At 41.4% G+C, this 72,089-nt stretch overlaps 2 long non-coding RNA genes across 2 annotated transcripts; one reads left to right on the top strand and one right to left on the bottom strand.

The window, feature by feature from the left end:
• The first annotated feature begins 14,918 nt into the window (after positions 1-14,918).
• On the top strand, positions 14,919-18,779 carry LOC121065595. The gene is made up of 2 exons (XR_005817176.1): positions 14,919-15,124; positions 18,644-18,779. It is a non-coding gene; the product is annotated as an uncharacterized LOC121065595 (long non-coding RNA).
• Positions 18,780-52,335: 33,556 nt separating this feature from the next.
• LOC121066553 lies at positions 52,336-55,035 on the bottom strand. The gene is made up of 3 exons (XR_005817822.1): positions 54,859-55,035; positions 54,540-54,711; positions 52,336-54,138 (listed from the first exon to the last, which is right to left on the bottom strand). It is a non-coding gene; the product is annotated as an uncharacterized LOC121066553 (long non-coding RNA).
• Between the last annotated feature and the right edge of the window lie 17,054 nt (positions 55,036-72,089).

The following is a 72,089-nucleotide window of genomic DNA, read 5'->3' as shown; positions in this document are numbered from 1 at the left end:
ACCACCTAACTTTGGGGTTTCACTATAAATTCAAAAAGTTCAGACCTTGCCTACCAAATAGTCCAAAAGCCTTTAAGAAAGTGTCATTTACATTATGGCTTTGCATCAAAAACATGGTTTTGGAGGGTTCTGATGCAAAACTACATGATAAATGGGTGTAAATATATATATAAATATATGTACATACATATGTATATATTTTAACTCAGCTGAGAGTTGAGAATTTGGGTTCATTTGAACATAAAGCTCAGAGCAGAATATGGGACATACAGTCCCACATGGATAGAAACTGAAGTCAATCTTTGTGAAATAAAACTGCTTATTTGCACATACCTCTGCTTGTTTGGTTGCTTCTGCCTGTCCCTCAGAAACTAGCAAAACTGTTCATATTTGCAGAGTAAAGTAGTGTTATCCACTTTTGGAGACCTCATCCCATTGTACTTAGTGGCACTTTTGCTGTTGACCTCAATGATAGAGCTGAGAGAATTTGCAATGAATAATTAATCTGATGAATTTAGCCTACTTTTCTGCCTGCGGAATATCTGAGGGCAGATTGTACTGTCTTCAAACATATTTATTTGAAATTACTTAACACACTTCTTTAGACCGTGAATTCATCAGGGCTGATTCTCTGGGAGTATCAGTACTGAGCAACAGACTTGGCCGTCTTTGCTCACCACGAGTGCTCTGATGGCAGCCCACCGTGGAATGTGTTCGTTACGTGGTGTGAGGTACTATTTGAGCAGGACAGCAAAATATGGTCCTGTGCAAACTATGTTCAGTCAGGCAAAGTACCTCTTGTTTGGTTTTGTTGTTTGGCTGCATTTTCAGAAAATTCACACAAAAATAAGTCATATTTGTGTTTCTGAACGTCAAAGTGAAGACATGTCAAACTTTCCAGTCAGATGTTTAGAGACTGTAGCACAGTTTCCAGGTACCTCCTAGAGATACTGGGAAGAAGTCTTGTCTGGAGGGACTTTACTTACATTTCTCTTTGCTTCTCTCTCCCTCTCTTTCTCTGTTTTCCTCATTCTTTACTTTACAGGCACCTAAAATTATTTTTTCACATTGTGCTTGTTTTATCAATGGTTCTTCCCTGTCACGTCTTTTTATATTGTCTGAGGTAGGTCCTATGCCTTGTCCAAGTGATTGCATAGTAAGGGTGGCCTTTTCTTGGCCAAAGTGAGATCATCTCAGCTGTCAGTGCTGTGGAAAAATGTGGAAAATCTCTATTTGCATTACTTGATTTGTAAAGGTCTCCCTCAAGCTGGTTTATTCACCTGGCTATTTCCATTCTCAACCATTTCTCTGTTTTTGCCATTTCTTGTGTTGGTGTCCAAATCTTTTTATAACCTTGTGTCTCTGCTTATAACTACTCCCTAGCAAGGGCCAGGATGGCTGGGAATGAAGCAGTGGGAAGATCTTTCATCACCCAAGCAGCTCAATATGTCTTGCTCAGTTTCTTCCCTGCTTCTTGTGATACACACACATGCACACACATCTGAAAGGGGTCAATTAAGGGATGAAAACTTCATCCTATAGGCCTGTTGATCAGCTTTAGGCATTTTTCCTAGGAGGTTCCAGGAGGGATTTCAAAGGAGTGGCATCCATTTATTTTCTAGAAGTAATGTCCCAGTAGCGTCCTCTGCCTAGGCCATTTCATAGAATCATAGAATTATTAAGGTTGGAAAAGACCTCCAAGATCATCTGGTCCAACCATCACCCTACTACCAATGCCAACCACTAAACCATGTTCCTAAGCACCAGGTCCAACCTTTCCCTATACACCCCCAGGGACCATGACTGCACCACTTTCCTGGGCAACCCGCTCCAATGCCTGATTGCTCTTTCTGAGAAGAAATGTCTCCTCATTTCCAACCTAAAATAAATGGCCCCTCAAATTGGGTCTAAAGGAAACAGCAGCCTAGTACTGAGGTTCTCTTCAGCAGTTTCCCATTTCTCTGTTTCCCCTCTATTCTCTTATCTTCTAATGTTCATTCCAGCTTTTTATGATAAAAATGGCAAGCAATGAATCTTGGGATTAATTATCCTAATCTGCAGTAAGGCTAGAAGGAGAAAGGGGAACATCAAGTTTTTGTGGGAACTGGAGGTAAATACAGACCTGAACATGTTTTGTATACCTCATGGTCAGATATAGAAGGGGTCAGGATAGATCTCTGTGGACAGGGCCATTGGACACAGTGCTGGCAGCAAAGGTGTCTGATTTCCTGACGTTTGCCCTTTTGGAGGCAGAACTGGGCATACCTAGCTCCACAGATTTGCACCATTTGATATGTCAAGTGCTGATCCACGGAGCTGGAGGTTCTTGTACATGGCTATGCAAATCTCATTCTCTAAATGTGTATATGTCATGGAAATATTGGAAACTACAAGCTGGTTGTGCTGTTTTGTCTCTCTAACTGTTGACAAATGGAGAAAATAAAACCTTCATCCAAGGTGATTTCATAAGCACCATCCCTCCATCAGCATTTGCAATATCAGTTAAATAACCACACTGCAAACTCACCTGCTTTTGACTGCCCTTGGAGACAGTCCCTGTTGAGCAAACCAGTACAACATGTGATCTCTATCCCTTTTTGCCTAAGATCCATTGTAAATGGGGGAATTGTGTGATACAGGACCTTAAGATGATAATATGACTTTAAGATGTACAAATACGTAAGATTGCTTGGAATTATACACTTTACATATTTGAATGAGAGAGTTCTGAGAGAATCAAGGAACATTTCAGAGAGATTACAGGGAACACAAGGGAAATTTTTACTTAAAATTGTATATACAGAGCTGACTTTAGACATCTGCAGAATAACTATTAAAAATTAAATTACTAAGCCTAAACTAACTAAAATGTCCTAATTCCCCTACCCACTCCAAACCTTGATCAGCCAGTCAAGGTCCCATGGGTACACAGCCTTCTGGAAGGTGACGGTGTATTTAAAGCACAGTAGTAATTATTCAGGACTCTACATTTAATGATATCTATAGCTGGCCCAGTACTTTGGCTGTGTAGAGCTACACCAGAGAGTATATTTCAATCTCCAGACCCAGTCTCTCATTCCCCAAGCTTGCAGATTCCAGGTGTGTTGCAAGGATGAATATGCTTGAATGTGGGACAAACTGTTGGAAGAACTGCTGTCCTAATACATTCAATCCCTTCCACGTTTCCTTGGGCCTCCACTTTCCCCAGGACCCCCCACAAAATTTGGATTTGCGCCCCACATACACCTCCTGCTCATCGTGAAGATGTGTTACTAGGCCATACAGCAGAACTGTCTTATTCTCCCCAGTCTGGAGCAAGCCATTGTCATTTTCAGTTGCTATTTGCTCAGAAAACAATGGCTTCTGGATAACAAGGGCTGACGTGACCCAGCCTGCAAATACCGTGTTGTGGCAGCCTGGAAGATAATGCGTGTTGCTGCTGAATTCACAAAGGGAAAAAACTTTGAAACATTTTAAAAATGCAGGTGCACAAATTACTCATGCCAGGAGCAGCAGTGGCATTTTGTAATAAAATCTTGTGTTTATTCCTCACTGTTGAATACACATACCTTACAGTTCCCAAGAGAACATCGTCCTGTGCTATCCAATGAACAATTTACAGATGGATTAAATACATGTGCAAAATGAAATAAAGCTTGTGGATTTACAAGGGGCATAGGCTATCCTTGCAGTCAGCACAAAATTCCCATTGATATGAATGGGCAGTTGGTTCATTATAGAGTGCCAGATTTTTTCTTATTTCTCCTTTGTGTCAAATTTCAGGCTATTCTTCTGAGATATTTGAATATTAAAAATACTACTGGGTTCTCAGGACAAAGCTACAGCCAAATAATCAGCAAGCGCTAACTACAATGCAGAGCTTTTAAGCATTTTCTACTTTGATTGCTTGGTCTTACAGAAATTTGCATTGTGTGATACCAATAGTGTAGCTAGTATAAAGAAGTGGGCCAAGAGTGTAATAAAGACTTGAAGAATGTTTTTACTGAATGACTGCTGAGCCAACGGACTCCAGCAGTAATTAATATAAATAATAATAAGAAGAGTTGCTGCAAACTCTTCTATTGATCTGAAAATTTCAGACTCTCTCATGTGACAGTTATTGTCTAGACTCTACAAATTATTTTGAAGAATATCTTTTCAATACAGATCATTCAATCAAAACTCTCCTTGGAAAGCACACTTCCTCACTTTTTGCAGCAGCAGCTCCTCCGTATCAACCTTTGCCCATTCTTCTTTTTCATTTAAAGCAAATCCTGAACTTTACAGTCAATATCTGCACGCATTTTCACTTTGCCTTTCCTTCCTCATTTGTTTCCCCAAACACTCACTAGAGAGCATAGCATTTAGCAGAGCAGAGAGGACATAAATGTCCATGAGAATTTTACCCAAGGAAAGACCGTGGGACACAACCACTGGAGCCAGTGGGGTATTTTTGCCCTGTTATCAATCATAGAGATCTTCCATGAGGGGAAAAAAAATAAAGAAAAACAAAAATATATCCTCCATTATATTACAAATATTTCTCTCCCTTACCATCTACTGCTGCTAAAGTCAAGCAATGGCATGTGCAGATTGATCAGCCGTCGTGAGAGGCATGCTGGGCTGATGGATCAGCAGTGGCGTATGTGCAGCTGTGCAAGTCTGGTATCAAGGTGTGTCAGCCTGTCTCTGCTACCTCGCTGCCCATCCAAGCCATCTTTTGTTTCTATTGTTGTACTTCCATCAATCAGGCATGCGAAAAAGAGGAATCACAACATTCTTCATTGCAGGTCTGTCTGTCTCACTTCCTCCCTCCCAGCCCTTGGCAGCCACCAGCTCCCCCCAGCTGGAAGGGGCTTTGTTCTGCCTTCATGAGACAGACGGTTTGCATTTTGTTCTGAACCAGGCTTTCTTTTGCACTAGTTCATTTTGGGAAGGGAAAGAAGGGGCTGTATTTGGAGGCCTTGATTCTCTTCTCTCACCTGGTTTACAAATGTATAGCATCATTGGCATTATTCCTAATGATGTTTAACCTCTGGAGAGATCCAGGACCTTAATGCAACTGAAGAGTGTCAGCTGTGTCTTTTTCCAGTGCCTTTTTTTTTTTTCTAGCAATGTCAGGAGTCACAAGCTGGCATGCTTGGGAACAGAGAAATTCAGGTGACTGACAACGCTGAACAGAAATCCATCCCTGCCCCCGGAGAGCCTGCACACCCGACAGGCTGCACACGAGTAACCTGTGCTGCTCTGTGAGGAAAGTGCCTGCACAGGGGATGAGGCACATGCAGGCACAGGCTGCAGCACAGATAAATCAGGGATGCACTCTCTGCAGAGTTTTTTCTTTCACTCCTGTTTGATTGTAGCAACATTTCATTTGTATCACAAATTGATATTTTAATCTATTGCTTTCTGCCACAGGTGCACTTTGATAGTACTGGAGGATACTTAGTGCCAGCTTCCATCTTTGTTAATATCAGAGAAGGCGTAGCTGAGCAGTCCTATTAGGTATGTCAATTTAAAATGCTACCCACAAACTTTACACCTTAGAAGTCAGACACCACTTATTTAAACGAGAAAAGAGGCAAAGAAACTCAACAAATGTAAAATATTCCCAATTTCCTTCATCTAAAATCAAACCCATCAAGTACATTGACTCTGTCTTGGACAGGAAGCAAAGAAAAATAAGAGTTTTCTAAGACCTGAGCCAAATCCATTGTATTTTCCATTTCCAGTTTATGAAGAGATGGGTAGACAAACTGAATTGGACAAAAATCAGTTTTTTGTTTGTTTGTTTGTTTGTTTAAAAAAAAAAAAAAAAAGAGGACAAAAAGATAGTGAGAGGTATCCAAGACTGAGAAACCAGTCACTACCTGCTTGGAGCTGCTGGGCACATGCTCCACTGTAATTTCATTTTAGTTTTATTTTTAAGTTCATTTTTAATATTAAATTCTGAATTTTGATTGGGAACAGTCCCAGAATGACTGAGAAATTCTCTGCACTGTGGTTCGATGGATGCTGTGCATATCTAGCTCCCACTGACATTGGTACTGAACAGGACCAGAGGGCTGTGGAAGCATGTCCAAGACAGTTCTTTAGGAATAGGCTGTCCATCTGTAACCAAAGCAGAAGTTCACCCAATGTAGAGCTGCTAGGCACTGTAGTATCTATAATATAAAGATTATTGGTTTTCTCTATTTTCTCATATGGCTTTAAAGGCATTTACTGAGCTGCTTAGTGGAAGAAAAACCTGGCCTTTAAGCCTTTCTTGGGATTTAGTTTGCTATGGTGTATTTTTCTCTTGTTTTTTAAACACCTCTGCTGTACGTCCTCATTGTGATTATTTATTTAATTGTGCCAGATAAGTATTTATTCCCTTAAAAGTAACTAGTTTAATGATGCAATAGGTGTAAGTATAATATTTGCAGTATGTGTCATTGTTTTAGTGACATAGCTTTTCTGGAGTTAATATAATCATGACGTTTATTGATACTTGTAAGCAGAGATAGAAAAGCCATAGCACCCTTCTTTCATCATTTTTCTTTGCCTTTTTTGAAGATCACATTATACACAGAAATTCTGGGTGTTTGAGGAGGGGGAGATAAAGGGTCAAGATGACAACTGTTGTACTGACATTGAAGCACAATTACGGTGAGATGTCATGTGTCCCCCTCTTTCAGGAAAGGTCACAGAAATTGCTGCTTGTTGGTGCCTCTGATGTGTTGTGCAATGGAGTGCATGCCACTATCTACAGACAAGCAGATCATGCAGCATAAATGCACTCTGGAGTCAAGACTTGTAGGATATGTGCCCTTTGCCCTGAAAGTGCTATCGTTTCTTCTAATGAGATTACTGTTTGGTTACATTTCAGTCTTCAGCCCTTCCTTGCTGCAGACTTGCTGGAAACTTACTTTACAGGAATAGCACAAAGTGTCTGAAGGTAAAGTGCAAGTTTGGCCTATTCTTCCTTGGTTTAGGTTATTCACACATAAGAGTGAGATGCACAAGGAAATTCCATCTGTGATTACTTCACAAAACCAAGTGCTCCACACAATCAAGTGCTTAAAACACTGAATAGGAGCCAGTTATTCTATACCATGTTTATTCCATAAAATAAGAGAAACCACACAATTAGACAACAGCTTTAGGAGCAAAAAGTTGTCCTACCTTAATATTAATAATAGAGTTGTGCAGGACTGTAAAATTGCAGTCTGACTGTACCTTTATTTCTGAATGGATGTAACATTTGGGAAAAAAAAAAAAATCTTTCTGATCCATTGTGCCCTAAGGACATCAGGGTCACAGCACTGATTATAGAGATAACCTTTTTGTTCTCCTGCATTCATTACATAAATTGACAGCTTATTAATTGCAATGACTTCTCCCTTGAATTAATTTATTTTGTCGTTCTTTATTTCAAAAGTAATTGACACATATGGTTTCTGATGACTTGTTATTGCTTGGTTATCATTTCTGTTCTTCACTTGTTCATCTAAAGCTTTCAACATCAGATCTGTTTTCACATTTCTACTGGTTTAGAATGAATGTGAATGTGTTTCACTCACAGATAGGGAAAGTGGCCAGGATTAGAGACAATTACAAATTAAGTGTGTAGCTAATAGCCACTAATCAAGGTTCAAAAGGTTTCTTTTTAGTCCCTGCAGTGTGTCATTCCAGTCTGCAACAGTGGCCACAGCTTCTAAATGCCATGAACTAGAGAAGTATGCAACCTTCAACAGAAGCAACCCTCCCATTTCTTGGCTGGTTTTCACCCTAGAGTACATGGTGGTTGGGAGATCTCTTCAAAATAACCAAGGGGCACCTACAAGCTCTCTAGTCCATCCAGCACCAAACTCTTTCTTTTACGTAGCTAGAAAAAACATCTGCCTGCATACTTATTCATTTTATCAAAAGGTATTATGGATTAACAAACCTAAGATCTTTCAATTCAGTCTAATGACCCCTTGCCATAGCCTTCATTTTGCTTTCATTTCACCATGTTGCTTCAGTGGGAGGTTTTCACTGACACATTTTGCATGAGGGCTCTAAGGGTGAAGTCCTTACGTGGACACTGTATATCATTTTATCACATCCTGTGAAATCCTGACAGGGAGACATTGCAGCACTGCTTACCTCACCAAGACTTACCAAGAGCACCATGACTGCATTTGCCACTGAAAGAGCAAACTGAAGTTCAGCTGCTCCATGGTTATCTGCAGCTTTACATACAACTCTCCCTGAAGGTCAGCTGGGACTTGAAATTCACTTTATTTGTAACTCCTCAGCATAAGATTTATTTTTTACTTTTGTTACAGATTTAACCAATATCTGGACTAACCTGGCCCTGCACTGTGAGTGTTGCCTTTAGGGACTATCAGAACACATCAATTGCTACTTTTATAATAATTATTCCTCCCTCCCCTTCAATTTTTCCTCCTAATAATAAAAAAATTCCCCTTAACTCAGCCATAACTCTCCATAACTCATCCAGACTTCAAGGCACAGCAGCAATGTATGTAGAAGAATGGAATGGAATGGAATGGAATGGAATGGAATGGAATGGAATGGAATGGAATGGAATGGAATGGAATAGAATAGAATAGAATAGAATAGAATAGAATAGAATAGAATAGAATAGAATAGAATAGAATAGAATAGAATAGGTCAGTTGGAAAGGACCTACAAAGATCATCAAGTCCAACTGCCTGACCACTTCAGGGCTAACACTGAAGATCAGTGGGAAGAAGGAATGATTCTAACTCACTCCCATTAACTGCCCCAGACAGTCAGAAATACCTGACTTTAAAAAATTAGTCTGGAAGCCTTTATTCCTTGTACTTTCTGTTCCTGATCAGGCAGAAAATACCATTCCGTAGAGCAGAATAGACTAGCTCTTATCACCTGCTGTCCCTCAGAATTGGAGCCAATAGAAACAGCTATAGCCATTTAAAATGGAGACCCTAGAATGGGAAAAGGAGAAGCTATCCACTTCCTTTATATTAAAAAGCGTTTGGTGTATGCCTATTTTAAGCTAAATACAGACTCTAGTAATCATCTTCTCCATCAAATGGACAGTAAAATCTCTAAAATTATCTATCTGAGCACATGTAGATGCAAAGAGGGTCAGTCATGTCACCCTCTTTGTCCCAGGAAGCTACTAAGATAGTAAGGCTGACAGTGCAGAGATTATTCCTGATGCTGAGGAAACCTCAGATCCCATCACTGGAGTAGAAGTCACTGCTCTAGCAACTTAGGTCCTCCAGAAAAGCTTCTAGGTCCAATGAAAGCCTCCTGAGGCAAAGGGTTAAACTTATATTCCTGACACTTGGAGTGGACCTAAGAGTAGAACTGGTGAAAGTTAACAGATTTCTGCCTCGCTCAGGATTGCCAGCCCAGGCACCTGCAGCTCAGAGAGCCCTGTCGTCAGTTTTCTCACACAGTCTCCATGAAGCCAAAAGGATGGGCAGTCAGCCTAACCAGATAGGACAGAAACATTAAAGTCTGACACTGAATTCAGAGAATAAGAGACGGTGTAAAGATTTGACTAAGTCAGAGTGCTAAGGCAACAGGGAAATCAGCTGATCCCATGAAACAGCATCATCTCAGCTAAGCAAAGAGTTTACAAATTTCCCTTGGTTAACTCAACCAGTGTCCATAAAAGCTCTTCAGCTTTTATCTCCATGATCTAAGACAGATGATCCAAGAGAAGACAAATTTATAAAATACCTGTCTTTGCCATCAAAATGCAAGGTCCGTCTTTAAAGCTATCAGCCTTTTCCTAAAGACCTTTTTCTTGAAACCAATAAGCATTCATCCCCCCTCTTCAAGCACCTTTCTTCATGAATAACCACTTACTGCAGGAATTCCCTGTGGGGCTAATCACTCTGCTTACAGAAGGGACCTTGCTTCAGATGCTTTATGGATAGCTGGCTCTTTATAACTGTGAAAGAAATGCAGCTTTGGCTGTAAGATGGCTGTCCCTCCCTCTCATCAGCTCCACTCACCCATGAACCCCCCTCCTCATAGCAGTGTATTCTGTATTTTTTTCCTTTTAGATTATCTCCTCCTTGGGGCAGGGGTTGTGTCTTGGTATGTCTCTATGAAGTTCATATAATCAGATACCTCTGATCTTGACTGAAGCCTCTTGACACTACTGTAATATAAATATTATATAACAGTTGAGGAAATATCACGTCCTGACTTTTGGGAACTCTTTTTCACACACACACCCTCCTCGGTGTCTTACTACCTTTGTTCTCAGAGGCAGTTGCTACTGTATTTTATACATACAAAAAACACATGTGCAGAAGAGCAATACATAGGCATTTTGCCTTGATTTTTTAAAAGACTTGTTTGAAGCCGTTACATTTTGCCCAGAGTGATATAAATTAGTGGACAACATGTGGATGAAAGAGTGAAGGGGTATGATAAATGCCACTGATCAACGTCTAACCATAGCTGATGTTATGTATATTTATGCTGCATCCAAAAACATCCATTAAAAGAACATTAAGGTTGAAAAGCAAGCACTGAAAAGTCAGGAAATGAAAGAATTAAGTTTGTCTTCATCCAGTGCTCATGAGAATTTGCACTATGAAGTAAAACAGAGAATCTGAGGGGGATGGAAAAAGGAAGCTCTCTTATTTTGGATTTGATCTTTTTTAACTATTCCAAGAATGTCATAATCTTATGATTTCTAACCCCAGTCACAGTGACCATCACAAGACAATTCTCCTGCCATATCTATTGCCTCCCACCTCCAAGCAGCCAGGCATTGATTTCTCATTTAAAACGGAGAAAATCCACCAACTTACATTCCTTCCATCTGGCTCCATCCACATGTGGTTCTTGTTACCCACAATGCCCGTAAAAAACATTTGCGCTTTCTCGAGCGGTTCATATTTCCTCCCTTTCCCTGCCTTTCTTCTGAAACCACTCTCTTCATTAGTTTCTTTCCTCTGTAAATACCCAACTAGAAGTGAAAGTGCATAGGCACAGGATCAATGGCAGTTATTGCCTGGGAGGTACTTTGGAGACCCGGCACAGTGTTCAGTCAAGCAAACCCTGCTGCAAGGCTGGGAGAGCGATGAACACACAAAGTGAGCACTGAGAAGCAGTTACAATGCTTTGCAGTGGGAGTCAGGGCACTGGGAGGCCTGAATTTCCCAGCAGAGAAACCACACAAGACCAGATGAACAGAGCCAGAGCTGGAGCTGTGCACAGAGATGGCTGTGGGGTGTAAAGGTGAGAATATAGATGTAATGCTGCCTTTCTGTCCTACTTTAGAAAAACATTGAGAATAGGGACATTGCAGAAAATATCTGAAACATTGGAACAACTGACCCAACGCTGAATGAGGTAGGAGAAGAGGAAAAGGCAACAGATGCCTACAAGCTCTGCCCCAACATAAGCTTTGGAGACTTTTAATGCTACTTAAAAAAGGGATAATAAGGAAGAGATTTTTGAAAGAATTATGCCTGTCTAATGGATGCAAGGAAAGTGTAGAAACAAAATGTGCCCCAAACATGGGACGAGCATGCAGGCTCATGCCACAGGAGCCTGGGATTCAAGAAAGGGCAGATTCTTCTCGTCCAAGCAGAGTTTCTCTCGGGATACCAGCCTCCCAGCAGTGCCTGTTCTCTGGCAGTAGTGAGAGTAGGATCTTGACCACAAACACCCTGAGTAAGTTCCCTATGGAGATCTTGGGGTCTTAGCTGTCTTTCCTCCAGTGCCCTAGCTTTTCCTGCCGTGTAAAGAAACCTTCTTGTGGTAACAGGGATCTTAATGCTCTTCAGCTCATGGAAAGTACTGGATGCGTTTGCTCTCTGGCAGTCCCATAGTCTACTGCAACACTGTCCCCTGCTCCCAGGAAGTGTTCATTTGACTGTGTCGCTTTCTGCTTCTTTTTCTGGGCTGCAAATGTTCTTCTGCTGCCTGCAAAGCTGGCAAACCAACATAGGGATGGTTTAAAAAAAAAAATAAAACCATAAATCCCAACAGGGGATTTCTTGCACTTTCTCCCACCTGCTGGCCCTTTTCTGGGCATGTGCCGTTAGCCCAGCATGGGCAATATCCTGTACTGTTTTGCTGGACTTTTCTGACCTCCAGTTTCAGTTTTACAGTAATTTTGCATTTCCTTGTATCCTGTCTAGTGTGCCACAGAACACTCCGTCCTCTGCAAGCTTCACTGTGATGAATCCTAATGTTTTCTTAGAGGATTAATTTGAAATCTGCTAGTAATCACCTCCAGGTTGTTTTGATCACAGTCACAGTCTTATCAGGTCTCAGGCAGCCTCCAGAATTGTAAGATCTAGTCTTCAGCCTGAGCCCAGCCACAAACACTCGAGCAATTTTTCCTTCCTTTTCATTTTATTTAATAGCATTCCTCTCCTGTGTTTCATATTTACATGAAGCACCAGAACTCCTCAAGTTTCTAAAATATAGTTTAATAATCAGCCTTTGCTCTTTAACTTAACAGCAATCTGGCAGACACCAGTTATTGCTAGAAATGAGGCTGCCTTCTGATTGCCTCCACCACTTGCCAATACAGAAAACAGCACCCTTCAAACCTTCCCTGGTCGTGATCCGTCTTCCCTGTTTCTGTTCTTTACATTTAGCTCAGGCACATGGTGGACATGCCCTTGCTGATGAGGCTCTTCTGTTGTTTGTTGTTTGACCCCAGATGGCTGCATCTAACCATAAAGCCTTCTGCAATGCCCCATCTGGACTTTCTCATATGGGAAGCTCAGCTCCTCCAAGGCATAATCTTCTGCAATGCTCAGTGTACTGCAAATACTTGGAGTTTTCAGCAGAAAAGGTCCTTCTAAATAAAACACAAGTTGTTTTTACTTTAAATGCTGACTTTAAACAGTATATAACTTAGCCAAAATCGGACAGATTTATGTAGGGCACGACAAAAGCAACTCTCAGAACAAGTTTTCAAGATTTTATGACGGCCTGTCTTGGAATAACTTCTGGATTCTGTTTTGGATCATAAAGTGTTAGTAAGTGAATGTGGAGACTGTTCCCATAGCCTTTTTGAACTACCTGTCTGTGATTAATTATGGACAACGCTGAGCGATTGTACCTCTCCGCCAACCTCCATGTTTGCGCAGTGACTAACATGGTGATGTCAGTTCTCACTAATGTATTTGCCAATTAGGAAGATTTAGTGTGGTGACTGAAGACAGCAGAGCGTTGGTGGCAAATCTGTAATTGTCCAAGTCAAATATCTGACAACTGGGTGTTAGAAAAAGTGCTTTAGGTTTTACCCCCATGTGGGTCTGACTGTGCATCTTTCTGCAACACTTCAGTTTGTATCACATCAGGACACATCAGTCACATTTTATTATGTCACAGCAAATCACTTTCTGGCTCGCCATAATACTTAATCAACAAATCCAATGCCATGTGCCACACTCCGAAACATCAGTCAAGCTAATGCCACCAAAGGAAATGTCTCGATTTTCTTTGTAAGAATGTAACAGAGTGTGTACGGTATCGGTAGCACCTCAGAAGTCCACCAAGACAAGCGTCCCATAATGTGAAACCCCTATAAATGTCATAGGAAGCAATCTCTGCCCTAAAAAAAACTTGCAAATAGGAAGCAAAACCATTTGACAGTGCAGGCTCCCCTCCCTCCACACACACACATCAATGAAGAACAGATCTCCACCAACTTGACAGGCTCATGAATGCCTAGTCCACCAAACCAGGCTGAGATATGTGCACCACTGCTGGTGTGTGAAACACTTCAAATGATACTTGGAGGCAGTAAGCTTCAGCTGCCTATGTCAAGGCAGTAACCCTGTAGCTCATGTAATTGCCTCTGTACAGGAGTTCGTGTTCAGCCGTACCTCCCTCTGTGAAAAAGTTGAGCTGCAGGATAAGAGCTTTCACACAACCAGCTGCTGCCAAGCAGCAGATTAGCAGGTAATCAGTTGACTGGTATTAACTTCGTCAGCTCCCAGAGTCTTGCTGTGTGTTGAGGGCGAATGGCTGAAGTGTCGAGGTACGTGCACGAGGGGCAGAAGGAGATGGCTGAGGTATAAAGTTGAATCAGCTCAGGGGCAAGAGGAGTAGGGGCGGTATGGCCCCAGGTCACTACGTTTGGAGGACGGCGGTGGGCAGAGGATGAAGGAGGTAATGCAGCAGCCCCAGTGGGAGGGAGTGCCATGTTCAGAAGACAGTGAATAGAGGCTTTGACGTGCCTGCGCATGGCTCAGCCTTGTGCTGCTGCTACTCACGCACATGTGAAAAGATGAAAATTGCAATTTCCTTAAGTTCGGGATGATGCCAGGTAACCCATACAAGCACCACACACTGCAAGCTATCAGCAAGCTGTCTGCTTCTCCAGCATGGATAAAAACAACAGCATCCCAGGCTGGCAAGCTATCAGGAAGCAATGCCAAATCCAAGTGGCTTAAAAAAGAATCAGCCATATCAAAGCCACTGTGGAAGTTTTACTTCATTGCTTTTTAAAGTTCGTGATTTTATTTTCATCCAGCAGAAGACAGCTACTGGGTTTTCTATTTGGAGGAAACCTAAATCCTAAAGTTAAGACAGAGAGAGTCCAGCCTTATTCATTTCTATACACACTACACTCACTGTACACACAATCACTGTGATGAGAGACAGTCGTATGCTTTGGCCACTTTATGCCAGCTACACAGACACAAAGAAACTGTCCAGGGAAATAACTTTGACAGAGAGGGGTTTATCTGGCAGCATTTATCTAGCGCTGCCTCTGCATTCCCTTTTCAGGACCTCCCCTCCTCCTCCACCCCCAGGATGATGGTGGAGGAAGGGATTAGGGAATAGAGGGAGAAGACCAGAAAGGAAACATCACCGGGGAATACTAAGTCTTCAGCTTTTCTCTGCCTGACAGCAGTCCCTCAGCACTAGGCATGCAAGCTACAGCAGCCCTGTGAAAAGGATAAACCAGCCCCTGCGAGGACCCAAGAGCAGAAAAATAAACCGACAACACCCAGCACTTCTGTGACATTCCTGAGCTGTACAAATCACTTGCCCAAGTCCTCGCATATTGCCTCCCTCCTCCCAGCTATGCAGCACCGCCACAGCAAATCCACAGCGCCTGGACAGCTGGTGATGGCTGGGATTTGGCCTGGTATGTGGATGTTATTTGGGGGGTTTGTTGCATTTTTATGTTGACTCACTGCATACAATGGGCCAATGTTGCCATCACCACATAACTGTCACAGAACTTTTTTTTTTTTTTTTTTAACAATTATTGTATTTATTCCTTTCTTCCCCTGCCACCCTGTAACAAAGAAAGGAAAATCCAGAACAGGACATGTGTTATTTAATATCTGTGTCAATGTCAGAATGCAGGCATGCTTTTATTCTTTTGCCTTTTGCAATGAATGTGTGATACCTGATATATTAGGTATTAATAAAGCAGACTGCTTTATGCTGTTTATATTGGTAATATGATTCTGGATCATATCCCCAGCTGAGGGAGGTAGGAATGTAGATTTTTCCTTGTGTATTATTGCCCAGCCATGGCTAATCAAGTATACAACATATTCTGATTTTTGTGTATTGTTTTATTTTTGATTGACTTTAATTAGAACCAGCTCTTTATATAATAAGTACATATATGAAATGTGGAAGGGAGAGAGTGATAGCTAAAAGACATAGAGAATGAAACAAAATAAAATCAAGTAAAGAATCCAACAGAATGGTGTACTCTCGCACATCACCGACAATTTTACAGTACTTCACCTGTAATTGCCAGCACTAATCCCACCCATGCCTACAGCAGGGATCGGTCCCAGATATCTGCACAAGAAACATCAGTACAGCCCAGGGCTGAAGGTCCCCATATGCACTAACCAAGGGGTAACAGCAGAGGGGAACTTGCAGAACCATGATAACATAGAGTGGAAAGCATTTTTTTCTCTTGATGGTGGATAAAAAGTGAAATTTACAGAACATGAACATGTTCGGTTAAAATAAGTCTCTCTTGAATCTCTGACACACGTCTCAAAATAATGCATAAGAAATTTTGTGCTCCCCTTTGTCTTTCCTTATATATGTACTTCCCAGTTTCCCACAAGTTTTCCTCTGGATTATAGTCAAAATCCTGCTGTGAGTAATGTCAGTGACAAAACTCAGATGTCATCAGGTACCTTCCCAGCAAGAGAAAATCCTCTTTGTTTGAATGTCCAGTGCCTCTCAAGGAATGGCTAATACTTCCATTAATTCAGTCAGCACTGACCTTAATTTGCTTGCTCCTGGATAGGAGATCTGATCACATAAACCACTTGCACTAACTCATGGGTTTATCCTGCTGAGGAAAATAGTGGCTGGCCTGCCTAGTATCACAGCACTTGATGCCTGTTCTGCAGGGCTTTTTGCATAACATCTGGGGAGCGTCTACTTCTAAGGAAGTTTGAAAATGGTCCCTTTCATCAGCATCAGATCCCATTGTATTCAATGAGAGCTGCAGGTGTTCTGTACCACTTGGGGCCAGGCCCTTCATCATAATAAAAAGGCCAGATTTGAGCTGGAAGCTCTGTCATTAAAACTGCCTGTAGTGTATTAGTAATCTGCTGAACCTCCTAGAGGCCCAGAGAAACCTTCTGCTGTGTTACTTTAACTCTTTGTGATTATCAGAACAGTGAGGATCTAAGAAGGGGCACATTAAATTCCTGTCACATCCCTTTTCTGAGATGCCCAAAGACTAATAGACCCAACAAAACATTTCTTGGGACCGCAAAGTAAAAGGAGCTCTCTCTGTATGAGATTGCATTGACTGTCAGAAGTGCCCACAATGTTAAGATGACTGACAGCCTCTCCCTCCATTTTATTTTACAGCTATTTTAATTTACTGAACACCTGGAGATGCTTATGAGACTACCCAAACCATTTTTTTTTTGTGCCTCTGATATGCACATTGAATGAATCCATTCCCTGACACCCTCTTCCCAAGTGAGCACCATTTCATGCAAGGGGCTGGAGCGTAGCACAGGGCGTGGGGCCATTTCTGCTCAGGCCATGGGAAACAAGCTCAAGGAGGGCTTGCAGTCCCAAAGGCACCCCAGTGGTTTATGTTCTTACTGGATAACATCAGGGTGGAAACACGAGGACCGTCATGGGAAGGGAGCAGTGACCGTGTGGAGGCCCACGCTGGCAGGCTCCCCACACAGCTAGGCCCACTGATAGGCCCCACGTGGGCATGGAGATGTTCTTCTTGCAGAATTCCCCCAATGCCTCACACTTGGATCATCTGCCACCAGGGCAGTGTTGGGGACACAGATGAAGGAGGGGAGCAACATTGTCCTGCATTGCCAGCCAAAAAGCAATTGCCACCTGGCATTGATCAGAGAGGTATATCACTGCTGCGGGATCAGCCGAAGGAACATACAGGCATAAAAAGAGGAGCAAGGTTACTTGGAGAAGGCTAACCACAATGAAGAGACTGGCCTTTCACATCATGTTTATTAAAAGCGAATTATTGGATCAGAATGATTATTCAAATTGGTTCAACTAAATATTAGGATATGGCCCAAGTCTCCTATCCAAGTGAACATATGCATACACTTTTCTGAAGCTTGAAAGATTTAGCAAGTCAAGACTTAAGAAAGGGGAGAGATTTACTTTCCTGCTGTAGGTAGTTGTTTATATTATATTTCAATTTTCACATAAGTCTGTTCTTGTTGGATTCAGTGAAGACCAGAAATTGTAACCCAACAGATCTGTGTAGTGTCTTGGATAATCTTAAGATGAGGTTTGGAAAAGCTTCTGAGAAACTTCCAAGTATCTATAGCCAAACTTTCTAAAATTTGCCAATCTCTGTTATTGGAATAGTTCTCCCTGTCAAAAGCTATGACTTGCACAACTCAGAAAGGTCCACAGAGAGTTTTTCATTCCTTTTTCTTTTCCTTTTCCATTTCATGAGATTCTGCATGTAATTTTATTATAAGCCAGAGGCCACATTACTGTGAGCTTCAAGAAACAATTAGGGCTGTGGTCACAGCAACTTGCAGAGAGTGCAATGAATTAATAGCATCATGTTATAACTTGATAATGATGCCATGTCACAAGTTTAGCACAGCATCTCATGAAATTTCTCTTACACTAAAAATGGACCTGAAACAAACCCCCAAACACTCCCAACCTCTGGGATTTGGCTCCCAGTCCAACTCTTTGCAAAGCCAATTATTACGTAGCAGGCTATGCCAAAATCCTGGATCAGAAGCCTATCTATTTTGGGATCATATCCATCCAGATCAAAAACTTTTCAAACTAGGGCCCTGTCTCTGTTTACAGACCAACTCAACAGTGTGAAACTGCTATTGCTGACCTGCCTTTGTCCACTGGCTGCCAGGAATGGATGTGCAGCGTTCTCTTGGGTTGGGTCTTTGCCTTCAGTGGCTGGAGGTGCAAAAGCAGCCCCAAGCCTTGTGGTGAGTCTTACTGACGCTCTCACTCACAGGTCTGCCAAAAATAAGCTATAATGCAAGTTCTGCATCTTTGCACATGACTGCTTAGTAGTCCTTGGAAGGCTGGGAGAAGGCTTTAAGCTCAGGAGGAGCTCAGGAGGAGGCTTCATCAGGCTGTACCACTACAACAAACATTACTGCTCGGTCTGCCAACAAATCTCATTTCTCTTTATTGACAGAGCAGCTGCTTTTCCATCCAAGAGCTGTCAGTCCAAGATGAAGGAGGACAGACTTCTCATGGAATCAAGATGTTAGAGCATCCAAAAAATATAATATCACCACACATGAAAATAAAGCTCTTTTTTGTGGTTATCATCTTTGGCATTAGAACATAGTTTTTCCATTCGTCCTTATGACTACTGCTGAAAACTATTCTAAACGAACTTTTCAGGAATTTTTTCTCCATATCTCATGCATTCAGCTCCTGCAGAAAAGTCTTGGAACTGTGTTGCTAAGCCACTGTTCCCTTCTTCCTGGGTCTCAAAAGTTATTATGTAGTGTAGAAATTATGTAGGTCTGTTACCCGTTTGTAGCTCAATGAGCTTTTAGTGGAGACTGAGTCAGGCTGGGAACGGCATGCTGGCTGCCACTACCAAGAAGGAGAAACAATTTCAGAGCATGGCACTTGGGAGCACATTCTTCTCTTGCCAGTGTTGTATTTTCCTCTCCTCAAAAGACAGAAAAATGGAGCACAGAAACTGTGGGTGTTCTTGCAACGTGCCTGACCTCTGGGGAAACCTGGACCTCCATGGGGAATCAGTGTCTCTAGCAGCAATGCCCCACTCAGCACCCCAGTGCTTTGTCCGCTCTCCAGCTTCCTGCTCCTCTGCTGTCTTGTGGTCTGCCTGGCCGTGTCAATATTTCAGAGCCAGTCCTCGGGTTGGATTTTTGTTTGTTAAGATGTATGTCCATTTCCAAAAACATTGACAGAAGACATGAATTACAAATATTATGATGCATTAAGCTGTGAAAAGACAATGGTTAAATAAGAAAGCTGAACGGCGGGGACCACAGAAAATAACTGGAATTCCATCAAAAGGGAAGATGAATGAACAGAACTACACTGACATCTGCTGGTCCATACATCAGCGCTGGTATTGTTCATACCATCGAAAATTGCTGCGGTGAAGGAAAAAAAATGACACGTTAAACTCGATAAATCCCTCAAACATACCTGCCACTTCCACCACGTTTTTCCACCACCTACTGCCCTGCTGCTCTCTCTGGTCATCTGGGCAGCATCTCATAGGGAAGAAGCTTTTATATTTGCACAAGAGTAGGGTTTCTTTCTTTTTTCATTTTTTTTCTTTTTTTTTTCTTGTTTTGTTTTGAAGCAGACAAAAATGTTTCATGTTATTGTAGCTCTATGTGGACTGCTGGACCGGCAGAGATCCTGCACAGGCAGTCAGTGTGTGCAAGGCTGGCTCTGTACAACTTGCACACCAAATTCCCCACATGCAGGACACCACACCCTGCAGTGTTGCACCCTTTCACTCACTAAATCTGGTAACTCCAGCCCTCATTAAACTTGCTGCGTAAGCACTGATCAATTGTACATCACATAAACAGTGGGTGCAATGGGTCCTAGATGCTACAAATTCACTACACAGCCTTTAGGCACTTGTTTCTGTCCAGGAGATCTTGCAGAGAAATATAGAAGGAACTAATTTTGGAGTTTCAAATTTTTGCAGTTTAATTATTTTTATTTTTTTAAATGAAGATGGATAATACTCAAATGCTCAAAAGTATAGTTTTGTACCTAACACAAAAACAGTCATTGGGAATGAAGGCTATTAGGCTTATCAGAAAATACATACACAGGAGGACTGTGACCTGGGAGAGCTTGCTGCACATTTATCTACCTTTACAAGTCTTTCAGGGAGCTGGTTTTTTATAACACTGAACCAACCTTTGTCTTCTGAAGACAGGAAGAATAAAATGGATGCACGCAAAATCACTTATACATTTATACTCATATATGACAGGACATGTGTGTGCTACATGTCCTTATAGACAGAGGCTATAAAGACAGCAGTGAATCATTATTTTCCCTTGAATTTGATGGCTTCTCTATGTTTTGTACATATTGATAAATAAACACAGTCACTTATTAAAGCACAATCCTTACAAATCAAGCCAAAATATTGTCATATTTGAGTATATGAAAAAATGTACACGTCCATTTAGTTGTTTCTCAGAAAAGCACCTCCTCTAAACACTCTCTTCCCTTAAATAGTAAGTTAACAATGATATTCTATTGCTTTTACTGAAAAAATAAGAGTCTTCTGGAAAGCAGCTGATTCACTTGCAAATATGCAACCCGCACCCGCACCCTTGCTGTCTTAATCCTGATGACAAGGGGGTGGGGCTGGACGATCTGAAAAGGAGCACTCCGTTTCCCTTCCAAATCACTGCTTTGGGATTTCTCTGGGTGGATTTTGATTGTTCTGCTATTACTGCATGAAGAGCATCTTTTTTTTTTTTTTTTGCACATCTAAATGCACACGCAAAAAAGATCCCAGTATTGAAAGAGCAGCGCAGAGAAGAGACTTACATTCTACCGTGAAAACCCAGACATTTGTTCAAAGTCATTGTTCCTTAACCACCACCAAAGAGTCAAAGGGAACAGCTAGATGAAACAATCGAAATATATTCTGAAACACAGATATACATTGACTAGAACATTTTTGGCCAGTTCTAATTATTAGTAAGAGCAATTAAGTCAATTTCATAAAACCCTCCTAAGAAAAAAAAGCTTCGGGCTTACATTGCCTAAGAAAATTCACCCCGCTCTGTTCTCCCCCATATGCTTCCAAGTCAGAAGACCTAGGAGGCTTCAACAACTTAGCTTATCAAAGAGAAGGTTGAGGTAACTTGATCAAACACTATTTTTTTATTTCACAGAGGAAAACAGAGCTGATAATAAATTTTCAGTCCACTAGACAGAGGCATAACAAGAGCAGAAAAACAATATTAGGCTTAGTATGAATGGAACCACTAACAGAGAAAAGAGGCTGGGTGGGATTGTCACCCTTGGTCATTATCTACAGAAAGTAATGCTGACCCAAACATTCAGAAATAAGGTGCAAATTCACTTTTTCAACAGTGTTAGTGTTTGAAGGGTTTTAAGTTTCTTCTCTTAATGGGAACACTTTCTGTATTGTGCTAGACATACAAATTTTAAGGCTGGGAAAGGACCACTGTGATCATATGATGTTCTGCATTACTTTGGCCAAAAGACTCTCACAAGTGTTAGTTTCTACCTTGAGATCAACAGCTGCTCTTGATTTCAATTATATTGTTTTTTAAAAAAGTCAGTCTAGCTTTGAAAAAATCCAATAATGAAAATTCCACTGAAATAATAGTTACTGTTATTACTGTTTTAATGACCAATTTCTTTTGCAGTCTAAAATGTTCACCTTATTTCCAACTTGATCTTGTCTATTTTCTAGACTTACATTCTTTTTATTTCTTTGTCTGCCAGACTGCAGAGCCATCTATTACTGTGTTTCTCTTCCTTAAGGAAGTATTAGCAATCAGTGGTAAACTATCTACTTATCCTCTTCTTTGATAAACTAAAAGTACTTTCAGTCTTTCATTATAAATACTGTATTCTGCATTTTTCATCATTCCCACAGATTTTATCTGAGACCTCTTTACATTTTCAATATTATTCCTAAAGTACTTAACTTTAGCGGGTAGCTAACAGGCAATTGGCAGGGCTCAGCCAATGTGGGGTAGCTAGAAAAGCCACAGTAACTTGGCCATCATTGGGTAGCCAATTCCGCATGAGCCAAAAGTGTGCTGTACTTTTAAAACAGTGTAGCTTGTATTATTGTTTTGCTTAGACAAGCAAGGTTTATCATTCAGATTTAATGAGTTAGGGAGATATTATCAGTGCAACCTGGACAAATATGGTACAGACTGACAGTTAGTAATCCTCATAAATGAACGTAAATCCTTATGCATCTGATTCTGAAAGTATGCCACACCTGGCCATAAAAAGAAGATCTTGCAATGAATTTATAGCAATGTATGGATTATCAGAAATAAAGAGACTTACCCCACACAAATATCTCAGGAGATAACTGTAACTCCACTGGTTCTAGAGATAAATGTAGAGATAAATGCTTAAGTCTTGTCAGTTTTGAGTGATGCAACTTAGTGATGCACTGTGCTTGGATGCTTCCCAGTGACTTCTGCTAATGCAGATAATGGCCTTTGGGGTTTTTGTTTAGCAAAGGCAGCCATGTTAAAAACACAACACTTACTCTCTGTGTAGCACTGGTACTCTACATGCTTTCAAGTTTATTTGAAAGAGTTTATTTTTGTCTGCTGATGTCTGATCTCATTTGACTATAGTATTCCTAAAGATGTTCTCGTAGAGGTGTGGACTCCTGATAACAAGTTGCTTTCCTTGCTTCCATTTGAAGAACCCATTAGCTGTAGGCCCTGAGGGTCTTTGGATGATGGGCTGAAAACCACTGTCTCCATGTTCTTGACAATTGCAGGCAATGCCTATCCTTAAGATGATATCTCAGAAGCTGAGATCAAGAATAGGCAGGCTGAAACCCTGATGAAAAACTATTATAACCACCAAACTTGCTCATTTTATCAGCACAAGCATCTCTTGACTTTCAAGGTACCCTGCATAGACTATTACATAGGCAGGCTCCTTTCTGGATAAAGGTTTGATCAAAAATATCTCTACACTGAGTATGGGATGTGTTCTGCATTCCATTCAGTTAAGACAAAGATTGTGATTGTCAGCAAAGGGGAATTTCCCAGAACATTTGGTACCTAGTTCATAATTAGCAAAAAACCTGAAATGATAAGTGTACTTGTGAATTTATGTGGTAGAATAGGTGTTGGATTGGCAGCTTTCATAAGTGTGTCTAATAATAGAAAGGAAAAAGAAATCTCATGTCCTGTGTTGACTCCACAAACAAATAACAGAGCTATGATTAGAAACCTTTCCTAGCTCATTTGAACACTTGTCTCCAACTCAGAGCAGCACCACACCCTCAGTTTCTGGGAATAAATCCATTAATGGATGAATAAAAATTTTCAGTTTGTAGCAAAGTTTTGCATTCAGTAAAAAATTGGCAGTGGTTGGCCATGCAGAACCTGATAATAGGTAAGGTGCAAGTCCTGTCATGTAACAAAATCCAAAATGCAATGCAAAACGCAGGGGCACAGTATGGACACTGGCAGCAAGGACAGCGATGTTATTTACATTCACACTCCCATGACAAATACAGAGCAGAAGCTCTGTTTTCAGGGTTCCTCTTTCTTGTGTAGCTTCCATGATGGATTTATACTGACACCAGTGGCACACATCACTCCAGTGAAATCACCCAAACAGTGTGTGGCAAGAGCCACAGTTCAGCTTCAGCTGGACTTCATCACTCCCTGGACAATTGACTGTGACACATAACAGTGTATGCTGGGAGCTGACCTTATAACAGAGAATAAATCTGGTGCACCTGGGACACACATGCAGATGTACTGTGGAGCACAAGTACAATATGGCAGACAGATGTTACGCTGGATCAGCTACTTTTGTTCACTTCAGTGTTGTCAGATCTATTCAGACATCGCAATGCACATTGCCCCAAAACCCGTGAGCTGTATAGCCATACAAAGTGGAAAATCCACAGTGCTTCAGCCAGTGAGAAGGCAGGAATGCCATTCTGTCCAGAAGAAGCTTTCTGGACGGTAAGACATGGTTTTGGTAAACCTTAAGGGTGCTGCAGGATGCTGAAGTGCCTCAATGGATGTGGCTGATGCCTCTGTGTCATCCAGTTAAGAGGATAAGCACACGAAAAGCAATTACATCCTTCCAGACAAACCTAAACCACAAAGTATCTACAGTCCCAAATGCACCCCACAGCCATGAAATCCTGCTAGTTTTCCAAAAAGCATGCTTTATTTGAATATAGTATGTAATCTGAGAAGGTCCTAGATCTGTATACATCTCAATCAATATCTGTCCCCTACAAGCAAAGAGACATTTAATGTCTTTTCTCTGATTTTGATATTGAAACAAGCTAGTCCTTATGCTGACAGAAATTGAAGAGTACACACCTCAGCGGTCTGGTTTACATGTGAAAACACACAGCAGAGTGGCTGCAGTCTTCGCTATTTTAGTGTCCTATTTTTCTCCCAAGGCTAAACTCATCAAAATTAAAGATTTGGGGAAAACACACAAACACACACACACACAAACCAGAACAGTCTCACATAGAAATAAATAGCAAAGAGATAAATAGTTTTACTTCTAAATCTCTTAAGTAGCATTCATTTCCAGCTTGTTACTGATGCCCTTCAAAAGGCAACTAGCAAAGCAGCAAAGAGAAGGAACAAAACAAATCTGTCAACCAGCCAAGTGGCATTCTGGGTCCTGGAGGTTCACTCCTCACCCTTTTCTTTTTTCCTCCTCCAGGGTAGCAGCAAAGCTTGATGATGCTCTGGGCTCCTAGTTCATGGGCCAGTGGCTTTTCCTTCTGTCACCTGCTGGGGCTCTGTCATAATGAGAAGTTGCAGTTTTCAAGGGTAACACTTTGCATGCCATAGCTGTCTTACTCGAGGTGCAGGAAGGTCTGCATAAGAACTTACTCTGTACATGCATGGCTAAATACAAATCTCAGACAATAATAATATTATATATATATTTATATAGCTTATATATTTATAATATGTAATATATATTTATTGCTCCTAAGTATTAATTTATTACCAAAGAAAAACATACTGAGGTACTGAAGTTTGGAGATGGAAATAAAATATACAAAAAATTCATAAGCGGTATTTGGCTAATTCCTTTTTTATGAAAACCATACAGCACAGATTTGCAGACATTCATTTCTTCCATTGACACCAGTTGGAACTATTAGGTCAGTGCATTGGAAATCTTAAATCTGCAAAGAATATTTAACTTCCAATTAAACTGCTGGCTCGAGTTAATTAAAAGGACGTTGTAGTGAAAAAATAATGCTTAAAATATCAATTCATCAGGATTTGTCATTGAATCTCTTAAAACAATAACAGTTGTTTTGAAAGGTGACCACTCACAGAATTGTCAGCTTCCTTGCAGTGTTGTATTAGTTTGCAGAAATTTTCCACGCTATTCATCTTTGTTCTTTTCAGAAATAAGAAAATCAACATCTAACCGGTTTCTATGGTTTGGGTTTGTTTTGCTCTATTTTCCTCTGCCCTTTCTCTTCCATAGAAAGAGAGAAAATGAAGAGGACAAATGGAAAGAACAGGAAATTTAAGAAAAACTTAAACAAAAAAAAAGTCAAATATGAAGATATTTTCATTTTGGAAGGAAATTAATTTAAAAAATCATATAAACAGTGATCTGAGCCTTTTGAAAAGCATGTCAATTATTTCATTTTTTGACATTTTCATGGAAAATAGTAATATTAAAAACATTTTAGAAATATTGCCTATCTTCATTTTTATCACCTCTCTGATCATTTATGTGGATGTTATGAGAGTGACAGTACTTTAACTGCATGTGAAAACAAAAGGGAAGCTTATAAAACAATTAGCTTGCTTTTTGCCTTTTTCTATTTTTCAAAATTAAAAAAAAAAATCCACATAAGGATAAATTATTTCTCATGTTAAAAAAATATATAGTATTAAAACCTGACCAAAATTCAGTGTGAATCAGACATTATTTCGTGGTTAAAAAACAGTAGAAACAATGGATTCATCACAAGAATTCCTACATTGCATTGTATGCCCACAATACATTAATATTGCAGATTATATCTGAAAAACAAGGTAAAGTCTGGGTGCCTCTTCAAGCCTGTCAGAAATGAGCCTTCATTCATTGTTAAAGGTTAATTAAAATAAAACAGCCAGCTTAGTCCTGAGTTAAGAATACCAGACCAAGCAGCAGCAGATCTGGATGTCAGACCCTTGCCTTCCATCGGTAGCATAATGTATTGTTTTTCCGTGATTTATTTGTGTTGTGAGAGCTCCTAATGACCCCCTGGTGACACAGAAAGAGAGAAGGATTTGTCTACGACAGCGACGGCTCTGAAAATCCAGATCTTCTGAGTTTTTGTTCAGTGTTCAGAGAGACTACACTGTCTGTCTTAATTATTCTTGAAATGTTTATTTCCTGCTCCCACTTACAGGGTAATATTAAAACCGCAATTAAGGGGATTTAAAGAAGACTGGAAACTTGTGTTCAAGAATTGCCACCCTGGGTCCAGATAAGAAAACTCCAGGTTCTGAGAGGAATCAGGTCATTTTTGCTGTTAGTAATCTGCATGTCCAACATGAAATTGGTTTCTCAAACAGCTTCCATCCATCCCCACTTTCTGCCTTCCTTCTTTTTCCCTCTTTCCTTCCTTCCTTCCTTCATTCCCTTCTCATTTCCTTTGTCCAAACTTCTGCAGTCAATTCTCCTTTGTCACCTGTTTTTTTTTGTCTCTAATTCTCCCCCATCATTGCCCCCCTGGGGCCACCCAGAGGTCCTGCCTCAACAAACAACTTCTGAAGTTTTAGCAGAGGTCCAAATGATTCAGGCTCTACTTTGAGTCCTCTTCTCATCACACTGTGTGGTTTCCATTCTACACACAGATGTTTCAAAATAAGTTGTTTGACAGAAAAGTCAGCAAAAGCCTGCAAATTACACTTCTGCCTACAAATTCACTGCCTGAAGAAACATCTATTTGCAGCAACAAGATGAGGATGCTGTAGTGCACCCCTTCAGAGGACAATTTGGCTCTTTCCCAGTTGCTTTGGCTTTACCTGGAGGGAGGACTAACCTCACAAAATTTTCTCATCCTGGCCTGGCTCTCCAGCGGAGAAACTCGTAACTAATTACTGGGACTTCAATCTTTCACTTGACCAGCTGTGACGGAGTAAGGCCGCCATAGGCTCCCAAGTGCTGTAAGATCTATAATTCAACTTCCATATAAAAAAGTCAATATTGGACAGAAGAATGACATTTAAAAATCATAAAATAAGTAGCTTGGTATTTACCTAAGATGCTCTTTTCTTCCCATAGTTTTATATAACATGTACCGGTCTGTTTATATTTCTCTTGCTTTTTTCATGAGCGGAATAATTCTCCTTCAGTTTCAGAAGATGCCTGCACAAGCGAAGAAGAACAGTCATCAAGGAAAGACAACAGAGGATGGACAACCTCTGAACACATTGAACTTTTCATGTCCTGAAACAAGTTAAGACTTATGTAGCTTGTGGTTTTCTCTCTATTTTAAAATAGATGTTTTGGGGGAGGAAAAAAGAAAAAATATATATATTATCCATATAAAAAATAAGATAACACTCTTGGCTTCACTGTACCAAGTCACATTGGCCATGTGCAGGGCAGCAAATGACAATCACTTAAATCCTGCAGCAACAGCTAATTTTGGGTTGCAATGATAAGAGTGCAGGTGGTGCACACTGCTCCTCAGAAGCAGGCATGTTGTGGCCCGGCTCACGGTTGTGGTTGGCGCTGCAGGATGAGTCTATTTGTGTCTGCCTGCCATGAAGATCTGAAGATCCTGTTTCCTCCAGTGAGTTCAGCAAGCCAAGAAAAAGCAGGACGGCTTCTCACATGCTAGGCTCTGGCCTGACTACCAGGTAAGTGCTGGTAATGGCATTTTTTTTTCACCTCTAAGTGATTAAAGAAGGGTTAAAGCAAAATGACTGATTTGATTAATATTGTGTGTTGAAGCATCTCTTTAACAAAAACATGAAGGAATAAGGAGCTCATGTAAACAGAGTAAGTGACACTTATCTAAATGTACCTAAAATGTATGTCAGTGGGGAAGGAATTATCTAGTGAGGTGCAATGATACACCAGATCCAGATGGGACACTGCAGCAATGAAAAAAAACAAACAAAAAAAACTGAAGTTAGTGAAAGTCAACTTTTTTTTTTTCCTTTGACTCCTGTCTCTTTCTGCTGATATTTTTTGTTTGTTTGCTACATTTTGTTGTTTTTCCTTTCATTCCTTTTCACTATTTTATCTTCATCTTCAAATACTTTCTATTGGCCAACTAATTCTGAAAAGCTGCTACATGTTCACTTTGATCATTATCTGACTCTCATTTTCCTTTCATTTTTGCTTTAAGCTGCTGAAATGCCACAACAGAAGATATTGTTTTGCAGTGTAAAAAGCATTGTTTTCTACAACTCCTGTTTCAAAGACCACTTGCTTAACGAGCATGAGAACTCAAGCAGAGAGGAAAGAGATGGTATTTAGATTATTATTTTAAAGATTTGATCTTTCACAGTTACTCAAAACACACGGCCAGACTATTCAATTAGGCACCAAGCCATTTTCTATGGCTTGCAAATTAATTACTGAAACTGGAGTCTGTCACCAATTCCTCATCTCTCCACACCTTTTGCTCACGATCCAGAACGAAGCTCAGCAATAGCGCCAGGATCACCACATATCTTGGTCCTTGATCAGCCGAACAAGAGGAAGGGGCAGAAACTTCCTTTATGTGAACCCACTCAACTCAGACTGGGGAAAGCCTTTGCAGAAAGCAATCCTGAACCAGCCACACACATCACTGTGCATCACCGTGCTCTTCTCTCACTTCTCCAGTCCTAGGGCCATTGTCCTTTCACTTGGGGATTATCAATCTTGAGAGATATGAAGGAATTTTCTAGGAAATGGTGAAAAAATATATACTTTTTTTTTTTTTCATAGCTATCCACTTCCTTTCCTGACAGAAGTTAGGAGTTTTCTGCAGCATGGGCAAGCTTCCCCTCACTGACTGGAGCCTTTTAAATGGGCATCAGCTAGCATTGCACTGCCTGGCCAAACAAATGCTAGGCATGCTGACAGCCTTGAAATGTCCTGTTGGCCAGCATTTGCATTTGTACTGCCGGCCTATCTCTGATCTGCATTACCATTCTGACCCCTCTTTCCTGTTCATATGCACTGCAACTGACCTTCACAAAGATACAAATTCCAGTTTACTTCACTTCAAATGCAAGAGTGTGAGTCAGCCCCCTGAGGGAATAGCAAGGAATTCATTATAGCAACACAAGAGAAAGATGTGGAGGAAGTAATGTGCTTTCTTTACACAAAAGGGAAAAGAAATAGACGGCTGAGATCTCCAAGCAAAGCCCAAGAAATCTTGAGATGTAATCTGACATAGTGGCACCAAACTCAATTCTTATTGTCTGTAGGTGTACGACCTTATTAGAGCTTGAAAAGTAAGTCAAGTCTTGTCTGATCCATGCTGCAGCCTGCCAAGCAATGTAACCACTTCCAGAAGTAGAAATTTTCACAATCAATATAAAGCCACCATGCTATTGTGACTGATATTATTCGGGGGGGGGGGGGGGGGGGGGGGGGGTGCGGGAAGACAAGATTCCTGAGTCACAGACATTAGAAGAGGGTAAGACCTATTCTATTATCTCTTCTAACCCAGCTATCAGTGTTTCTTTAGGCATGACTGCCACATGCTACATCAGCACAATTGCTTTTTAAAAGGTCCTAAAGAGGTTTCCATGTGAGTACAAGGCCCTCCTGAAACCATGTGTAGATGTTATAGATCCCATTATCTTTTCTTCAAGGACAAGGTCTCATCCCTGCTTCTTTCTCCAACTGAACAAATTACATTCTGATTATTCAAATTATTTCCAAAACTACTTTTGCACTCTCCCCCCCCACCTTTGCTTTCTGTGGTATAAGACAGATAGTGTTGCGTTGAGCTAAAAATCTGCCCTGTTCCACCACAGATGTGACTATATTTTAGAAAAGCACTCTGCATCTGAGTACCTTAGCTATACAAGGGACAAATTTTACTACCATCTGATCAAAAATATATCTGGAAAAAGGCAAAGGAACTCTGAAAACTAACATGTACATATTGGTGGACTGGCTAGAGTGAAGATGAATCCAAATTACCTTCAGCAAGAATCCAGAAACCTCCATTAGTGCTCAGAGTAACATTTCTCTCGTATTCATTCATATTAGGAGCAACAGAAAATTCCAGATAATTTCAAAATTAAAGGGTTTTCTCCCTCTTATGACTGGACAGAAAGACTGAACTACCAGTAATCACTCCCCTGTCAATTTTATTTACAATGTAAAAGAAAATAAACTCAAAAATATTTTATGTTCTTAACATACTCGCCATTTTTGTCTGCCTAATTTTTAACTTAGGGCTCTTCTGATCCCAAATGTTTTGAGAAATAACTGGAAATAGTTGTAATATTGCCAATTTTTACTATTCATTGTAATTTTTTTTTCTATAAAGTAACACCTACCACTCACTTTTATTTTCTTCTCTAAGAATGATTGCATCAAACTTGGAAATTAATAAAAAATATGTCACTAACCTACAAAGTGTTAAACTATGGCTAGAATTGTTGCACAGAAAGACATTGTATACATTTTTTTGCTTCAGAAGCATTCACCAAGATTCACAGAGAGGAGCTAAATTCACAGTACAGTGCTCATATGGCAGTTAATAACTCTGCTAAAATCTGGAAAGGACCAATATCCATTATTAAACTGGCTCAGAGCTCCTATTTCTCAGAAATTAGGTGGTTTCTTCCCAGCATGGAACTTGGATTAAATTTTGTTTAAATTGTTTTAAATACTTTTCAACCGTTTGTTTTTAGGACAGTTGTTCTCTGACATGTTGGTTTCTGGAGGGTGCAGATTTTTTCATGTTCTGCAGATTGCAGCAGTATTTTTGTGTAGAGTTCCTACTTTCAATCCTTCAGCGTCCCAACCTCTTTACCAGCATTCAAGAAAATGGAAGAAAGTATCAAAATCTTTGGCAGCTACCAGTATCCTGCTCCTTGCCAAAACAGAACAGGTACCACAGAATACAATTCATAAAATCAAACAAGGTGGAGCTGTAAAAGACCTTACCTTGTCCTGGCAGCATTGGCCACTTTCCCAAGCATATGCACTCTTGTGTTGTGTTCTCCTGTGACCTGTGCCTGAGGAGGCTTGTTTTGCCACTTATGCTATAGCTTGCTGATCCTCCAGATTTTTCAACTCCTTGATGGAAGTTCAGACCTGGGCAAATTTGTTTCAGCCAGATTTTACTAAATTTTGGTGAAGCTCTGAATCAAAGAGACATGGTTCCACCAAACTCTACAAAACCTAGTCTCAGCCCTTCCTCTGCTGCCCTTTTTTTCTGGGAAACTACTTATTCTGCTCCTCTGGATTTACGACTTGAGGTAAGCCTGGGACTGGCAGCCCAGAGACTGATGCCCATTGCTGTCTGAGATGTGTAGTCAAGGAGGGAAGTTGCCCCTTGCCATGCCTGAGTGCTCTGGGAGCTGGCTTTGGGGCAACACACCTGAACCTCCAGGGACAAAGCCTCTTGTATGCTTCCTACTCCTCAAACAGATCGCATACACTGCCTGCAAAATGGGCTGAGTGGCATGACCAGTGCCAAGTAGATAATACAGCCCTGCCAGGTAGACACTTCATGGGAACATGTAGGAGCTTTAAGCACCCTGAGCTCGAACCACCCTGAGCTCAGGACAAGAGGCTGGGGAACACGGCTTCACCGTGATCTCCACAGTGTGCAACTGAAAGCAGTCTTGACACAGGCTTCCATGATTCATCCTCTCCCCAGGGTATGCGGGGGATGCTTCCCACAGAGGCATGCCCCAGTGGGAACATTTTCTGGAGGAGTCATCCGTAAGGGCGGACTGTGGTGTGGTTACCTGCAGAGCCCCTGGCCACCCAGCTAAAGTGATCAAATGGAAGGTTGTTTGTACTCTGGCACCAATGGTATGGACACAGGACTGCTAGGAAGCAGCTAAGATCGTTTCATTTTATATACACTACAGAACAAACAGCATGTGCTTGCAGCTTTCAGAAGTCATTAGAGAGCTGGGTCAGATTCAAATCAGCAACCTCGAGGTGAAAGTCTCCCTATCCCATTACCAAATCCTGAGACATCCAGTCCCCCATGCACATATTAATAGTTGATCATTATGAATTCCATGTTGGGATAATTAATTACTGCATCTGAACTCTGCCTTAGGAATTATTAGATCATTTGGGGCCTGTAATTTATTTTATTTAGCACTGTATGAAAATTGCCACTTTTTTTTTCTAAAAAAAAAAAAAAACACTATATTTTAGGCTGTGAGAAGTACATAGTGTTTTCTGCAAAACGCAAACCACAAAACAAATATCTCTCTTATTGGGTCTAGAGTAGTCCTACAGGATTTGTTAGCAGGCTCTGATGATCGACATGAGCATCCATGCATCCAGCTAATGAGCTGACCCAGGGGATAAGGAACACACCACACCACTAGCAATGGATGTGGAAAAAGAGTCAGGGGAATGGCAGAGCATGTTGCCAGATGATGAGTCTTAAAGGTGGCTTCCCATATGAAATTAAAGGTTTTTGCAAAAGCAAAACCTATTTTTCTCACTCAGAAAATAAATCAGACAATAAGACACTTTCACTCCTGAAACGAATGTTCTCTCCAACTCCATTATGTTATTAACAAGCCGAGCTCGCTTACAGAAAGCCAAATCCTTCAGACATGATTTAACCCACACTTTCAGGAGGCTTTGGTAGGTCTTGTGTAATGAGTCCTGAACTGCAGTTGAGGACTGCAGAAATTTGTTCCTTTGTGTATAGGAGTTATAATGCCAAAGAAGTTGTAAGAAGCTTATTCTATGCATAGAAAGCTAAGGAAAAGCATCTCCACCCTTTTTCCACAGACCCTGCTTGCTATTCCACTCTTCTCTGCAGGGATTTGTCTTAGTTAGGGCTGAAATTCTCTTCAATCTAAGGGCCAGATTCTGCTCCTCAATACAAGTGTGGAATTTATTCCTTGAAATATATATTTTATTTTCGGTACTGTAGACTAAAATACTGTTTATTGATTTTTTTTTTTCAGCAGACAGAATACTTTGTGCAGTTTTCACTTCTGTCAACAATTGGTAGGTATCTAACTATAGGATGAAAAGTGTCTCAGGAGATGTAAAAATACAATCCAGGTTTGTTAACAACTGTAAGCCTCTATAAAGCTTCAACCTGGGCAAGATATGTCTGCTTTATAATAATGTTAAATGCAACTAATTTTATTTCCCCAAAAAGCCTCGGGAAAATTAGCTGCATGAAACAGAAACACTAACAGTTTTGTTTTCTACTGATTTCTTTCTTCCATCATCATTCAAGCACCTGCTAGTAACCGACCCTGCAGTCCTAGAAAATTCCCAGGAATCCTAAGGTATGTAATGGCTTCTCAGGGCTTCGTGCAAGACAATCATTGGAAAAACCCTGCTTTGCGTACTGCAGAAGATTCCAGAAGAGGATCTTGATTTGATCATAATTTGCTGGCTTCGGCTATTCTTACTACTTATCTCCACCTCATCTTAGGTTAGGTCTCAGCTCTATGGCTTATGGACTGTGCGTGTTCAGCCTGTTGTGTGGGTTTACAACCATGAAAGAACCACAAAATGCTGAACGTGTCAAGTGCAAGTAGTTTGTCATCATATGTGGATATTTGAGCTAGTGCGGGGATGTCATTTCTTTTTCTTCAGTATGCACATTTCGTGTTTTCTGAGCAGATACTTGGGATCCCGAGTTTACCTTTTCCTGAAAGGGGCTGCTGGATATGTTCTCCTCCACTGTTATTTTTGCAGCAGGGAGTTTGCATTCTGGGGAATCTCTGGTTATCATATTAAGGTGTTAGGAAGAAGGTTTTGGCATGCAGAGCCCCATGCTGACAAATGGAAGGACCATCAAACATAACTGGCCTTGGCAAATTGGGACTCCAAGTCACCAGCAAGAATAATGTCCCGCAAAATACACCACGCTTATTTCAGTACTTCAATATAAACCATTTTATAACACTTGCTGGAATACTATGGGATCTCTCCTGCAAACAATGAGTCCATAGTCACCCAAAGCTGCCCAGCAACACTAATACTGTACCACTGATGATAAGTGAGGAGAGATTAAGTTTCCATTGCATGGGAACATACAGGTTACTGAGCTGTCGATTGGTGTGATTTCTTTTGATGGGAGGAAGCTGCCTGCTATTCCTCTGTGATGGGATTTATACAGCTTATGTATCAGAGTCAGATACGTGATCATGCTATGAACACTTCTTCCAGTAGATTTCAATCTGTTGTGCAAGAGATAAGTTATCATCACCATTATTACTAAGTTACTGCTGCTGAAAGCATATTTCATCCCATTTTGTTCATCTATCCCGGTTGCATCCCCATCAATTACTGATTCCATGTCCATCATATTTGTGGTGTCTTTGTGCTTCTATGTTTCCCATTTTAACTGCTTTGGGCTCTTTGGTGCAGAATTAAGACCACTTATGGCCCTCTGGGATGAATTCATAACTCTTCCTTTTGCAAGACTTTTCAAAGCTCATGGTGACCTAACCTCAGCTGCATCAGAAGTTGAGATTACATGTAGCCAAAACTTCTCAATATTCTTTCGATCTGCAAAATCAAGCCTGCAATCCAATGATGAATATTAGCACAGTTGTGCTGCTTTCTTTGAGCAAGTCTCAGGAAAAAAAGAAAGCATCTCTTCTTAAGTTTTGGAACTTTCAAGGGTGTTTGTTGTAGCACTACGAAGCTCAGAGTAGTCTCAGAAAGATTTAGAATATTAACGTAATATTATCAAATCTAAGAAAAGGACATAGTGAAGAAGGGCTCGGGTTCATTCCTGCGTTACCTAACAAACACGGTCCCATCCAGTAACTGCATTTCTTCATATTCAGTGTCCTTTATCACGATTTTACAACTGAGCACAATACTCTGAACTGTCACAACCATTAATCCAGGTGTCTGGGCTGTGCAGCCCAGAAGCTGTTGAGCCTAACAGAGCTTCCCTTAGTGAAGCAGAAACTTTCTGAGTGTGCGAGGTGGGGGTCATGTTTTCTGAGCTGGAAGTCTACACCGAATCCCATCTGCCATTAGTGTAGAGTTACATAAATCGATTTTTCAGGCAGGGTGACACTCCAGAGCCAGGTGACAGGCCAGAACAGTGGCTGGACTATAAGATTCTTAGAGAAGCTAGCATGGGCTTTATAGAGCTCCAGGGGAGAGTGCTGAATAATACTCTTCAAGCCAAAATCATCTGTAGGACATAAGCGCTAAATTATGTTTCCACTTCCCATACTGACAGGTCTCTGGAATCCGCAGGAATTCCCCACTCTTCAAAGGATATCAGAGCGCGCAGTATACAGCTTTCAGGGATTGGCAACCTCGCTTTTGTGTTCTCTTGTAATGAAATTTTACCCATAATGCCATAAGCATAAGGAAATATAGCACTCAGAGACACTAAAACTATCAGCAGATCCCTACTTCAGTACCTGCACTGCTTCTTCGCCTGGCCAAAGATAATCACACATACTTTGTTAAATTAAAACAGTTTGCTGATTTATACATCGACTTGTGAGGAGGCATTTCCAATTACTTTGGCATTTGTATCTTGGACAAGCTGTTCTCTCAAATCACCCTGGCGCTTAATAGCCTGCACCGACTGGTATTTTGCATGACCCTGGCACTATTAGCCCAGCCTGGCTAGTGTTTCAATTCACCATGGCACTAATGGTCTGGAAGTTGTTCTTGTTTTCCAGATTAATGAGTACCCTAAAAACCACTCAAAATTGGAAAAGAAAGAATGTTTTCAAAGGGGAAAAATAAGGCAAGTCAGAGCTGCCCATTGCCTTTTCATTGTGCTCTGTCCTCATCTGCCTCTTCCTCAGCTGCCTATATAGAAACCTAACAATACTGGTGTTCCCCTAGAGCAGCCTATGTCCCTTGGCTCGGGGTGAGCACCACTGACACCTGACCCCGAAAAAGCCCTGTGGGGACCCCCAGAAGGGAAGGCTCTCTGCCAGCCCACTGCTGTGAGGAAGGAGGAAGGGCTGAAATAGGAAAGGCCTCATTTGCACATCCATTGTGCAAGAGAGCTGAAGCCTTTTGGTCAAAACTCAGTTGAAGGTCAGAGTTGCTTAACCAACATTGCCCTCATCAGGAGCTCAGAGCTGCATCCATGTGCTTGTGGTCCTCCTCAAACTAAGCCTTCTTATTCCCTCACAGGGCACACACATGCAGCACAAGCAGAGGTGACAGCAAGAGCTCAACTCACTCACCTAAATGTCAGTGGTGCCTCCCTGAGGACCCTGGTTTAGCAGAAGGGCAGGCTTATATGAGTGCCTCCACAGCTGCAGCTAACACAGGTGTCTTCTGAGCACCAGCGCCTTTAGAAAGAGGTGAGCAACCTGGCCCAGCACCTGGTGGTCTTCACCACTACTTATATTTGGTCCCCACTAGCCGGGGTGGGGAAGTGCAGCAGAGGAGGAAAGGATAAGATGCCACAAGAACACATCTTATTAGACGTTTTCACCACGTGAGGAGGAATGAATTTTCGGGGGATAGGCTTTGTTACCTGCTATCTTTTAAGAAGCAAAGCGTATTACAAAGCATATAACAGCACCCTTGCTGTTAGAGAGAATGAGAGAGGGGTGGGGTGGAAGCAAGGAGGGAGAGAATACCACTCAGCCCCTGCAGAAGGGTTTTAGAAGATTTTACATTTCAGCATTTTTTAGCTTCACTATGCATTTTCCATTTTACTCGATTATTGGTTCAATATGTATACTATGTTATTTAAAAGTAAGGGGGAAAATCGACTAGCAGTTATGGGAGAAGGCAGAGCTGTCACAACATATTCCTGCAAAGCCATGATTTGTTTTGTGTTCAGTCACACATTGTTTGGATTTCAGCTCTTATTTCAGTACTGGCCTTAGGGTTTTCCAAGCAGCGTTGAAAATCAGATACGCAGAGCACTGCACTGAATTCAGCATGCTGTATTTCTAATACAGAAGATGGAAGAAGAGTTTTGGAGACGGAGGGAGGACAAGTCAGTCCCTCATTATTTACAGACAGGTAATCAGAAACGAGTTCATAGCTAAACAAAATACCCACACGTGTATGTGTGAGAGGACATATGTCTGCCTTTCAGAAAGCTGACACCCCATCTTCCCCCCAGGTTGTGCCAGCTCCCATCTTGCAATCAGAGGCACTTAGAAAAAACCCTTTACCCACAGAGTCACGCAGACAATAGCAGGAGTCCAGAGAGGACCTGGCTGCCCTGCTGGGGTCTCACTCTTTCTGTCGTACAACAGCTCCAGCTGTCCTTGAAACCTGAAGTCTTCATATGCTCCAACCAAGCCACTGCTCCCATCAGAATCCACTATATATATATATACAAACCAAAAAGACGACCAAGTCTGACGCAGAACCATCCTAATGCCCAGGATTTTGCTGAAGTATTTTTGTCCTTCAGTACAGAAGGATATCTGTCGTTAAGTCTACACAAATATGGACAGGCAGAGGAACATTGGCCAACCATGCAGTTACTCTTAGCCTATTATGCTTATGAAATGCACTTATATTTGGTCATTATGTGAGTCATTCTCAGAATCCACAAGCAAAACCATTCTCCAGAGCGGTGATGAGACAAAAATGTCAACCCAACTGCAGTGTTCCTGAGGGATCTGCTGCAATATGTCATCTCAACAGATAGACTATTTACCGTGCAATGTTCCTGTTCATAAAGAAATGTACTAAGAAGCAGGAAGGAAAGTCAAATATGAAACCAATTTTGGGACAGAGAGGAGAAAATGTGGTGGGAAATGATACCCTGGCCTTTCAATACCTCTCTCTGGCTTTTGGGATGGAGATGGATCATTATCTCTGGGAAGGGCAAAGAAAGGTCTTTACCAAAAGTGCTGTGGTTGTGCCAAAATAAAGCTTTTGTCTGTTTTTAGCCCTCCCCTTTGTTCTAAGCATGCACTCAGTGACTGCTGTCTTCTATATACAGATGGCTAGTCATTACCCCATCTAACAGCTAATGAAAACAGGAGAAAGAATATCACAGCATCTTCCCCCTCCTCCCATCGCCACCAAGCATACACAAATGCTGAGCAAAAGAGTCTTTCTTTTTGACATTTTTGAAAAAGCCAAGACAGTAATAGATGCATCTTAGATGTTCTTCTCTCGGTCTTTTTAGCTGTTGCCATTTAAACTTAGAGACAATGTCCTTGCAGACTGGCAGTAAGTGATTATTTTTTATTGCCAATGTCAACAAAGTAGAATAGAGAGGAAAGAATATGCTGTAGCAGTTACTAATCCTACAGAGAATATTTTTCATTGCTGGTGGCTTTGTCTTTTAGTATTATTTTATTCAGGTGGCACTTCCCAGAGAACAAGAGCCTTTTGGAAAAGGAATGATCTGGAAATGTAATCATAGCAAGGTGACCTCCAATGATCCATGCCAGGGCATCAATGTGAGGAAACCTGATCTTCTGGAAAAGCAGCAAAGGACTTCCCAGCACTGTGGAGCACCATTCAGAGCCTTACCTCGTGGCTCTTGGTATTACTGCAGTCACTTAAGGCACGGGAGTCTTCCCAGAGGACTCTGAAATTGGCACAGACAGTTTTACCCTTGACCTAAGTGAGGTCTTTACAGAACTTTATTAATGTTAGAAAATTATTTACCTGCCAAAAACCTGTAAACTGGTGAAAAACAAGGTAAACATATCCCAAATCCGCAAATCTCAAACTAGATTAAAGGATAATCATAATAATAACCAGTATTTCTATAGCATAAATTTACCTCACGTGTAAAATCTGACATAAAAAGCTCCGCTCCGATAGGCATAAAAGTGATTTTCAGATAGTAACTGGTAACCAATTTAGGTTATTTATCAGTTATTAAAGAGCACTGTACTGCCAAAGCCTAAATAATCACCTAACTTATGGGTGGATTTGCCATAGACACTTTTCAAACCTCAGAAAGATTGTTTGCCTTGGTTACTTGAAGGGTAACTAGAACCATAGAGGTAAAGATGAACCTTACCTGACCATCTTAAAATGAGGCAGGAAATCTTATTGTGACAGATTGATTTTTGGGATTCTGAATCTCCTTGCTCCTGTTGTGTGGAAATAAAGGTTACCTGCTTCAGAGGCTTCTTATTCCCAGTAAAATAGTAAATACACTGGCATAGAAAAATCCCAGCACTGCAGTCCTGCATAAGCCATGGAGCCAGCCATTTTCCCTTGACTGCAATGGTAAAACCACCATTAACCAAACTGAAAAGCTACGCCAATCAACTGAGAGAACAGGGACATGACGAACAGAACACTTTTCATCCTGCTGGAAGTTCAACAAGGTCTTGGTAGCACAAAGACCCTGACTCATGGCTTGGTCCTCCAGTGAGGGTTTCATCTCTCAATTGCTGTTCCTTTTTAACATTTATACTGCTGCACATACACAATAATGAAGAGGACTTCAGCGTATTTCATCACACAAAAAGGACTTGAAGGCAGAGATCTAGGACAACCTAAAATGGAGAGTTAAAATACTCAGTTTTCTGTAATGCAATTCATCCCAGGGTATGGCACTAAATTTGCTAAAGCAGCCTCCAAAAACATGGTCCCTGATCTGAAATACTTAGTTTGATTAGAGGTCTGTTTCAGTCATTAATTTAGCCATAATTGTAGATCTCTTTAGCTTTTAGCAATGTTCTACAGACTCTTTCAGGCCATCAATAAGACACAACAGGCTTCACAGTGAACTGACAGAAGTCCACTGCAATGCAGTCATCTCTGCAGAGCAGTGACGAGAAGCAACACATGGCATTTTGCACAGCTGAGTAGCAAAAAGTACTCCTCAAGGGCATCAGGGCAACCTCAGCTCTCAAACTACTGCAGGACCTCAGAGAGCACAGAGGGTGAAAAAAAAATGTTAGCAAGGCTGCTACTGGTCTGAGACAAAGTAAAAATTTCATCCAACAACAGATCCAGGCCATCTAAAAATCTCCCAGCAAGTGAAACAAATTCTGTTTTATTTATGTAAGAGAAATGCAGACCTAAACTGATTTTGCTACAAACAGAACTTATACTTCCAGCTAATCAAAATATTTCTAACCTGTTCCTTAGATGTTAACACCATTTCTGCTGAAAAACAGTGATTGCTCTGTTTTTCTAATACATTCATCCCAAGGTTCACATGTCCATCTGTTAAGTACTTCTATCTATTTGTGTTAGAGGACTGTGTGTGTAGGTGATAAGAAATTCTACCATTGGTTTTATTGCTGTTGGAGCAGGTAATCATCTTTTCCTTAAAACCCTTGGAATGATATATCACAAAGATTGTTTTGTTTACTAATGAGTACCCATAACAGCAAGGCTCGATGCTCAGTTTTTTTTTCAGGCATATCAAGTTCTGATTTAATTGCTGTGAACAGCTAAAAACACGCTCATATTAATGGATAAAAATCATAAGGTGAGAGTTACTCCATATTAATGAACTCACGGTCTTGTGAATCAGCTGATAATGCCTTAGGAGCTTGAGAAAGTTGGTTAGAACAAGCAAATAAGCACAGAAGATACTTCAGTTTGTGAATATTGTTACAAAGAAATACAGCTCATAGGACTGCAACTACATGGTAAAACACAACAGTGATTCCAGGCTAACCTTAGTTTTGGCCATGTGCATGAGCAGCACAGCACAGTAGCAGAGAAAGGAGGGGAAGGCGATCTGGCTGTTGGAGCATAAGGAAAGGTCTCCACTGCCCAGGAGGCAGCAAGAAAGCTTCTTCTCAGTCTTTAAGCAAAAAGGTTACTTGCTGCAAGAGAGATTTAAACAACTGTGGGAAGACAGGGGAAGGATGTCTGGCACAGATGACCACATTCTGGTTTTGAAGTCATTCTTCTTGCATGAGAAACTTTGTGCAATTTGAGGGAAGAATCTCTGAACCTATAATATTGAGAACCACTTAGTATCTGCACACTCATGCCAGCAGATGAGAAACTCGTTCCTCTCGATGCCTTGGGAAGAAGAACTGCCTCAGCAAGCTCTCCAGCATTGCAGAGTCTGGCTTGCCACAGACACAGCTCTAGCTCTACAGGGACAGGACACGATAAACTTTCCCATGAAAAAAAAAAAACAAACCTGCAGAGCTTCACAGGAAATCAAGAAAAAGATCAGGAGCTTGGGAGTTGAATGGATGCAGCAGGAGTGGTCCTTTCTCCTGGCAAGCGGAGAACATGAAGGGAGCGCAGGAAAGCTCTGTGCTCCTCTTGATGGAGCAGTGAATCAAAGCTAACAAGCGAAGACAGAATTCAATCAAAACACGTGCTGGTGCCTGCATCATTATTGTCCTAAGCTACCTCATGCTTTGCCAAAACCCTTTACCCTTGTCTCCAGGAGCTTCACACAGATAACACACAAATAAAAATTCCTGGATAGACAAATATCCACATTGTCCTTGGGTGACTTTTAAAATATGCCTTTTGTGCAAAGAAACTAACATTTTCTAAAGCTTTTTGGACCCATTCCTTCTGCAAACATAGAATACCTACTATGCTTTGTAGTTCCACTAGCTTGGTTAATGTTTTTTCATAAGGAATTCTAGCAAGAACCACCATTAGAGGAGGAACTTAGTTCTTTGAACTGCTCTAAATAATATAAGTTTCACTTTCATCCCAAGAAGTGATAAGGATGCACAAAAACACACAGGGAATTTTGTGCTAGCACCACTGATTATATTACTTTCAAAAGAGAAATAAAATCTTACCCTGAAGCTTAGAATTATTAGAGTGAACAGCCAGAATCTATTATACTATAGAAATATCACACAGAGAGCATTCATGAAAGAATTCGCCAGACAACTTGCTATGGTACGAAATTGTTCATTTTGTACACATTGTCTCATTACTTACTTTCCTCCTTATTAATGATGAAGTCATAATATGAGGGTAAATTAAAAGTCTTTCTGCTGTAACAGAGGGAAAAAATAATCCAAAAATCATCTGGGTTAGGTTTTAGTTACACTGCACTCTCGCAACAGATTAAGCTGGTGTAGGTGCAGGTTCCTGGTTAAAAGGTGGTCCCCTTCCTTCACGCCAGCATTAGTTCCCCCACAGACGTGGCATGAGCCAGATTGAGAAACTGATGTGGTTGAAAGTTGGATTTTGTCCTTGAACTCCTATTCCTGGAGTAGTTTGCAGCCATTAGGTTCCTTCACCCAGTCCCTGTCAGTAAAACAGATGCCACAGGAACGTGCAGCTAATAAGGAGCCTTTTGCTGGGAGCCCACAGGTAGGTACAATGGCATCAAGGGATCCAGAAACTAAACACAGCCTTCCCAAGCCTGGGGAAATCAGTGAAGGAACCTGCTCATACCACTCCAATTTGGAGAGTGCCCTCTGACTGTCAGGACTCACCCACTGCCTCCATCACAACATGCCACCTTGGAAGAGGCTGGACCAGCCCTCTCAAAGGCACTAAAGTGCACTCCAGCACTTCCAAGGTGTCACTCATTTTCATGCTCTGCACACCCCCTTCTGTCCCCCTTAACATCTCTTCATTCAGCCAGATCTATCACTTACTTGCCCAATGCTGTTAATTTTATTTTTTAATAAGTTGCATTAAAAATGTTACAGCTAGCATGAAATGCACTTTACCATCAGTCTCTCCGGGCAATCCTGCCCCAAGGACCGTGTATCACTCTGCTCTGTCTGAGCTCCTCATCACATTTCAAAGGAAAATTTTCATTAGTTCCTGGGTGACTCAGGAACCTAATTCCTGTTTTAAAAGCAACTTGGGAACTAAAATTTCAGCTAAAGTCCCAGGAAATTGACTCTCAGTCACTTTGACACTTTTCTATGCATTCCCCCATGGTTTTGTTCTTAATTTGTCTAGAATATAATAGAAGCAAATTAGGCACTAAGGAATTGTGCCTTATAGAGACACATTCTTATCGAGACTACGTAAAAACAAAACAGGCTTCAAATTTTGTATTCTTCTAGGAAAAATAAATCCTACATAGCACCTTTAAGGGGTCTTTTTAGGCTCAGCCTAAGAAACCTAGTGTCTTTATCCATGCTCTAGGGTCTGAGAGCAGTTGTTATGCACCAGTGCATGCCTTGGATCCACAACTGGACAAGGTGTACATGGACATTATCCCTCTCTCCATTTTAATGGTAGGGAAAGCCAGACAATCAGGTGTGCGTAATGACCACACGGACACTAGGGTTCTTTTAGGATCAGTAACTGCTACCACTTTATTGAGCGCATAACTTCAACTCTCACTCCTCAATCCCCTTATTGAGGACAGGCTCCCTTCTTATACCATTCACCCCACAGCAGTACTTTTCCACTAACTATTCATTGGTCAAAAACTTTGCCCGGCAACAGCTAACACCCAGCAACTTCCAGGCCTTAGTGTCTGGAGAACAAGCAACCCGAGACAACAAGGCATCTCCCGAATCACCCTTCTTTGTTCCTTCTAAACTCTTTACATTCCTTATGGCCTCATGGTTAAGAGTCCGATGTTATCCTCAACCATGGGGCTTGTCGACCCCCGTGGCCACACTCCCACATCTCCCCCTTCTTTATTAACATAAAAAAGCGCAAATAACACAAATTAAGAAAGCACGATTAACACAAATTAAAACAGAGAAAGACTACCAGGCATACTAATTCTATCTTTACCAAACTTTGTAACCACTTCCCTGGGAGAGGCAGGCACTGAGTGCTGCCCAGCCTGGGGGGCTCGGGCTGCCCCTCCAGCTCCTGGGGTCCTTGTTTGTGAGTACTGCATATGCCAGCAGGACCCTCCCATACATTGTTTTTGTTTGAGCTGGAGTCCAAACCGTGGAGGAGAGTGCTGTGATCATGTTAAGGCAGATGATGAGACAGCTGGACGGACCCATCACGCTGACACTCATCTACGACCGGCTCCTGTTAAAACACAAGCACAACCTCAGCCCCAAGTTATTAGAGAGCAGGGCCCTTCCCAATGATTGGTGCTTTAATTTTTTACCATGACTTGTTCCCTTTCTTTAACTAAGTTTCTCCCAGATCTGTCTGTAGCCTTTTCTCCTGTATGGACAGATGCAAGGACCTTCCTCTGTCCATCAATTTTAAAATTTAAGAACATAGCATGCTTTAGCCATCTTTTCCTGGGGGTCACACCCCTACCCCCCCTTTTTTGTTTTAGAAGCATGGCTTTTAGTGTACCATGGACCTGTTCAATAACTGCTTGACCCGTGGGGAGAATGAGCTATACCCGTCAGATGTTGAATACCCCACTGTTGAAAAAAAGGAGTGGGTTTGGGTTGTGTGGGCCACATATCCTGGCCCATTACCTGTTTTAATCGTTTTTGGGGATTTCTAATTTTGCAAAAGCTGAAAGATGTTTACACACACCCTTTGCCTTTTCTCCTGCATGGACAGACGCAAAAATAAAAGCAAAAAATGTGTCAATTGAAACAAAGTTTTCCAAATTCTGGCAAAGTTTAACAAACAATCCTTTAAGTCTGTTACTATTAATGTCCATGACTGGGGGAGCATAGTTGGAGATGGCAATCCCGGTTGAAGTGCTCCCATATCTTCCATGACTTCATTAATTTTTCTCAGATCATATAACAGTCTCCACTTTCCATTCCTTTTCTTGATTACAAACGCTGGCGAGTTCCAGGGGCTAGTTGTGGGAACACTATGTCTCGCTTTAAGTTGTTAAGCAACTCGGCCTTCGGGCCCTATGTATCATCCTATTCCTCCCAGATCGAAGGGAACCAGACACGGCTCCTTTTCAGGGCCTATAGGGCCTGGATCAAAAGGAATGCCCAGGTCACCAGGGGGAGTAACAGCAAAAGCCTGCGATGGCAGTAGCAGTGGGGGGGCGATGGTGTAGCAGGTGGATCAGTGGACGAGCCAGCAGCTCCCTCACTGTCTGGCAAACCACACGTTTCTGTTTGTGGTCCCAACATGGCTCTTTAAGGCCTCAGAGATTGCTCGCCAGGTGCCAAGCAATCCCGCCACAACCCTGTCATTTTTAGTAGCAGGGTCCCAAAGCTTGACCTCAATTTGGTCCCGTGCTTCAGAATCATAAACAGTCTGGTTCATAATGAAGGGAATAAGCTGGAAGGTTACCAGGAAATTCTTTGTTTCTAAGGCCATATGATTCCCCATAGCGCCACTGCTTACCTTCGGCCAGTGAGGGGCAGCTGTGTGCGTGGGTCCGCTTCTCTCAGCTTGAGCTTCCTTCCAGCTCAGGTGTGCTTCTTTCCAGCGGCTTTCAGTATGCCCTTCCTTCCAACAACTTTCAGTACGAGCTTCTCTGAGCGGTTTGCTGAGTTTGGCCGAACCTATCTTCATGAGGCAATCAGTGTCCCTGTTCCTGCCCTGGTCCCTGTTCTGCTAGCCTGTCCCTGTCCATTCATTCTTTGTTTTTCTCCCTGTTCTGCTAGCCTGTCCTTGTTCCTGTTCTTCAGGTAGTCCCTGTTCTTCACGTCCCTGTTCGGGCACCATTTGTAGCAAAATGACCACACAGACACCAGGGTTCTTTTAGGATCAGTAACTGCTACCACTTTATTGAGCGCATAACTTCAACTCTCACTCCTCAATCCCCTTATTGAGGACAGGCTCCCTTCTTATACCATTCACCCCACAGCAGTACTTTTCCACTAAACTATTCATTGGTCAACCACTTTGCCCAGCAACAGCAAACACCCAGCAACTTCCATGCCTTAGTGTCTGGAGAACAAGCAACCCGAGACAACAAGGCGTCTCCTGAATCACCATTCTTTATTACTTCTAAACTCCTTATTGCTCCATTCCTTATGGCCTCACGGTTAAGAGTCTGATGTTATCCCAAACCATGGGGCTTGTCGACCCCCATGGCCACACTCCCACAATCAGGTTGAAAACGAGACCCAAAACACTGCAGTCAGCCCTCCAGGCAAGGCACGTTACAACCATGTCCACAGAAGCATAGATACAGCTTTGGCAAATGCGGTACAGAATTCTTTAACAATTATTAGATCGATTACTGCTTTCTCCTCTTTACAACTTACCATATTTGAACCTAGGAGTAAATCTTCCCATTGTCAACTGTATTTTTAAAACATGAAAAAAATACCTTTGCATGTGTTTCAGCCTTTGTTCTTTGGCAGTTTTACTATATCTCATTGCTATCTCATTGTTCAAAAAAAAAAAACTTGGATCTAAAGAAAAACCACACACACACAGAAATCTGAACATGAAGTGTTCCTTCTTCCCATCTCCATTTAGTGAATGGTAGCTAACACTTTTTTTTTTTGGTAATTAGCAGAACATGCGTCAACTGCTCCAAAGGCTACTAAGTCAGTGGATTTTTTGCACCAACTTTGATGGGTTCAGATCAGCCTCAGAGCACTTAAATTCACGTTGTATTTTCAATTCTCTCCTGCCCAGCTGCTTCACATGTGGAGATGAGCTGAAATAGAAGTAAGCCCATTAACTGTTCTTCTTCCAGACCTCCTCAATACAGTCAGAACTTTGTCGTGATTTTAAATACCACATTTGTGGCCCTGATCTACTTTTTTTATTCTTACTTAACCTTTTGGATGTGCCTGAGTTCACACAGTCAGGGACCTGCTCTTCAAAGATAAACAAATTGTTGGAGAACTAAGCAATACGGGAAATTCACGTGCTTTGCTACTGAATTAAAGGGTGGTAGGCCGAAAAAGTCATTAGTTTTAGTGACCACAGTGGGTTTTATATAGAAGAAAGGTTTCATTCCCTAAATTGGCTCACATGTTATTGCTAATGAATGTCTAACAAAGATTCTTCTCTATAAAATGTGATCATTTTACACAGGAGATTTATCAGTTGAGTTCTTGGAGAGATTGAGGCATTGGAGTCTTTTAAAAGTCCATTTTTTAAGTCTCTACTCCACATATTGCTTTTATGACCTAAAAAGCAAAGGGACTCCACATGCAGTAGGGTTCAATTGAAATTATTGTTGGAACAGAGGAATACAACAGTAGGACTGTATTCATCACAAGAGTTACACTTTTTGTTGCGAGAGCTCAAGAAAAGTCCGTAAGGATCAGAGTTGCAAGCCAGCTCTTTCATTTGCTTGTTCTTTGTGCCGCACTTTGTCTCTCCCTCTCTGGCGGCAAGAGGGTCACTTCGTGCAGGCAGCCTTCTCCCACGCTTGCCCTGCAAAAAGTTTGCTGGCAATTTGTTCAAAGGTTTCCCCCATCTTGTTAAAACACGAACACACGTACGGCCAGGCTGCCATCCACAGGCAGGAGCTGTGTGAGCCACGAGGCGTAGGCAGGTCTGCACATGGGAAGGGGGAACTCACGTCACCCACCTTTGGTGCTTGAGGTGGGCTCGACCTGAAGTCAGGGTGCTCAGCTCCCTCCATGACCAGCAGAGAGAGGTGGGCATCTCTGAGGGGCAGCTCACAGCACCTACATCAGATGCCTAAAGTTAGCCGAGACAACTATCCCTTTAACTTAAAGAAAGTAAAGGAAATCTTTTTCTTGACCAAAGACCAAATAAGCCTCTAAAAACCCCTTGGCAAGCCACATCAGTGCATGCTTCAGCATTATCCAACAATAACAAACACACATACACACGCATAAAAGAGAGACCATGTGGCCACAACGCATATGAAGTGAAGCACTAGGCCATATCAGACCTCCCGCTGTACGTTTTGTACTGAGGCAGGAGAGATATAAATGCCTTGCTCCTCATGCAGTGTATGACAGCACTGTAATGAAAGAGTCTGGGTATTAACAAAAGGTTTGTTCTTCCACTATTATTGAATAGTGGCAGGGTGTGAAAAGAGGAAAAATAGCAGACTGAAAGAAATCATACTTGGATGCTAAATATTTGCAGTTGTGCTCACTCAGGATTTGCACCTCTATACTTTCAAAGCTACACTGTGGAAGGCAGCAGTTCACAATTGCTGCCACTATTATGCAAACGGTATTGGGGCATAGGATTTGTGTTGCATAGAACACTGAAATTTAGATTTGAACATGTGCGTAGTCTTTAACATCAATCCCATCAATTGCACAGATTCCCGACATGCATGTCTCATCGCACGGTCATCATGCAATTGCATAGAAGCAAAGTGGGCACTGGCTCAGTGCGGCAGTGGCTTGTCAGACAGCTCTGTCTGCATATGCAAGTTGGGGTAATGTTGGACAAGCATGACCCCAGCTACATGAGATGACAAGAGAAGTACCTGTAGCTGGGAGGGTATCTTCCCACAGCACCCTAGTGCACGTGAACCATTGCCTGGGGGGCAGCAGCTCCCACTTCACCCCTCTAGCTGCTGCTGAGCAGCTTGTCTCACTTGCTTCACAGCCAAGGTAAGGAAGGATCACAGCACAGGTAAGATGCCCAGCTGCATTCAGTATGTAAAAGGAGACTGGGAAATAGCATGGCCCTAGAAACATGAAGACCCAGGTACGTAAGGAGTTGGCCAGAGAAGTGTATGTAAGGTGATGTGCATGAGATGTTTTAGGTAGTCCTGCTTCTACACCCCTCACCCCTCCCATTTAAGTACATTATTGGTATTTGTGCTTTGCACAAAAAAAATAATTGACTGTTATCATTGTGGTCTTTAGCTATGTCACTGTCAGCAACTGAAATGTGCTCAGGACTGCTCTGTGGCATGGAGGCCCACCAGCACAAGGCAGCCTCTACCTGTTGTCACCCTCCAAAGCCACACATCACTATCATAGAGAAGAACAGTCTTCAGCAAAATGATAGTCCATTCTGCCTCTTAACTTGCTGCTGTTTGCTTTGGGACTCTAAGTTTTGTTGGATACCGTTAACAGGTCTTCAGATTACAGGAAGAGGAGCTAAGAGCAGAAGGCAGTTTAGTTTCAGAAACCTGTTCCAGCCTGTATCCATTAAGGCCATAAGACAGAAAAAGGGCTGTTGCTCATGAACACATTCTAAACACTGCTTTTTTTTTTTTTTGAAACAACTTACTTTGCAATCATTATCTTGGCTCTGGCCCCCTCTCATTTAACCTCATCTGCCTGACTTTAAATTCATGGAACAGATTTGTACTGCCTTGGACTCCCTGCAGTTGGCTGCTGTAGTATTCTTGAACTTAAAGAAAAAAAACACAACCCCACATTTGATACCATTAATCATATTGCCATATGTAATAAATTGGCTGCCGGTGGTACATTGCCTCCAAGTGTCACATGGTTCCAATCACAGCTCTGCCAACTGAAAGTGGTTGCTGGAAACTCTGACTCTTCCTCTCAGGCACTCCTACCGCGGGGTCCATGGGGCTCTGTCCCATTTGTACCACACATTAATGACCTGCTGGCTGGCTAGCAGCACAAAGGCCAAGAGTTACAAGTACGCATATGTTTGTAAGTGCCGCTATACATAAGCAATAACCTGTTTGATATCAGAGTCACATCATTACGAAGTCAGCTTTCTGACAGCATTTGCGAGGTTTGAAGGCTAATTCAGCACATCTCTAATTTGCAGCTTAAATATCTGCCAGAATGAAAGGTGGGGAAGCAGGGGGAAAGTATTAAATTTAGCTGTGTAAAATAATTCATGAAACAAGAACACTGCTCTTATGATTTGGCTTTTGCAACTGTCAGGGCTCTTGTCAAGTCACAGCTGGAATGCTGCAGATTTACAAGAACAATAGAATTATTTGGGGGAGGAGGTGGGGAGAAAGGAGTAACACGCTATTTGCAGCACTTCAGCTAACACTTTGACACAGGTTCTCTGGATCTTTTAAAGTAACCACGGACACTGGTTTAAATAAAGCAAAACCAACACTTCTAATCCTTTACCAAAGTTTGCCTTGAATCTTTTCTCGGAGCAGCAAAAATAATCTATTGACTTTAGAGCTGGAACCAGAAAAACAGTATTGTTTTTGACCATTGTGAAGTGTCTTTCTACACAGCAGTTGGACGTGGTGAAGGAAAAGGAGGCTACTGTAATGAAATAATTGATGACCATTTGTATTATATTAGAGCTCCAGTTGTGGAGCAGTGCCCCACTGCAATAATTATCATGAAAAGGCAGAACAAAGACAGCTCCTGATCATGGGAGGTCTCGGTCTGGTCTCTAAGCTCACTGACTCGGTTATCCTCCCTTAAACCTTCTTACTACTGCCTACTCTTACTTGAAGAAAATACACTGATACCTCTGCAGCTGTAGGCAAGGAGTAAAAGAACACCATGGGGACACCTGCTTTCACAGACCCTCAATCAAACCAAGAAAAGGAAGCCCTGTAAACCCAAACGAAGGAATGAAAACTAAAATACAAAGAATCAGCAGTCCTCTTCAGCGTCCAGAGGCTCAAAACCTCTTGGCTGGACCAAGGAAGGGTGCCAGCAGCATTGAAGATGCAGTGACGTGGAAGTTGGTAGACACTAGTAGCAAGAGCACATACATCAAATCCCTGACGCATTCCTATACCAAGAGCTATCTCACTTTCTGTTATTTTTCCTCATTATTCAACCTAGCTAGACTGATACATACAATGATCTTTGTGCACATACCATACATAAAGACAACTTCCAACACCTACACTGGAAGAAGCTGGTGGTTTATAGCTTAACATCATGAGAAACCCTGGACCCATGATAACTGATATCATATCACTGGACTTCAGCCCTGGAGTCCTGGGCATTATTCACATATGTAAACAGAAATATAACAGAGGGCCAAACTGGAAAGGAACATAGGAATTCAAATACACAAACAAGAAATATTAGCTACTTCTTATCTACTTTATGAGAAAGTAGAGATTTTTTTTTTTTCCTAATTGCTCCTCAGCTTTACTTGATCTATTTTTCTTCAAAGATATTTCAGGTTAATGCCTTGCAGGCTTTTCTTTCCTAGGAAGCTACTCTGAGAGGACTTTTTCCTCAGAAGTCTTGATCTTTCAGACCTTTATACCTGCGTTTAACTCAACACGTAAAAATCCCAGTTGTAGGATCGTTTGTGAAGAGACAGGCATGCACGAAAACTCTTACAGGATCTCAGATTCACTAGGAAAAACTGTATAGTTGTCAAGTTGAAAATGCACAATACTGAATCATGCTGTCAAGAAGCTGACACCTCCACAATGCTTTGTATCTTACTACCCACTGGTGACTTTTTTTTGTTTTTAAATGTTTCATGAGCCTCTCTCATGAACAAATGCTCTTGGAAGAAGAATACATGAGACGTCGCCAGCTGACTTCACAAACATATCACTTTCTGAAACATATACAATCAAGGGCATTATTTTAGATGTATCTATAGATGCCTTACAGTATTTCAGCTATAACAACCAGATGACAGTGTTATTTCTGCACTGTACCCTGTAGTACCTTTACAGGGCAAATTTGCCAGGCAAATTGAGCTACGCACGTTTACTATACTGTTTTAATGCAACACAGACCAAAATAGAAGATAGAAGCTTTTTCTCAGTTGAAGCAACACTATTTTTTTTGGTCTAGACTCACAGGCCTTAAGGGAATTGAGAGCAGCAGCTCTGAGCATTGCTGGAAACCCCTAATTCCTGAGGAGCACACACATTGTGAAGAAGCAAGCAACCACTACTATGTCAGTTAGCCCAAAGTTTCTGCTTACTAAATGCCTTACTAAGAGTTACACGCAGAATCTCATTCTAGTTCAATGAATAGCCTTAAAATAATCTGGAAAAAAACCCACAGTTTATAATTGTATGTGAATACTCCAGAAAGGTGAGCAGGCATCACTCAAAAGGAATGATACTTAACTGGGGAGGAAGAACAGGGAAGAAAATATAATTTACTTTCACTGTTCCCAAGAACCAATGCATAGAATTAGCCTTTTTGGGGGGAGTGGGGAGAGGTGGTATACAGATCCCAGGGAATAAATGCTTAGATCTTGCAGACTGCTAGATCTAACTAAAGCAGCAGCCCATTCCTGACTTGGGCACATTAAGTTACAGCAGAAGCCGCCTGATCCACTCTAGTATAAATTTGCACCATATATAAAGTTCCTCACGTGTATAGGGCCTCTGCTGTGTAATGAGGACACTGACACAATAAATAATTTTAAACACAAGTTTAATTTTAAGCTCAGTGCAGGTTAAATGAAGTCAACAAGCCTTCCCTACAGGTTAGGCATAGTGGGTTGTTTGGTATGTTGGATTAGGATGTAAGTAGCATCAGGTGGACAGCCACCACCTTATTGCTGCTCCTATTATCCAAAGCAGAAGAGGTACACTTAATTTGCAGAAGTTTAACCACACAAGAAGCAATACAGTGCAAGCATTTAACATCATTAAAGAGATAGTTGTAGCAGAAGCTATCCAAATCCAGTAAGCAGTAATAAAAAAGCTACATAATCCTCCACCTAGCAAGGTAGAGAAAGAAAAGCAGTACCAAAAAAGTCTTGCTTCAAAGATCTAGTTTTCAATTATCTCCACTATATCATAAAGAGCACCAACTCTGAGACATAACCAAGCTCTGCCAACAGGAAAAATTTCCAACTAACATGACAAATCACCAGTCAGGTACCCACCTTCCAGTAACCACACATTGTAGCTTTACTGCTAGGCTAGGCTGCATTTCTAGAAGTCCACCCATTGACTAAAGACAAGAGTTCTAAACTGAGAAACCTAGGTCCCTAGATCTTCACTTGTGTTCAGCTACACACTATCTCACGAACACAACAGAAAAATAAATGTTTATTACAAGGATATTATTCATTTCACATGAACAATTAACCCCAGCTAGTGGGTCTGTTTTTTGTTACTCCCCCCCCATTTTTAAGTAGGATGTGCCCTATTGTTTCACATTATTCATCTATAAACAGCTATGTACAATAACAAAATATATGCATTGGATTAGAATTTTTAAGATGTAGATCAATAAAAATAAAAAAAAAAACACAAAAAAAACACAAACACTAAACCCTCTAGGCCTCTATAGAGTAAATTAAAGCACTTAGTGAAAGGAAATACTGGCATATACAAGGGCTTTGAATTTCAAATATTCTTCAAGAACTTATTAAAATGAGACTCTACTGCTGAGAAAGAGACAAAATACAACCATATTTCTTGGTATTTCCCTCACAATTGCAAAAGAAATAGTCATTACATTAGCTTAGACTCAAAGTCATTTTCCCATTTTTAATGCCTTATGATTATTACAGGTTTCTAAACTCCCCAAGAAGGCAGCAACTCATATGAGGGATCTATTTCCGTTCCAGTTTTTGTCTTTTTAGCTGGTTGCCAATCTAAGAGAAATATACTGGGCTTTACCCTATTTGAACCTTCATGGTTTTAATGCAGGGTTTAGTCTATGTTGCTATAAACTGTGTACATGAAGACTGGCATTTGCATCTCCAACAGATTCGGATCCCAAATTACAAACAGATGTGCTGAAGCTCAGATCCCTTCAAAATAGCTTTCTACTTGCTGGTCAAAATTCTGAGCAGAATATCCCTTTTGCTTATTTAAGGGAACTAGTGAATACTCCTTTGCAAAACTTGTGATAGCATCATCACCGGTAACATCTGCCTGGGTGCTGGCTGTCCCAGAGTCATCACAGCCTTCATCCATTGAAAAAAATTCCTCTCTTATCAAGGAGCTCAAGCAATCTTCCTCAGCTGGGAAATTCTGTTGCGACAGATGCCTTCCAGAAGCATGATTTGTTGAGCAGGCCTGCTCGGTACAGTCCCTGACCCAACATCGAGGTGGTTCACGCTGCAACCGATGGTTGTCAAGCCCAGCCAGCAGTTGCACAGCCTTTCCACTCTCTGTCACTGCATGAATTAGAAACAGCCCCAAGGGACGTTCACCAGCAGAGTGTGTGCTGGTAGGTGGGGCACGGCTTGTAAATCTGTAAGCTATGGAAGACACGAGAAAGAGACCAAGCTAAACAAACCCATCAAACACCCAAAACCAAGAAAGCATGTCCCCTACAACACCTGATCACTAAATACTTTAAGTCTCTCATACTACTTCCACCCCAAGCCTTTGAGGTGTACTGTTTACCCCAAGACTAATATGATTTGTGCATGGTCAGAAAGTGAAGCCTTCAACGAGCAAACAGGAACGCTGTACTCCATTTCAATGGCCCTGGCCGGCTGCCACCCTGAGCTCTCTTATCTTTAGGACCTTGTTTCAGTTGTGTTACATGCATGCCCACGGAAAAAAAATCAGCTTCAGCAGCACCCAGCTGGAGCCGAAGTCACATTAAACTCATCCTCCTCCCTCCCTGTACAGCCACCCCCTTCTTGCTGGTCACCTTCCATTGCCCTGGTTTCAGCTATTTCTTTCCATGCCGAAGTCAGCTGCCTGCATCCTCTTTGGGATCTATCTGGCTGGGATCTATCATGCTGCTGGCTCTGGCTATCTGCTTCAGCAAGAACAGGGAAATCTCTTGAGTCATCCCGATGAAACATTTTGTTGGGTTCCACCTAAAGCCAACAGCAAAGCAGCAAAGAAAACAGGAAACTAGTGAAGAACTCTTAAAAGACAATGGGAAGCAGGTTCTAGAAACTATAAAAGCCAGACTTATCTCTAATCTAGCAAAATAAAAAGGAAGCCACAACGATAAGTCTTACCTTATAGTTTACCCCTAACTCTCGTGTGAAAAAGACCTTCTTTCTTCCTTATTCCTCAATATTTCTTCCTTATTTCTCAATATTCCTCAAAATGGCAGCTCCACCACGTTCCCGAGGGAGGGGAAGTGAGACCAGAAGAAAGAAAACCCCCTCTGCAGGCGGAGCTAACACAGCACATGATCATTTCAATCAGCACAGCTTTTGCAGGCCTAGCTAAACGAGAAGCCTACGACAGCTGTGTGTGATAATTGGGTCTTAAAGGAATCCAGCATGACTGAGTTTCTTCAGTCCTCAAAGAAGCAAAGGAAAAGGAAGGGTGAATTTCTCCCTTGGCTGAGCCATGATTGGCATAGGGACAAGAGAGGGACAGAATAAATAGTTTTTACTTCTTTGTAATAGACAAAAATGTTTTATCACACTAAGGCTTTCTTTCAGTTGTATCATTATGTGTGTATCTCTGCTCCAACAACCAAAGTAGGTACTTTTCCCTGTCTTCCTAATAGCCCTATCTCCCAGATTTTTCTTCCTTCTGGACTGTATGACCCTTGTATTGCCCCTCTTAGGTCCAATTGGATGGCAGATTTTCACGAGCTTAAGTGTTTTTTAAGCTTGTTTTAGCACTCTGTGAATTCCTCTGGTGCTTTTTACAACCCTTTGAGGACCATGACACACAAATGGAAAAAAAATAAATAAATGAAGGCCTAAAGTAAAAAGGTGGCAAACAATTTTTTTGCACAACTTTCTGTGTCCTAGGTGCTGTATGAAGAGAGAAGGCAGCTCTGAAAGAAAGGAGTAAACCAGAGAAAGTCTCATCTGTTTTTTTATTTTTTATTTTTTTAACAAATGTCAATTTGTGTTTGAATGAGCAAAGCTGCCAATGTCTGTGAATGGCAGCCTCTTTGTACAAAGACCCACAGACTAAGATACAGTCCAAAGTGTATGTGTGGGGATGTGCTTTCTAAAAGTACTGAAAGCTGGATGAACTTCTTCCAGCCAGATGCTGGCTGCTTTGATATTTATGATTATAATCATCACCTTACAACAAAACAGTGGTAAACCCTGGGTTAGAAATGCAACTGCACTGGTAAATCTTGTGTTTTCTCTTTGTCATGTTTCAGAAGTAGCTAATGAAAAGCAGACTTACTAAATGACTTGCACCAGACCACAGTAAGCTTGCTCAGTTTCTGGCTTCCGCTACGTACGTGTTCAGCAATAAAATGCTTCTTTCCCTTCCCGATCTGTCAAAGGCAAGGGCATCATATCATGAGTTAGCGCTGGGGGAGTGGGGGAGGGCAAGGAATGGTGGCCCAGAAGTTGAGGTGGGCGAATGCTTGATGATCCAGCTCATATGACCTAATAGACTGTGTCACTGCCTTTGGGAAATACAAGCCTCTTGACACATGCCCTTGGCTGGAAGGTCAGAACAGAAAAGCCCAAGCTCAGTAAATGAAGCCCTCCAGCTGAGAAAAATAATCCAACCCTGGATTGGCAAAAGCACTTCCCCACACACACACTTTTTTTTTTTCTTCCCAAAATTTCTGACTTGATATGTTGCTGTAGTGCACTTCACATCTGATTAAATTAGTCACATTGCATTATGCTGAATCAAATGTGACGAGTTGCAATGGAATGTGAACAGTGTAAAAAGATGCACTGGCATCACATAGCTGCTACCTGCTTCTGCCTCACATTGCTGTGTTAGCAGCAGGTAAGGGAGGCATACAAGGTCCAAATCCTCCCTGTTATTAAGTCATGCTTTTGCAGCTCATCACTAGGTTCTTCTGTGTTTACTTAACTTTGCATCAAACTAGTAATCAGCTACTCCTACTCTAAGAGACTCCATTCTTTCTCCTGCAAGTCCAGCACGCCTTCTTGTGATAATAGAGAAGGACGTGTCTAGTCAGGATTCAATCCATCTCCTACAAGCCTTCTGGATACAGTAACTGAAAGAATATTAGCAAAATGCTGGATGTATAGACAATTGCAGCCTACAGAGAACAGGGAAGAGGCATCATTTTATTGCTTATGTGCATACTCTGAGTATTATTCTTGGGCTTACACCAGGAATTACACCATCAGGAAACTCTAAACTGTAGCTCACTGACTAAACACCTCCTGATAATCTCTTATCAGCACAGCTCTTGGTGGGTTCTGCAAGGAATTAAAGCTACTACACCCATGTAGAGCACAGAGAAGCTGTTAATGTCACACTTCACCTTTCTTGGGGTAAATGCCCACTGCCATGCATGGCAGGGTAGACAGATGGAAAGCTCAACCTAATTTAATCTGGACTGGACTCTTGCAAATATACAGTCCAATTTGTATTCATTGTGGACTTGATGTTTTATCTGGGATTCTTGTAGAACAGCTTGAAAGAGGTAAGAACAGCTTTATGAAGAGGGTCAGATGAACTATCTACCTGCCCAAGAGCCCCTAGCTCATTGCCCTTTTTCTTCTATGTTCCCTAGATGTCAGTAACAGTACCCAATATACAGCAAATGATTGAGTCCTCCTATGAAAGTATTACCTATGCTATCAGTAATGCCATATTGTTGAGTAATCCGCACTAAAAGACCAGAAATGGGTTGTGCAGAGGAGGGGAGAACATCTGTATTATTGTCTCTACACATAACCTGTGCTAGAATTTAAGATACAGCAGTCAAATCATTTACATTAAACCTTCCAATATCCTCCTGGCTACATAGCTTATTCTATGCAACATATTTTTCATAGATTAGATAATGAAATATATTTGATAAACTATGGAGGCCTCTCTTTGTCTTAGTCATCTGAGGATGTAAGTTTTTATGCTATAATTACAAATCACAAACTTTTTCTCTCAAGGAGTACTGTGTTTTTATTACAGTGCTGGAGGTCCTTGGCTCAGGAGTTTTGGTGAGCCACAGTGTAGCAGAAAGCTCTCCCTACTTGGACAAGGTTCCTGTGATTGAAGGAGTTTAACTGAATGGATGAAATGGGGACTTGCACAACCCAGGACCATGATGTTCTACATGAAGCTGAAGAAGTAGGTTGGTGTAGCAGTGAGGCTTCAGTAACTTGGTGTCAGTGAGTCTGGTCATAATACACGCACTGACTACCTTGTGTTCCTTGGGGTAGCAATGTACTCTTCTGTGTTTTTCTCACACCATTCATTTTTCTTGTCCTGAGGAGAGATGGACAATTTTTGACAATACTTGTGGTGTACATCTTACAGTGGAAGTCCTATTACCTAAGGTTTCTGGGTAGTATATTGTCAGATAAGTACACAGCTACTATATAGCTGTGAGAACAGTGTGCAGGCTTTAAAAATGAAATTTTATATTCACATCTCTTAACCACAACTTACTTTTTCTGGTTTTCAGATGTTTTCATATCCAAAAGTGTTCAATCCAAACAAGAGTCCAAATTCATGTTCCGAATGTCCTGTGACAATTTTCAGAATTCATTTTCTCCCCGTTTCTAATATCAGTTTAAGCCAGGTATCCACAATAAGTGGGAAAAGTATGTCATTTTACTTAATAACAGATTTATATGCAAAAATCTGAGTTTGGCTTGAGAGCATGGCTGTCTAGCTAAGAACTTAATATATCAGGATGCCTAGTCCTATAGACCTTATTTGGGAAAAAAAAACACAGTCAATTTCCAAGGAGTCAAGCCCACTAAATAATTCTAGATCTGGACCTGCTCTCCTTTGAATGCTTTATAGCAAAAGCTGTAGCTGACATGGGATATGTTTCTTTTTACTTCTCCCATTCCCTGCAATCGGCTAGTTTTGAATAATTTCCAATGTGTGGTCCAGAAAAGGAGGACCAGTCCCATTCATAGCTTGCCCTGGCTTCCCTCTTCTGTCTTTCTATCTTTTCCTCTCATTCAATTCATACATATTTAGCAGATGAAATGAATACCAAAAATCTACTGTGTTGTAATTAATGCACGTATGTAAAATCAGTGCCTGCATTGCTGACCTTTCCATTTGTCTAGATTTGGCTGCGTATAAAAGAAGTTGCTAACACAATTTTCCATAGGTAATGAAGTGTTTACGACTGTACTGAACTGTAACACCTTCTGTTTTCTGGTGGACAAACAAAGTAAGGAGGATGGTGATTGCTAAAGCAGGTCTGGATCTGAGCTACCCTGGGCAGTACATCTCCAGAGGTTTGAGTCAGTTCCAGGACAGTTAAGTTGTGCTCACAACACTCCCTGTTCTGGACTCTGGAGACTTGAAAAAAAAAAAAAAAAGACATTAAATACTTGGTTATATACTTGTACCCACAGTATGTCTGTTGGGGAGCAAAGTGTTGATGTTTGAAGCAGGCTGAAGAGGACATGTCCCCGCAAGAGTATTCTTGAAGGAGGAGAGATAACATGTAATATTATTGCATATAACAGTGTTTTTGGTTTTAGAAAATACCGTTATCAGCTCCCTGTGCAGAGTAAGGCCCAGTTTAAGGCTGCTGAAAAGGGAGCAATCTGGGGCTGCACAGCACTGCTGCTGTAACCTGTTCTCTAGCTCAGACATGAGTTTCCTCCAAACCATGCAGAGCTTGCACCAAAGTCATGAACAGTACAAAAGGAACTGCAAGGTAGAGAGCATATCTCACGTTGATCTTGAACTAGAAACACTATTGCCTTCCACCCAGGCCATGGATGAGCTTACCAGCCAGCATCATCAAAATGCAATACCTCCCTACTTACCCCCTTACCTACTTACCTTTTTACTGGGTATAGCCATGGATGGGGTTAGTCCTATACAATAATGTATGCAGACCTTCCCCGAGGCTTAGCAAGAAAGATTGCACATAGGTGGACCAGCTGGACTTTGGCTGGTCACAACTCCACAGGAACCTGGCATTTGAGCAGCTGCAGTCTGAGCTGGTTTGGGATTTATGTAATTTACACCAGAGATTATGCTGGCTCCAATCCAGGCCAAAATCTGCGAGGAGCAAAGCCAAGACACAGCCTCTGTTATTCTCCTACTTCATGAGATACATCCATACTCACTGGCCAGGCAGCAAAGATGAGAGATCTAACACTGTAGTAGCAGTAAAACTCGGGTTTTAAATGCCATTCAGACATTTGATTTGCCTAAAGACCAGTTTGTGTATTTCAGCACCGGGGAAAATAGAGGAGTTACAATTTAATGCTGAAATCACTGGAGTGGAAAAGCTGTGATGTCCCTCTTCTTCTTCATCCCCTTGGTGTAGGCTGGTAAGCAAGGTGCTCCCCAAATTTTTTCAGAAACATGGGCACTCACCAAACCCGAGGCTGTTTGGGTGTCTTCAGGCATTAACAACCCTTGTGCGGCAGAGACGCATACAGGTGAGCCTCTACCTTTGTAGGCAAGGTTTCCAAAGGAAGGTTTCCAAAAAATGTGTAAAGTAGGACCACTGTAAAAACAGATAGGGAAACTAATGTTTGGTCATCCCTGAACTGGGAGAGGACTGCTGCCTGCAGGAGGGCTGGGCTGCATGGGCTGTAGTTAGGCCTAGCTAATATGGGGACAGACATTTAGCGGTGCAGACATCCTGGACTTCCTGAAGCCAAGAAGAAACGAGGGAGAGAGCAGCTCTTCCAGGAGGCACTTCAAGCCCACTAAGATGTGGATTGCTGTCTGGGAGCTGTCTCTCCGTCCTGGCTCCGCGCTGGTGGCTGTGGCATGACAGGCTTGGTGAATGCAAGCCTTTGGGCTCAGACATGCTAACAAGTTACTGCAAGGTAAGGAGGGACTATTAGGAAATAATCTCAGTGAATTTATGCTTCAGAAAGACACCCGGATGTCTATGTACTTCTGATGCTCATCTCTCCTAGGAGCTGCCTGATGTCTGATAGCCCCCCCGGGAGTCATTTTAAAGACAAATAAGGGTTAGCACCGGCTCTGTAGGGGCACGGAAGCAGAGGCAATGGCAACTAGGGATGGCACAGGGCCACAGGGTGTACCAGAGATGGACTGAGGATTAACAGTTGGGACTAGCTATCTCTTAGCTCCCCAGAGAAGCCTCCACCACTGCGTGCCCCAGCCGAGCCCATGAGACAGACATCCAGGTGTGCAAAAAGGCAGCTCCAGAAAGGAGACAAATACTCGCATAGGGCCTTGGTCTTGGCACAGCCCTTTCCTAAGGCAGAGGAGAGAAACTAAGAGGAGGAAATCTGGGTCAGAAGAGCTTCTCACAGTGCTCAGCGGAACCTCTAAGCTGCCTCTGCGTGCCGGCAGCCCTTCACCTGTTACCGTACGCTTCGTGCTTATGAAGTACATAATAGCTTTGCTGGTAGATATTCAGCCAACATGTGGGGAAGTTCTTCAGCTTCTCACAGCTAGGCTTCGAAAGAGAGCACAAGCTAATCTGCCAGATATGGAATTTGCATATACACAGACTTTAATATCAAGTGAGATGCACTTTGTGTGAACTCTGTAGCTCTTATACAGCATTTTCAATTAATATCTGTTCACTGGTTTTAATAGGTTTCTCCCATGATGTTTACAAGACTGTATGGCCTCTCTCTTTTGACTAATTAACACATCTTTAAATTCCTTTGACTACAGCTTTTCATTGTTTGGTGAGTAATACTTTGATTTATCAGGCTTTAGATCCAACTATTTGGGGGGAGGGATCACATGTTCATTAAAAAATAATCTTTAATATGCTGTCTTCTCATAGTAAAGCTATGCAGCAAGTCTTCAGTATGCCATTCGGTATTTTAAAAGCTGCCATTTTATTTGTGCTTTAATTTTAATCGTGTCACTTCACTTCATGTGGGGAAACAGGGATAAATGATTTTGCCAAAGAGATGATGGCTCCACCTTCACTGCATCGGTCTGATTCTGCTGATAAGAAGTATACAGGACCATGGAAAATAGAGTTGCATTTGTCCCAGAAGCCTGAGCACTACTTTGTGATGAAAACAATCCTTGCATGAAACTTACAGGAAAAAATGAAACAAAGCAAAAACACCAACAACTACAGAACAAACAAACAACAAACAAAAAACACAGGATAACATCCTGTGCCATCTACCACAGCTTGTGTCAGCAGAATTGCTGAAGGATGATTGGAGAGCCAGTTTTCCATACTGGAAAACCTACTCACAGCCTTTACAAAAACACTGGATTAACATGTGATGCCATCAAAACAGAGCTCCCTGCTCCACAGTTAGAGAGGAAAGCAATGCCTAATTTTCCTCACCAGGCACCCTCAATACTGACCACATCTCTGATTTTTTCAGAGTGTACCTGTGTTCTCCACAGAGTGACTGTTCTGGAACCACATGGTCAACTGTGAACTTCTGTCTCTTTTTAATTCCTCGGTTCAGCACCCCTGTGCTACGTTAAAAGCTTATCCAAAAGAGTAGTCAATTAAAGTAGGTAGCATAGATCTCTGTAAGAGGAGATCTTTGCTTTAAGGGGCAATAAAAACTTAATTAAAAAAAAAAAAAAAAAGAAGAACACACAATTGGTATCTGATTTAGCAGCCTTTGCAGTGAATGAGTAAGTTCACAGCATACAGCTATTTTTTCAGGTGGACATCACTGACACTTGGGAGTCATATTTTTCATATTTTCTTTGCTATCAAAACACTAAGAGATTTCTTTTTGAAACAAGAAAAAATAAAGCTGACACTCCAGAGAGAGTGAAGAGGACAGTCTGTCTCTTCTAATCCTTGTGTGGCCTCTTGAGTTTAAAATGTGCAACAGAGTGGTCCCAGAATCTTCAAAAACAGACTCACATATCAATATTCACTATTAAGTATATTACTACTAGGTAAATTGAAATAGATTCTGAAAGAATCTGTTTTACAATACACTAAATATTACTTACAATGCATTAAGTATCAGAGTGCTTACACATGAAGGTAAAAAAGCAACAACAACAAAACCCACTAGCTAACACTTTTTCATTGTTTTATTTCCATAGTGAAATTTACCTCCCCACATGGAGAAATAAAGAAAATAGTAATATAGCTCCCTAAATATAGTTTCCATAATGACCTTATAATAAGCAAAGCTGGTGGCCTCATGTGTTATATAGTTCTATTAAAAATAAAAATGTGGCTGCTTATTAACTTGCCATACCCAGACATTTTTGCTGAATTTCTCAATACCAGGTGTCTACCTAACCTGACTGGTTTTAAAAATCTGTGTCAAAAATTTTCAGCCATTTTCTAAACTAAATTAGAAAACCAGTGAAGATATTGTTCTTCCCAAATTTAAAACTTTGGTAGCATTGTCTTTGGTACTTTCTTACTTTTAGAAAGTAAGGCTACTTTCTAAGGCCTTAAGCTTCAAAACAGACATCTGATATTTGGCAGGGAGTGACCTTTCCAATCAGAGGTAATTTACCATGCAAACCCTTCAAAACACAGTGAAGCGCCAAGCTTCTGAAGAATTTAGGAGATTCATGTCTCAAGATCTGGTCCCTGCTAGGCATGGTCCAGCCAAAGACCAAGCAGGATTTTCTTGAAGTTTGCAGATTCCTGGCACGGATGGGCTGGGGCTGGGTCAAGGCTCAACACGAGCTCCCAGAGGCTCTTTCCTTCCATGTTCATGGTGGAGTCCCGGCAAGGTGCCAGCAGCCTGGCTCAGCAGTGGCTGTCCTCGTTTTCCTGTCACATTGGGAATATCAGAGCACTCAGAGCTGTTGATAATCCTAACAAGAATAGTGCTTTGAATATACACAGTCTTATGTATAATATATGTGTACATAATCACATATATGCACACTATATAAAGCATTTATATATTATAACATTTGTATGTGTATACACAGTTGCTGATTGTTCAGAAAAATCAGATTCTTGACACCTCAAATTCAGTATTTGAAACTCTTGAATACTTTTGATCTTCATTTTTGTGCACTTGTATTCACCATTCATAAAGCACAGTCAATAGTATTTCCCTATTTTATTTCGGTGTTGTGAAAATAAGTTCCTTAATGTGCATGGCCATCCAGTACTTTAGCAAGGAGTACCATAGAAGCATCCACAAGGAGATGAAGAATTTATTCTTCAGAGCAAGATTTGAGTGTTGTGAGGTATATAAAACATGTGGCCACACCAAATAGCTAAAAGACAGTGCTGTATAGCTGTTCATTCCTGCAGGCACTGAATCCAGCAAAGATCCTGTGGAAGAAATAGACTTTGATCAGCTAATGAAGTATCTTATTTAAACATGATATTGACGCAATGACAGTCTGAATTCTGGATTTGAGATCTTATGAGTGCTTGCTTTTGCATATTCTTTTGTATCTTGTATTTTATAACATCACTTTAATTTTGTGCATGTGATACAATCCAAAGCATGAAGGATCACTTTGGCAAGCAAGCACTGCCATTCATCTGTACTGTAGAATTAATTTCATTCTGTGTCTGCTGAAAACAAAATGTGATGAACATTCTCTTTTTTTTGCGTGCCAGTGTAAAATGACATTTAACATAGGAGATAACTACAATTAAAAAAAAAAAAAAAAAAAAAGAATGGTGGAAGAAATGAACAAAAGAAACAGTATGCCCAAGGAAGTACTAGTTTAGCCTTGCAGAGGGCTGAGAAGAGCTATTGAACAATTTCATTATCACATTCTTTTCAAAGAAGGAAGACTCCTGCTTTCCTATTTCATGATAATTGGATGAAGAAATGTGGGTGGGAGCACAATTAATTGCAGAATTTTGATGAATTATTTACTAATTAAGGAGAGAAACAGGATAGTATGGGCTATATTACTTTGATATGAATGTTCATTTTATTATATTATTTATACACATGCGATTGTTGCTTTTATTAACTAAGAGGTTAATCATTTGAATGGGATGCTTTGCATTCTTTACAATTACATACACCAGCAAATTGGCTAATTTTATGTGAAAAAAAATAACCTAGCAATTTTTCTAGTACTTATCTGTATGGTGCAGTTTAATAACATTTTTGCACTGTGTAAAATGAATAAACCAGCTGGTCTCATGTTTTGGCAGCAGCACTGCACATTGCAATGTGGCACGCACAGGCCCAGGAGCCCTCTTTAGGGCTTAGGCACACTGCAGAGGTGATGACACACAACTCCCAGAGGGGTGGAAGATGAACCTGATGATGCACTGAGTCTCCAGACAGGCTGCTTACCAGGCAGGCTTGAGGATGGCTTCAAAGGTGGCCGCCTCATTTTTTCGGCAGCTGGGAGTGCCATTTTGTTCTAGGGGTATTGTTTCCGCAGCGAACTAATCACTGTCTAGACTGGATGAAATCAAACCCGTGCTGCTGTATGCATTGCGCCCTGGTAGGGCGGCAGACCCAGGGAACCCCTCCTGCACTCAGCGGTCGAGTTTCTGGAGCTGAAGGACTGAGCCTGTTTGCTACTACAAAACTTCAATGTCTCCATGTGCAGAGCGCTGGTGCCATTCATTAAGTTGTCCTCGAGCCTTTTGACCCATACCATCACCCTGACTAATGTTGCCAAACCTTTTGATGACAACAACACTCTCGGTCTGCTCCCCAAAAGCACATCCAGTTGCTCAGGCTTTTGCAGAATGCCAAGATTTTGTGGGATTGATACTGTTCAGACAGAATCAAAACAGTGGAGCATGTGCCTGCAGGAAAATGATTTTTCATCTGGACAACTCTTCATATCTAGATCACCTCACCAGAACTGCAGAAGAGCCTGTACTCTAGCAGTCCATACCATTTATAATTTTTTTTTTATATACATACAGATTGTTAAAAAATAACTGAACATATGGTCTCCAGACAGAAACACCTACCTCTATTAAAAATATATAAAAATACGAAGGAATCCCTGTTCAGAGTCCTCATTCACATGCTCCACCCTTTCTTCCCTGATGTATGAAAAGCCATTGATATGTAAACTTCAGTTGCTAGTCATTAAAAAAAAAAAAAAAGTAAAACTGCATGGTTTGGGTTGGTGATGTAATAAGTCATTTAATGATTTTCATGGATTTAATGGAAAAATATACCTTATTGTTCACTAGAGATGGGGGATGGGAGGTTAATATACATTTTGTTTTAGATATGAATCATTTTGGGAACATTAATGGATTTTTTTTTTTCAATTGTAACCACATGGGGTTTTATTAAATTTTAAAATGAAAAAAAAAAAAAAAAGCAGATGGGGCAGCCTAGCCGTCTAGCTCATTGTTCACATCTTCATAACACATCGCGGTGCAGCCAAACCAAGCCTTCACGACTGCGGCCCTGGGAAGGCCCGGGCCCAGCAGTGAAGGAAGCCACGCTCCAGGAGCAGACATTTTCTCCCTTTGTCAAACTCTTCCCTTCTCAAGGCAGCATAGGAGAGCTCTGGCCAGCACAGTTGTCGTATGTGGGCATCTTTCCTTTGAAACATGTTACTGGGACACAGCTGAAAATTACCCAGGAGCTGTCAACAGCTGAATTCAGGAAAATAAATAAATAAATAAATTTTTAACTTGCCCCAAGCTGAGGTGACTGAATTTCCCCACTGTTTGCTAACCATATTCTGAAGAAGACATGGGTCAAACATCCAGTGTGCCCAGAACACAGAAACTAAGGGGTGAGGAAATAATGGTGATAGTAGGAGAGAAGCACATTCTGTGTTGCCCAGTCATCCAAGGAAGAAAGCTCCCTTACAGCACAGAGGCATGACAGAACTCCTAATTGTTATTAGGTTTGGCTGAAAAAAAAAAAAAAATCAGTGTCAGAGGATATCTCTGTACTTTGAAAGAGCTGTTCCAAACTGACAAACAGAGCACACACATAAAAACGAGAAATAAAAAAATTCTTATGGAACAGAAGTGGAAAACCTTCCATTTTGCAATGTCTAAATGTGCTAAGGAAAAACGTAAGTGCTGACTATACTAGGAATATCTTTCATGGGGCTGTGGATGTGAAATTAAAAGAATTTATTCAAATGAATTTTCTTTTACCTTGCTGAAATGCTACATTTCAAAAAGATCACATGAAAAAGTCCATCAAACCTGACATCTCTCTCCTAAACGTTTACTCATTAACAAATCCATGTTTTGTTTTGTTTTGTTTTGTTTTGTTTTTTGATGGAAAATCCACCCTTCAGAACTTTTTTTACTTGCCCCTACCTTTCTGTCGCAGAAAAGCCGAGCCCCCAGCCTGGGCTGGGAAGCAGATCTGTGTGCGTGGGGCACGGGCCCCCCAGGAATGGGCACCGCCAAGCAGGAGAGCCAGGGAGGTCTCATCCCCTCAGGCACCTCCGCTGATGTTTTGCACAACCTGCTCCCTGGTTTGGGGGCAGCAGCACGCTGACCTTTCCTTCCTGGAGCCTCAGCGTGTGGTATTGCAGCACAGGGGCGGAAAGGTGGGGGGTTGTTTGTTTCAGAGATGTGCCCCCAGTATGCAAGGATCCAGCCATGCAACTCTCTGGTTTTGTGGTCTTATTCAGCTCAAGGCTCCTCTTAAAAAGGAGTGAGGAAAGTACCAGTATGGGCTGAGGCACTCTCCTAGGAGGAAAATCAAGGCGGCATGGTTTTCTGAAGGATGTACTCACACACTGTGAATCCCGAGGATGCCATCTCACTTTTTTCCATCTCTCCTAGCTTTAAGAGTCTTGCATTTGCCTGTGTAAGTGCTGCATTGGTCAAACGAACCCTCTGTGACACTTCGGCGTGGCTGGGCCAGCTATATCTGCACTTTTTAAAATGAAAATTTAATAAAAGCCCATATGGTTATAATTAAAGAAAAACCCATTTACATTTTAAAATGCACACATTTTATTGAAAACAGCTTACATAAACACATCTGGAACACAGCTTTAGATAAAAAGCATATGCAGGGTCTGATCCTGTTATTGCTTATGCTGGAGTAAGTAAAAAATGACTCCATCAAAGTCAGTTCACAGGTGTAAGGCCAACGGGAGATCAGAATCTGACCTAGGGCCTTTCCTTTCAACAAACATAATATTGCCAAGTTTTGCTTCGATCTCGCAACTTGGAAGAGAAGGGAACCAAAAGTTTATAGCCCATGTGAAGAGTTTTTGTATTACGAATGACTGAAGTTTATAGAAAAATTGTTTCCAATGGTTAGAGCCGGGGTTCCACTCTCCACAAAAGCAGACAGAGAAGCAGGCACTGACCTCTCTGCTCCAGCAGGTTTTTATTGAGAAGTCTGCACTTCCAGGCAACGTCCAGATTTCTCCCATGCTCTGCTACAAGCAGTCCATCTCCCATTCTGTCTTTCAGAGTCAAAAAGAAAAGTAACTACAAATGATCACGTGGGCTCTCAAAGTGCATTTTCATATAAAGTGTCTATTTTGCCATACATTTTTCCAAGGGCTTCTTTTCTGCTTCAAGGATGGTCCATGCACAGATGAATGATACATATAAATAAAATGCCTGAAGCTCTATAGATTAAGAACTGTTAGAGAGGGCCTGGGTATTTGCAATATTTATTGAAACAAACAGGCAATACAATCTCTCAGCTCTGATCAGAACAGGACCTCAGCAGTGACAAAACAAAGCAGGCAGATAGGTACACTGATTTGCAATAGCAGGTAGCTCAGGATTAAATGTAGTCCCCTTTTTGGGAGAATTCCAAAAAAGTCAACCAAAACATTAGGAGAGGGAGTTAAACATGCAGCATATAGCATTATGGGACACAAAGCACATTTAAGACAAATGTAGTCCTTATTTTTTGTCATGTATATGCTTTGCATCTAGCAGGGCAGTAAATTAAAAACACTTCACTGAGGTAATGGCAGATAATTTATTCTGCTTTTTCACACTGTTTTTAGCTTCTGGACATGGGAGGAATGGCTCTCCCTCTGCAGTCAGTGCTCTCTCTTTTCCAGTGGGATTGGTCTCTCTACTGACCAGGGGTCTCTAAAATGCCAGATTTATAATTTCATAAGAATGCAAAAATGAAAGCCTTGCAATGCTGAGTGGGCTGTGTGTTTTTGTATGTGTGTGTACCTCACTGTGCTGAGCCAGGCTTGGTCTGTGCCATGTCATGGCCAACAGGAACAACGCGTGTACTTGTACACTTCATTTAATCCACTGTTAGAATGCTGTAATTTCTGGGGTAGAATATGGCAACCAGCTAGCAGTCCACCACTACATTATGGACACTGGAGAGAAACCTTGTACCTCATATTAAAAGCTCAGGGTGAATATGAGGGTGGAAAGAATTAGTTGCTCAGACTGAAATCTGGTCCTGAGACTAAAGCTACCATCTCCACCTTTAGAAGCATGCCATGGGATCCTTAATGACCACAGATGGTCAAGACCTCAGTTTTATGTCTCATCTTAGACAGACAGAGCAGCCTTTATAGATCTAGATGGAACTAACTGCTGGCAAAAGCTGAAACTTTTACATTTAATGAAACTGAGGATCTAAGAGTAAATAGCAACTATTGAACTTGTTATGGACAAACCTGGAGTCTGATTAAGTCCATGGAGCATTCACTAAAAAAAGGAAGCCCATTGTGGTTTACTTGTCAACTCTCCTTTGCTGTTAAAGAAATCACTAAGTTTTGTGTGGGCTGTGGACACAAAAAAAAAAAAAAAAAAAAAAAAAAAGGAAAAAAGGCATCTGTTCTGCATACCAGGACTGAAGACTGTGCACTTACAGCAAAACCTGTAAGCTACATCGGGAATAAACTCCTGTGGGACTGAGTATCTCGGCTGGATACTCACCTGACAGAAACACAGTTCAAAACAAGATATTTGGCTTCTGCAGTGCAATCACCTTGATACTGTCATTAAAACAGCATAGTGTGCCCTAGGAGCCCTCCAGGGCAGAAGTCGTAGCCTAGAAGCTGCAAGGTGAGGGATGACTTTCAAGAGTCCCTCTGCCAAAGGAGTCACACGTCTTTCCCTTGAGATCTGTGAGATAACTTTCATGCTACAACAATAACATGTGTTATGTTAAACAGCTTTAGAGGGCAGGGCTGTATGGCAAGTCTGACAATGCACGCAGACAATCCAGGAGAAAAAATTAGGGTTTATTCTTTAGGTTCATTTCCTGACCCCATTCCTCCCCCCTACCTCCCCCCCCTCCCCCCCAACAACAACAACAAAATAATCACCATCCTGCTTCAGGTTGAGATTTTTAATTTATTTATTTATGCATTTATTTTAATAATATGGGGTAGGGTTGTCATAATATTGGGGTTTTCTTCTGAGCTGGGCCTGGCTGTATTGACTACAGACCCTCTAATCTTGCACAGTTTGCAGGCCACTCTACAGCTCTGTGATGTTTTTGTGCTTTGCAGTCATTTTCTGCTGCTCCTCTGCCAAGCTCTGCAATTAACTGGAATGTACAAACATTTCTCCTGGGTTTGACGGGAGCAGAGACCTGTCTGTATGCTGAAGGTCATGTGAGAAGTTTCGGCAGGGTGCACTGTCTGAAGCGACAGCCTCATGACATCCCCCTTGCAACCCAGTGTGCTCATTCTAGATGTTTTTTGACCAGTTTGGCTGCTCTCGGTGTTTATTTTGGAGCTGGAAACTATACCCAAAAGGCGAGCGGTGTTTTTACTGCCCAGTGGGAGGCTGAGCCTGCGAATCGGATCTGATCTGACTCACCACTGTAGGAGAGAAAACAAGCACATCCTGAGGCTCAATTCAAGTGTGGAGTCCTTACCTAAGCCCCCAGCCCCAGGGAACTCCAAAACCTAGGGTCTGGCAATCCTTGAGTGTCTGAAGAGCTATCCAGAGATTTTTTCCTATGTGATCAGAGTTTCAGCAAGGACACTTCCTATAGCAATGGGGAAAGATAAGGATTACTTGGATTTTGTATATTACATGTAGTCTGAAGTAGTTTTCTTTGTAAGCAGAGTGTTTCCCTTATTTTTTATTGTGCTTACAGTTCTGGTTTATAATCCTTTTTAATTTTCCTTATGCATGAAAGCATATGTTGGAGGTTGTACAGTGTATATTGACCGATCTTACAGGTCATTTGAAAGGTAAGTTACTAGGAATTATTTGTGTCTAACTCTCACATGTGTAAGGGCAAAATAATTCCAGTGAAAGATGTTGATATTGTCTTGTAGCAAAGGAACTACTCAGGGTTGTGCATCTTGGCCATCAGGCCCTGGCAAGGGGGGCTAAGTTTGAAATGCTCAGCTTTACCATCTGTGCACTTCTGCCCTATCTACCACTGGCCTAAAAATAACTTCTCTGTCTTTGTTAAAGCAGTCACACATCTAAATATAAGAGTAACTATAAAATGTTAAGCATATTATTACTGTTGAGCACATATAATGTTGACTTTGAAAGTGAAGCCTATTCACTTTTCACAGTTCAGAAAGATGATATTGAGAGAAAACCATAATAGGGATTAAATGAGGATAACATGAAAGCTATGAAGGGGGCTCCAAGGGAAGTGCTGCTCTTTCCCCTCAGTTATGGACAAAGGAGGATGACAAGCACAGCAAGATTAGCAGAAAGTCATATTTTAATGCTGGAGACATAAGATAAAGGCTCATCTTAAAACAAAACAAAACAAAACCCAACAACAGGAAAAAAAAACACTCTAGCCATTAGGATGAATAAAATGCTGGATTCATAAAAAATAAGGGTTCCCAAACAGGAAAAAAAAATCAACCCCATTTTTTTATTGAAATATTTAGTCTTCTGCTGTTCTGAACATGGAAGCTCAGAGGTTACATATCAACAGACAAGCTTTCCACATGTAATTAAGAGGGTAGACTGGTTCCAAGATGTGATATGACAGACATGGTATATTGCCGAATATTGCACAGGGTCTATTTTGTCTTTCTAAAAACTGTACAGTATAGCACTGAACTAGTTTTGCTCATCCCTCTGATGGATACAAAGTGCAAAGTGGTATCCATATGGCCCTATGGAAGTATAACATCACATTCTTCTAGCTTATACAAGTTTAATGGCACTGAATTAGCATGGGCTGCCCTTTGGTGCTAATTCTTTCTGCACTCAGGGGGTTAAAGGAGCTTCATACTATCCAGATGTTCAGTGGCTCCTGCAAATGAAAGATTAGCAATTTTTGCAACTGCTGCTCTTTCTTCTGCTCCCTTTTTAAAGCTGATATTTTCCTTAAGAACTTGCTTAGTATCTGAGTCAGAGGAATCTCTTCCCTGAGGTAAATCAATCAATAGGTTGCACAAGAAAAGGAACAAAATGTAGAGGAGGCAGGCCTGAGTTGTATTAATTTGTTTACAAGAATTGCCTTCTAGGGACCGATATATTTGTCCCAGGGTTTCATTTTCCTCTGTGAAATAGAAATCAAACACAGCATTATTTCAGGGATCA

This window comes from Cygnus olor, chromosome 2, assembly GCF_009769625.2.
Source record: "Cygnus olor isolate bCygOlo1 chromosome 2, bCygOlo1.pri.v2, whole genome shotgun sequence".
Taxonomy (NCBI): domain Eukaryota; kingdom Metazoa; phylum Chordata; class Aves; order Anseriformes; family Anatidae; genus Cygnus; species Cygnus olor.
This window is presented reverse-complemented; position numbering and strand designations above follow the sequence as displayed.